Consider the following 64,814-nt stretch of genomic DNA (forward strand, 5'->3'; position numbering starts at 1 on the left):
AATACTACACAAACATTAGATGTTGCCATGGTTTAATTGCACATAACATGTAAACATTCACAGTGCTGGGAGTAAAAAGTATGTGCACCTTTGGACTTAATAACTGGTTGACCCTCCTTTGGCAGCAATAACCTCAACCAAACGTTTCCTGTTGTTGCAGATCAGACCTGCACAACGATCTGGAGTAATTTTGGACCACTCCGCTTCACAAAACTGTTTCAGTGTAGCAATATTCTTGGGATGTCTGGTGTGAATCGCTCTCTTAAGGTCATGCCACAGCATTTCAATCGGGTTGAGGTCAGGACTCTGACTGGGCCACTCCAGAAGGCGTATTCTGTGCTGTTGCAGCCATTGTTTTGTTGAATTACTTGTATACTTTGGGTCATTGTCCTGTTGCATCACCCATCCTCTGCGGAGCTTCAGTTGGCGGACAGATGGTCGTACGTTTTCCTGCAAAATGTCTTGATAAACTCTGGAATTCATTTTACCATCAATGACAACAATCCGTCCAGGCCCTGAGGCAGCAAAGCAGCCCCAAACCATGATGCTCCCTCCGCCATGTTTCACAGTGGGGATGAGGTTTTGATGTTGGTGTGCTGTGCCTTTTTTTCTCCACACATAGTGTTGTGTGTTCTTCCCAAACAACTCAATCTTGGTTTCATCTGTCCACAGTATATTCTGCCAGTAATGCTGTGGAACATCCAGGTGCTCTTTTGCAAACTTCAAACGTGCTGCAATATTCTTTTTGGACAGCAATGGCTTCCTCCGTGGTGTCCTCCCATGTACTCCATTCTTGTTTAATGTTTTCCTTATTGTAGATGTGTCAACAAAAATGTTAGCATGTGCCAGAGATTTCTGTAGGTCTTTAGCTGACACTCTGGGATTCTTCTTTACCTCATGCAGCATTCTGCACTGTGATCTTGCAGTCATTTTTACAGGATGACCATGCCTAGGAAGAGTAGCAACAGTGCTAAACTTTCTCCATTTGTAGACAGTCTGTCTTACCGTGGACACATGGACATCAAGGCTTTTGGAGATACTTTTGTAACCCTTTCCAGCTTCATGCAAGTCAACAATTCTTGATCGTAGGTCTTCTGAGAGCTCTTTTCTGCGAGTCATGGTTCACATCAGACAGTGCTTCTTGAAACCAGTAAACCCAAAACAGGTGTGTGTTTTTTAAGGACAGGACAGCTGTCAGCAACACATCCAATATCATCACACTGATTGGAGTCAAGGTTGGCTCACTCCTGGCTCCAATTAGCTCTGGGAGAAATCATTAAGCTAGGGCCTCACATACTTTTTCCTCCCTGCACTGTGAATGTTTACATGTTATGTGCAATTAAACCATTGCAACATCCAATGTTTGTGTAGTATTATGTTCAGCAGACTGTGTTCTTCTATTGTTGTGACTTAGATAACGTTCAGAGCACATTTTATGCCCAATTCATGCAAAACTCCACGTAATCCCAAGGGGTTCACATACTTTTTCTTGCAACTGTATATATATATATATATATATATATGTATGTGTATATATAATATATATATTATTATTATACAGTGCCAAAGGTATTTATATAGCGCCAAAGGGTATGCTCAGCGCTGTACATTAGCAGGGGGGACAGAACATGAAACAAGACAGTAACAATACAATACACAAGGGGTTCGAGGGCCTGGTGTGTGTGTGTAATTTTGTATTTCCGGGTAGGAGGAGTGCCGACAGCTGCGGCTGTCAATCACGGGGTCTCGGCAAGTGATTACCGAGGATCACCAACGGGGAGGAGAACTGTTTTGTTTACTAACAGTCCTCCTCCCTGTCAGCTCAGGCACACTGCTTTGGATGGCTGTGCACAGTGACCCCCCCCCCCCCCCCAACAGTAAAACACACCCAGCAACAAAAAAAAAGTTTTGCCTTTTTAGTTATACTTTGAGGACCCTTACACACCAGAAGCTGTAAGTCACTGCATGTTTTTCCCATGTACCCATGCATGTATTGGATGCTCCTTTCACGTGCAGTTGATGTGTGTTTTTCTATATTCGTTTGTCCTGTGAGGTTTCTTTCCCTGGGCTTCTATGTGCACTGTGATGTTTGATGTGTGTTTGCATGCATTTTTTTGCATTTGCAGCATGCTGTACTTTTCTGCACTGGTGTGAACTATGTCCATAGGACAGCCTGGAGTTTGCACTGTCTGTGGAGTTAGAGTGTTGTCCAAAATGCAGCCACCTGCATTCCACTGCCTTTCTATTAACATGTCATCAGATTGCACTGCTGTGAACCTCCCCATACCCTGCAATGACTGGTAAGAGAAAACAATAGCTTGTGCTGACCCATACAATTAAAATAGGTTATAAAATTGTATCAATTGTCTCTCCTGCCTCGGAGGCATTGAAGTGTTTGCTTTCACCCACCAGAACACAAGACGTGGTTGCTCGGAAGTTGCCCATTCAGCAGGTCCCTTTGTATATCATGTAATAACAGAAACAGACAATGGTTGCTCTGTGCCACTGCACAGCTGATCTGGGGTGAGTGTTCGGAGAGTTTCCTGTTTTGTGGGTTTTAGGTATTGAACGTCACTGTTCTCAAAAGTCCAGGTGCTCATAACTCTCATCCATCATGTGATTTATCAATCGGCTCCTTTTGGTTTCAGCTCTCTAATCTGAGGACTTTGTCCCTAGAGATGGGACATGCCTTCCTGTCAAGGCTATAGATACTGGACCTAAGGGGATTTCCAAGCTGGATATAGACACAACATACAATAGTGTTTTCTGTTTCGAAAAAGACCAAAAAATCCAGATCAAGCAGCACAATTATATATAAACTCCCAAGTAGAAAAATATCCAACAGCTTTCTACAGCTGCATGGACGAATCATCTGTTGCCGCTGTTGTATTTCGACAGCCAACCCCAGTGGTTCTCAAAAATACAATGCTCAGAGGAAACTGTCTAATGAAGTTCAAAAGTTGCATGAAACACTCGCCTCTATGCAATGCAAAGCAAGTGTTTATTGAGCAGTACAGTCAGTATGCCTTTTTAGACCCGGAGACAGTAGAGTGCTTAGTGCATGATGGGTCCCTACAGCCCCACCTGTTAGCATTTTTGTGAACACAGTCAGAAGTATCCAGTATCTCACAGAAGTGAGTCCACCCCTCACATTTTTGTAAATATTTTATCTTTTCATGTGACAACACTGAAGAAATGACACTTTGCTACAATGTAAAGTAGCGAGTGTACAGCTTGAATTACAGTGTTAATTTGCTGTCCCCTCAAAATAACACACCGCCATCATTGTCTAAACTGCTGGCCACAAAAGTGAGTACACCCCTAAGTGAAAGTGTCAATATTTTGAGTGGCCACCATTTATTTTCCAGCACTGCCTTAACCCTCTTGGGCATGGACTTCACCAGAGCTTCACAGGTTGCCACTGGAGTCCTCTTCTACCCCATGACGACATCACGGAGCTGGTGTCTATTAGAGACCTTGCGTTCTTCCACCTTCCGTGAGAGGATGCCCCACAGATGTTCAATAGGGTTTAGGGCTGGAGACATGCTTGCCCAGTCCATCACTTTTACCCTCAGCTTCTTTAGCAAGGCAGTGGTCCTCTTGGTGGTGTTTGTGGTCGTTATGTTGGAATACTGCCCTGCGGCCCAGTCTCCGAGGGGAGGGGATCATGCTCTGCTTCAGTATGTCACAGGACATGGTTCCCTCTGTGAACTGTAGCTCCCCAGTGCTGACAGCACTCGTGCAGCCCCAGACCATGACACTCCCACCACCATGCTTGACTGTAGGCAAGACACACTTGTCTTTGTACCCCTCACCTGGTTGCCGCCACACACGCTTGACACCCTCTGAACCAAATCAGTTGATCTTTGTGTCATCAGACCACATAACATGGTTCCTGTAATCCATGTCCTTAGTCTGCTTGTCTTCAGCAAACTGTTAGCGGGTTTTCTTGTGCATCATCTTTAGAAGAGGCTTCCTTCTGGGAAGACAGCCATGCAGACCAATTTGATGCAGTGTATGGTCTGAGCACTGACAGGCTGACCCCCCCACCCCTTCAACTGCTGCAGCAATGCTGGCAGCACTCCTACATCTATTTCCCGAAGACCACCTCTGGATATGACGCTGAGCACGTGCACTCAACTTCATTTGTCGACCATGGCGAGGCCTGTTCTGAGAGGAACCTGTCCTCATAAACCGCTGTATGGTCTTGGTCACCGTGCTGCAGCTCAGTTTCAGGGTCTTGGCAATCTTATAGCCTAGGCCATCTTTATGTAGAGCAACAATTCTATTTTTCAGATCCTCAGAGAGTTCTTTGCCATGAGGTGCCATGTTGAACTTCCAATGACCAGTATGAGAGAGTGAGAACAATAACCCCAAATTTAACACACCTGCTCCCCATTCACACCTGAGACCGTGTAACGAGTCACATGACACCGGGGAGGGGAAATGGCTAATTGGGCCCAAATTTTCACTTCAGGGTGTACTCACTTTTGCTGCCAGCGGATTCGACATTCATGGCTGTGTTGAGTTATTTTGATGGGACAGCAAATTTACATGTTATACAAGCTGTACACTGACTACGTCACATTGTAGCAAAGTGTAATTTCTTCAGTGTTGTCACAGAAAAAGATATAATAACATATTTACAAAAATGTGAGGGGTGGACTCACTTCTGTGAGATACTGTAAACACCTAAAATGCATAGTGTAGTGTCCCCTCCAATCAACACAGCAATTCTATCTAGTCCCTGTGGCCTTTATGCGTTGGTACATAGGAAAACGACATACAAATAGGCCCCTTTCACACTTCTCAATTTAGAAAATTTATGACTACCTACTCACACATGCAGTAAACTGCGAAAGATGCAGCGCCTCGTTCTTATGCCTTTCCAGGTCATAATACTGCCTCATGTCCTCTTCTCATTCCAAGTCTCCTGTTTAAGCTTTGTCTCAAACCTTTGTCTACTGGACCTTCACTTTCCAGCTAAACACAATCCATACAACATGACCTGAGAGCGCATGAGTTGTTGCAACACACTCATCAATGGACCACATAGTGCCAGTCATTGCATCTAGCTAACCACCGAGCTCAATGACTGAAGCTACACTTCTCTAAACTGGGCTTGGTATGTCCTACTCCCTGCAATTCAGTTTTGTATTATATCCTATGTTTCAGTGCTAAGCTATTGTATTGTCTATTGTACAAAAATAAGGACCCGTATAGTCAACCGGTCTTTAGGAAGGTGTACCCAGTGAGTGGCTGCGGAACCCATAAATAGGCTGAGGCCTGAGGCAAAGAGATAGTTCTTGGGTCCAATACAGCTGGAGGAGACTTGTGTGCAGGGGCTCTGCCGTTGAGGTGCCCTTTAGAAGAGATTGTGGTCATAGCTGAAGCTTTAGCTGGGGGGCCTGTTTACAAAGCCTAGTCCTGGAGTCTGGTTCTGGAGAAGCTCTCTAGAGGGTATCAGGAGGAAGATGGTGGCAAGGTGTCTAGCTGTCCTTTGGTGTTTAGAGTCTGTATCTCCCTCACTGAAGAGTGTCTGGTGGATATCGGAAGGAGGCAACTGATGATCCTGTGACCATGTGAGTAGGTGACACCCATGCTGGACATTAGTGAATGTGTGCATTTTTTTTGTTTAGTCTTAGTCCTCTGACGGAATTAGAGATTCAGTGGAACATTATGTGCAGCTCAGCACGATAGAGACAGAGTCCTCAAAGTGTTTGATTCACAATTTTTTTTTTTCTCCCTATCCAAGTTCAGCGTTCTAATAAAAAAAAAAAAAAGAAGATACCCTTAGTCTGTTTCTTTGAGCCAGTGGAAGAATGAAGAAAATGCTGTGTGCCTGGCTGTGCACTAACTGGGCATCTCCCTATGGGCAGCACTACAGTACCAATGAGATTTGCTCCATTGAAAGTAACGGTAAAGAGCTCCTACAAAGAAGAGGTGCAACTGGGCCGTAAGTAGTGGTGCACCAAAATGAAAATTCTGTAACCAAAACCGACAGTTCAGGATGCACTTGGCCAAAAACCAAAATGGACGGTTTTTAAAATGAAGTTACTAGGGGCATTTTTGCATTGAAGTCAACTTGACGCAATTTTGCATGAAAAACTATGGGATGCGATTTGGCATTGAAGTCACTAGGGGGCAACCTTGCATGAAAGTCTATGCGACTCAACTTTAAATGAAAGTCTATGGGACGCAACTTTGCATGGGGGTTTTCTTGACACATTTCTTTTATAATAAAAGCAGCGAAGCCATTATCGGCACCTTTTTTCTTATCGGTAAAATGCAGATAACACTATTTTCGGCCACTGATATATCGGTGCATCCCTAGCTATGATCCCTATTGACCAGCTGCAGAGCACTGTAAACGGGTTCACACCAATGCGGTGCGGGAAACTCTGTAAATTTTGCACCCGTTTCCCGCACTGCATTGCAATTGCACCATATTCATACGATCTGGTGCGGGTGTCGATGATAAATTAATGACACCCTGAAACAGATCACAAAACGCAATATGTTTGCCAGTAATCCAATCGCATGGGTGAGAACACCCATAGGATGCAATTTGGGTGTGGATTAAAAAGAGGGTCCTGCACCTTTTTGGTGTGGATGCGATGCGATTTGAGCCATACAAAATGTATTGCTCAAATCACACCGCACAGACATTTGCAAGTAATTTGCATAGGCTTGCGATTCCTGTGCGGATTACATGCGGTGTCCAGGGTTGGACTGACCATTTGGAAACTCGGGCACTGCCCGAGGGCCCGGAGTCAGTAGGGGGCCCCATAAGATGCCCCTGGTACCTTTTTCATAGGCTTTTTTGAGTTTGGGCAAGGATACAGGGGCCCCATGATCCCCTATTGCCCGGGGGCCCCATGAGTTGTCAGTCCGCCTCTGGCGGTGTCCCACACCACATAGTGTGGACCCAGGCTAAGTGCTCTTCCTTGTCTTCCAGATCATTCCTTGTGAAATAAATTATTTCTGATTTAGAATTTTCACCAATCCAAAGGCCTATTTAACCCTTGCTGGGCGCTAACTGTACCCCACAGATAACTTTAGATGTTGTTCTCCTGCTAACCAACCGGGCCGGCTTTGCATTTTTTGAATCTGTGTTACACCGAACGATTCCTGTTGAAAGACGTTTCAGAGCGCACTCTGGAAATACTTAATCCTAGCTCAGATGAATGCCTATCGGGGCGGTGGGAATGCAGCTAGAAGGGAAGGATCAGGTTGCATCCTGGGAGGGAGGTCGGTTTGTTTAGGAGCAATGGGTTATTATATGAAAAGGGAAGCAGGTCGAGCAGGGTTCATGTAATGAGAGAGAGTGACCCAGTCGACTATTATTAAAGCAATTAGGCCCAAAGCTTCCTAGAGGCACTAACAAGAAAAGGAGTTCAACCTGTTTCCTTTGTCACGTCCTCCTGTATATATACTTTCTGGTATTTCTCTGTGCTATCTGTACCCTGCAGCGCTAATGAGAAAATGCAATTATGTTTTTGTTAAACTTGAAGTTTAAGCTTCTTATATTTTGCTGCTCTGGTTATTCTCTTACCCCCCCCCCCCCATACCCCTTCCTAATCAACATGCAAATTAACATTTTAAATAAAACATTTCTTATATTAGACTCAGTGATATCATCACTGGGTGTCTGTGCTTTTCTATGTAATGCAGTCAGATCACGGTGGGAGGGGCTGGTATGGTAAAGTACATACTGTAGATTCCTGAAAACAGCACAGCACCCTTCCTTAGTACTCCTCTCTAGAGCCCTGATGAAATCAGATGACTGGCTCATAGAAGGTGGTATGTAAATATCAAAATGCCTGGTTGGGTGGATGTCAGCCTGGAGGTGTGGGCATTCCAAAGCAGACAGTGTCTGTATGCAGACTGCATTCGGTAAAGCCACATGTGCTGTTGACTGATGAAAGAAGTGAATAAAAGGGGCAGGCCAGCAACAATCAGGCTGTGGAGGAAGGCGCTAGATGGTGCTGGATGTCCTCCAGCCAGGAAATGAGGCGGGCTCTATCTCACTTGTTGCAACTTCTAATGCACATTGTGAGAAGCTCACAGTGTGCAGTGAAATCAGAGGAAGCTATTTCAGTCCAGGAGAGGAGCCGGTACAACTGTGCGAGAGTGAAAAGAAGGCCGGGGTTCAGTTTTAGGCAGAATCAGCTGAATAAAAGTATATTTTAAAATGAATCTCTATATTTTATTTCATTGATTCCAAAATATTCTTCATGGTTTGCCCATGGATGGACAGATGTCTTACCAAGTCCAATGGTCAGTGATCCATCTGCTAGCGTTTTCATTGCATCCCCAGAGAACAGCAGCACTCAGCCTTCTCCCAGAGGTGAGGAAAATGTCCCAGTGCTAGGAGCTGCTATTCTTTGTGTCAGTGCAAAGCTTGTAATTGTCTATGGGGCAGACATATTGTCAGGGGCGGACTGACAACTCATGGGGCCCCCAGGCAATAGGGGATCATGGGGCCCCTGTGTCCTTGCCCAAACTCAAAAAAGCCTATGAAAAAGGTACCAGGGGCATCTCATGGGGCCCCCTACTGACCTCGGGCAGTGCCCGAGTTTCCAAATGGTCAGTTGGCCCCTGCACACAGGTCTCTCCCCTGTCAATGTGTGCCGGTGGAGAACCTCCGGCTGGAACCTGGTGATTGACATCTGTAGCCGCCAATGGCGGTGCAGGTAGGGCGCGCCCCCTACGCAGAAATGCAAATCACGTGTGTGTGTGTGTGTATATATATATATATATATATATATATATATATATATATAAGTATGTATGTGTGTGTGTGTGTATATATATATATATATACAGGGCTTTTTTTCTCAGAGGAAAGGTGGTGGAACTCCCCCACCCAAACCTGGCCACGCCCCCATCAAACCCTAGGACCACCCCTTTAGAGAACAGGAATGCAAGTAAAATTTGGGAGGGGCTATAAAAGTAAATGTATGGAATTAACACCGCCCCCCCCCCACATTAGTAAGAATAGCGAGTAACACTGCCCCCCCCCCACATTAGCAAGAAAAGCGAGAAAAATTGTATCGCCGCTCCTTACCTGATGCTGACGATCCGCGCTATGGTAGGATCGACGAGCAGAGGGCGTGATGACGTCAGCGCGCACCGCCGGGTGTACTAAGATACACCTTTCCTATGGGGGTGGCCGCGCGCCCCCGATGTTTACACGCTGGCGGTAGAGGGGGGGGGTGAAGCGTGCATGTCCCCGCTCACCGGCTGTGAGCAGCGGCAGTGACAGGTGCCGGGCACGCGCAAGCATGACATAAACAAGCCGCGTCCGGCACCTGTCACTTTCGCTGCTCTGCATAGCTTGTCAGCTCTGCAGAGGCAGTCGGTGAGCGGGGACAAGAAGAAAAAGGTGGCGGAACGCAGTACCGCCGCGTTCCGGCAGAAAGAAAGCCCTGTATATATATATATATATATACACACACACACACACACACACATGACTTTGCGCAGCCCTGCCGCCCTGAAGCAGTAGTTCTGTTATAGGGCGGGGGATTCAAAAAGCAGTTTACAGTCTTACACTTGCTCTGGTCCTCTGAAGAGTGGTCTGTGGTGGATCACTTTCCAGAGGGCATCAAAAAAGGGGATAAAAAAGGTACCAGGGGCATCTCATGGGGCCCCCTACTGACCCCGGGCCCTCGGGCAGTGCCCAAGTTTCCAAATGGTCAGTCCGCCCCTGGGTATTGTTACATATGCAGGCCCTGCTTATATTTTCAGCACAGTTGTTGTGCCTTGCTGATCATCTTATGTTATTGCAGAAGTTGGTTTGGTAAAAAGTTCTGCCGGGCAGGCTGGGTAATGACAGAAGACACTGTGTTTGTCTTCCATAATAGATGCTTCTACCTGGTTGCCTTTCTTTTAGCGTACACTGAGCCACGCATGTGCAGCTCAGTGTATAGTCTGCGCACAATTCTGTTCCCAGGCTAAGTAACGCCCTGGCCCACGTGTGGAAATTACAATACATCATCTTGACCCAGCTGGACATGATAGCTGAAAACTTCACATTGGGAGGACCGAGCAAAGATGGAAGTGACTGACAGGAACGTGGACATCACACAACTGGAGGAGACCACTTGGCTTGGTATTATGCTGTGCATTCTTGTGCACAGTGGCTAAATGGTTAGCACTTCTGCCTGGCAGTACTACGGTCGTTGGTTCAAATCCCAACCACGGCACCACCTGCCTGGAGTTTGCATGTTCTCCCTGTGCCTGCGGGGGTTTCCTCTAGATATTCTGGTTTCCTCCCACACTATGCAGGGCAATACAAAGCAGTATGCCGGTGCTGACAGGGGAGAGAACTGCGTTGTTTACACACAGACCTCTCCCCTGTCACTGTGCCTCGGTGACCGCCGGCTGCTGGCAGGGAATCTCTGGCTGGGACCCGGTGATCAACTGCTGTAGTCACTAGTGACGTGATTTTGCACAGCCCTGCCACCCTGTAGTATCAGTTCTGCTATAGAGCAGCGGGAAAATGGGTAAAGTTTAACCCCTTCGCGCCGGCGCCTCCCGGCCCTTTAAGGGTTTCAGAAGCCAGGGGTGGGGTTTAGAGTCATGTGACACCGTCACGGCAGTCACATGATCGGAAAGGTCCCAATCAAAAGAGGAGATCGGGACCTTTCCATGAGTACCAGACGTGTGCTGGGAGCACGCAGGGCGCGCGCTCTCAGACCATATGTTATTTTTTTAATAGAACGCAAATGTGCGGCCGCTTGGTGTCTATGCCCAGACACTAGGAGGCCGCACGTTTGCGTTCAGCTGGCGTGAAGAGGTTAAATTCACCTTTTCAATCAAAATAAAAAGTTGAACAAACACCGTACACCCCCTTTCCCAGTCCCCTCTACTTACCTATGTGGAATATTGGCTTTCACTGCCCACGAAGCCAATGCAGGGGTTTTCTCCTGGGACAGATCAGAGCGATTCTGATATGTCCCAGCATCTCTAAGGGAAGAAGACAGCCACTTTCAAATCCCTGGACCCCTGCATGGGCAGTGAAAACCAAACATCCATGGAAGTAAGTGCAGTGGGAGACCAGGGGGCTGAGGAGGGTGTATGGTAAAAAGTGAACTTGCACTTTAAAAGTATTTTTAAATGCTATTGGTATATCTGTCTATTCTTGACCTGATATCAGCCTCTTGCTGTCCCTTATACAGCTGAGCTCAGACTGAGGGAGGGAAAACCCCACAAGGAGCCAATTAGTTGTGCTGCAGTGCAATTAGTATGCTGATAGTAGGAGAGGGCAGAGTGATGGAGATGATCTCACTAGTTTGTTGCTTATCCTTTCACTGTCTAGTTAGAAGCTGGAGAGGAAAAGGAGCTGTAAGTCTTACCTAACTGCAGCAGATATAAATATGGTATCCTGCCATACCAGACAGGCTGAGCTGTGTGAATCTCAGTACTGGATGGACAAAAACACAAATTCTATTTGTATTGTATTTAGCGGTTTGCCTGGAGTTCAGCTGTAGGGCATCTGATTTTGTTAGTGTGAATCTAAACCTAGCCAGTTGGCTCCAGTAGGAGGGTGGGAGATTAATGATAGTTGGCCTAGAAGTTCAGGAAATATAAATCTGGCCATGGTGACAGTTCTCTGCCCATCTCCAAATTCTTCCTCTGAGTTGTCACTCTGTCACACACAATTGGCTATGCTGACGCACATTGAACCGGCATTTTCCACCGTTGTCACCATCAGGAAACGTGTCCTCATAAATGCCCTGCAGTCATTGCCGAAGTGCATTTAGTCAGGAAGAGGCTAAAAAAATGTTATCAGCAGGACGGAGATGAAACAAAGGATGAAAAAAAAAAGGTGAAAATAAGTATTTTGTTTTATTGGCAATTGTTTGATACCCAGTGCAGCAGCCAGGGTTCTCATCTACTTTAAGAGAGAAGCGTGGGATTCTAAAAAAGCAAACATTTATACTTACCTATACAGATCCAGCATCTGTTCGATGCTGGACCTGTCCCCCGCTGCCTCTACACCAAGAACTGAGTGATCAAACACCACGGATCACTCAATTTTTGGCCTTCAGTGAGCAGAGAGACAGTGACTGCCAGTCACTGGATTGCTGCTCTGCCCCTCCAGGAGGCAGGAGATGGGGTGGGAGCAGCTGGCTCAGGCTCCTAGGGGTGCGTTGAGAGGCTAAGCCAGATGCCAGTCAGGCATCTGGGTGGATCCCGACTTTATTGTCAGGATCCATGTAGAGCCTGGGGTGACTCAGTGATGTCATCCAACAGGCTTTAGCCCCCCCCTGTCGGCTGAATCTGGGTCACAGTAGTGCAGAACTAAGTGACTCACAGAAGTGTAGCCAAAAGATCATTGACCATATTTCTCCTTTAAGGCTATGAGTCCACAGGCAATTGCCCAGGATGCCAGGAATGGTTCCTGGATGGGACTCGTGTATCCTGTTTGTATGGGTTGTGGTCCCTTTAAGGGGATGAAAAATAGCAGGATGAAGTACTCAGGGATTCTAAGTTGCAGTTTCCCCAGGATCGTTAAATCCTTGTATAAGACCCGGAATTTGGAGGCTCAGAGAGATTTTGGGTGAAAAAAAGTCTCCTGTGTATGTTTTGTATGCTGAATGAATGCTTTTTTGTTCCGTTATTTTGGGGAAAAAAAAGGACAATTTGCTTTTACAAAGTCTGCTGGCTGGCGATCCGAGACCCCCAAATAGCACGCAAAGTTTACAAAAAAATTCCTAGTGATTTATTGATAGGAAATGCAAATGAATTTCTACGGGTGCAGCATGTAGTAGTTAGTAGTCACACATATTTAGCTACTAAAAGTTTGCCATGTGCTTCTAGTCATGATCAGGTGACAATCATGTATGTAGGTTGAGGATGGAGCCAGGCGCTGGATATAGCTCAATCACCAGTAGATCAGGGGTCTTTAAGCAATCCAACTGGCATAGGATGCTCGCTACAAAGTGGGGTAGGGGGTCACCCAGCTTGAGAAGTCTACATCTGTTAAAGTGTTTATAAACTTCAGTGTAATTTCACCTCTCTGCCCCCTGTTTTCTGAACCCTCAGACAAGATTTATAAATTCTGAACTTTGAATGGATGTACAGAATAAAATACAGCAGATAAACAGGTACAACTTATGTAGGAGGATTTGTTTAATTTCTGTGTATCACCTGAGGCCAGTCACTTCACGGGGTATATGTAAACGTTTACAACCACTTTAACCAGTAGCCGCCCGGCCAATGGCCGTTTGGCGGCCGCAAAAACTCTTCAGCATTCCGGGTGCACGCCATTTGCCGTGCTCCCACACATGCGCAGTTTGCGCGGTTGCAGAGCCGCATAGCGGCGCAATCTGTCACCGGCCATGTACCTCGGACACGGCCCATGACAGATCTGAGTACCGCCCCCGTTGCCGGTACCATGTGACCTGCTGTGACCAATCACAGCAGGTCACATGACAGTTGTATACAATGGATGGCTTCATTCATGCCATCCATTGTATACTAGTGCCTAGCTGTGAATGGTCACAGCAGGTCACATACACATGTCATGTGATTAGCTGTGACCAAATCACAGCTAAGCACAAAAAAAAAAAAAACCCTGAATGAATCGATTTCATTCAGGTAATTGCTTGCTTATAGTAATTCTTTGCTATAAGCAAATTGTGTAAAAAAAAAAAATACTGATCACTTCCCCAAAGTAGTACTATGGTACTACTTTGGTCATAGTAAAATATGAAAAAAAAATCTTAAAAAAAATAAAAAAAAATGTAATAAAAAATTAAAAATAATAAAAAAATTAAAAAAAATTTAAAAAATATATATATTTTTTTTTTTCATACTGTCACCAGTCAGTGTCCCTGTTCACCGCCATGCCAGTTATATGATGACGCTGTACTGAACTTGTGACAGTATGTAAAAAAAAAATAGTGAAAATATATTTTTTAATTTTTTCATTTTCCAAAAAATTATGACAAAAAAAATACAACTTAAAAAAACTCGCCATTCCTCTTATGAAGTACATCGGACTGTCTACTCTGCAAAAAGAGGTCATTTGGGGATATCTGTACTATTCTGACATTCTTGGACCTCAAGAAATTAGATTGGCTGTCAGTACTTCAGGATTGATCAGATATATCCCATAGCTTGTGAACTCTATAACTTTCCTACAAACTAAATAATACATCCTAATTTGGGTTATTTTCCCCAAAGACATGTAGCAGAATAAATCTCGGCCTAAATTATGAAGAACAATTATTTATTTGTAAACTTTTATAACAGAAACAAAGAAAAACGTGTTTTTTTTTCAAAATTTTTGGTCTTTTTTTGTTAATTTAGCAAAAAATAAAAACCCCAGCGGTGATTAAATACCACCAAAAGAAAGCTCTAGTTGTGTGAAGAAAATGATAAAATTTTAGTTTGGGTACAATGTTGTATGACCGCGCAATTGTCATTCAAAGTGTGAGAGCGCTGAAACGTGAAAAATGGCCTGGGCAGGAAGGTGTAAAATTGCCCGGTATTGAAACGGTTAAGGAAGAAAGTATTTTAATTGTTCTGCAAGAGACAAGAGAAAAAAACAAAAGGTAACCAATGCATTTCGAGGGCCACACAATCCCCTTCATCAGAGCTTTAACAGTTATCAAAATGTCTATTAAGCAAATAGTCACTTATTCGGACCGTCTATGGCCAGCTTAAGTGGCAATAGAACACGTGTCAATCACCAGGCCCCTGGGCTGAATGTGGCCCACCAGGTCATTCCTTGTGGCCCTCGCATCTCTCCTGCAGCTGCAGCACCCCCCTCGTCTTTGTCCCCACCTTGTCTTAGCAGTCTGCAGGAGAAAGTAGGACAGAACTTCTCCTATAGATCCTTCACCTTTGGGTTCAGCCACAGCACCCCCTAGTCTCTGCCTCCCTGGTTTCAGCATTCCGCAGATTCCGGCAGGCCTTCTCTGGTCCTTCTATGGCCAGCTTAAGTGGCACTAGAACATGTGTCAATCACCACCAGTGGTATGTGACCCTCCTTTTCAGACTTGTATCGTCTGCTATAGGAGTGTGGCCCACCAGGTCATTTCTTGTGGCCCTCGCATCTCTCCTGCAGCTGCAGCACCCCCCTCGTCTCTGTCCCCACCTTGTCTTAGCAGTCTGCCGGAAAGAGGAGGACAGAACTCCTCCTATAGATCCTTCACCTTTGGGTTCAGCCACAGCAACCCTTAGTCTCCACCTCCCTGGTTTCAGCATTCAGCAGATTCCGGCAGGCCTTCTCTGGTCCTCCTCCAGACCCTGCGCTTTGCTTCCCAGCTCTGCCCACAGCTTCTTCCCAGCAACACAAGATGAGGGGGGTGCACTGTGATGTGGGGGACTCTTGACTTCTGATGGTAAGAAGGCTCTTGACATCTGATGTAAGGGGAGGGGGCTCTGGACATCTGCTTATTGTGAGAATAATACCATTTGATGGCAGTTGAAAAGGAGGGTCGCGTACCACTGGTATCATCCACAAGAAACTTTATTGGAGACTGTGTTCCATCTGAGCAGTCTCCATTAAATGCCTTGTGGATGATACCAGTGGCACATGACCCTCCTTTTCAGACTTGTATCGTCTGCTACAGGAGTGTGATTGGGCTCCATGCCGGTCCTCACCTGCCCTTCACAACTTGTCATTACAAAAATCAGTAATCGCCAAACGCAGAGGCAACCAGTTCATGTAATAAAGAGGAGATACATTTATATAGTCTAACACAGGGGTGGGCAACTGTGGCCCTCCAGCTGTTGTAGAACTACAAGTCCCATGAAGCATTGCAAAACTGACAGTTACAAGCATGACTCCCAAAGGCAGAGGCATGATGGGATTTGTAGTTCACCAACAGCTGGAGGGCCACAGTTGCCCACCCCGGTCTAACAGATACAACCGACCCTTTGAGGGTAACCATAATGCTGATGTGGCCTGCAGTGAAAATGAGTTTGACACCCTTGCGCTAGAATTTTCTGGCTCGTTCTTCCTCTATTCTGTCAATCATGTATGCTGTGGAAAAGCGAGTATGTGTGTTTTTTATTTTGTAGCTTTTTGTAGTAGAAATCTTCAGCCCAGGTTCACACCAATGCAGTGCGGGAAACGCTGCGAATCCCACACCGCATTGCAATTGCATCGCATTCATGTGATCTGGTGCGGGTGTCAATGATAAATTAATGACACCCCGAAACAGATCACAAAATGTGATTGCCAGAAATGAGAACACCCATGCGATGCGATTCAGGTGCGGATTTAAAAAAAGGGTCCTGCACCATGTATGACTCAAGTCGCACCACACAGACATTTGCATGTAACTTGCACAGAAATGCAGAGCGATTCCTGTGCAAATTACATGCAGTGTCCTGCACTGCATAGTGGTAACCCGGGCTTACTGTTTTCCATTTCACAGGGGAAAGTGCCTTCAGCACATGATTCACGGTGATGGGCACTTTGGGAAGTCATCAGTCGTTCAGATTACTCTTGAAAATATTTTGCAATAAACAGAAGGGCCTGTTGAGGCAGATATGATCCAGAGGACGGGACGGCATTGGGTAAGGCAGAAGGACTTCGAAATAGAATGAGGAAACAGAACTGATGATACAGTCATCACTGTATTTACAATAAAACGATCTTACTCAGCATGGGGTAGGGACAGCGCGTGTCTCATCCCGACCAGCTGCACTTCCATCCTGTCACTTCCTACTGAAAAAGAGCAAAACAACGAAACGGGTCAGATTTAACAGGACAACTGCCACTGACCCCTAATTGACTGGTTTACTCTAATCTCCTACAGATACAACTGTTATTTTTGGCCATTATTCCCAGTTTGTTACAGTATTTCATTAAGTGTACACGTCTACTAAACTGTAACAGATGTTTCACAATGAGGCAAAACTTTGCAATCCAAAGAGATTGGAGGGTGACCTAAAAAAGAAAGCGGTATTATATTAAAGTATAACTAAAGAGTTGTAGTTCTTAGGACCAAAGACAGACAAAAATTATGTTTTAAAAAAAGCGATGAGAGGTCTGAGGGATAAAACATATCAGGAGAGACTTCAGGAACTTAAAGTATAAGTAAGGGTTATTTCACACGGGCATTCCGTTTTTTTTTCAGTTGAGTTACATTTTTTCAAAGAAAAAAATGGATGTTTACATCTGTGTTTTCATCCATTTACATCCATTTTTTCACCCATTTTTTTTCATTTTTTTTCATCCATTTATATCTGTTTTTCATCCATTTACATCTGTTTTTCATCTGTTTACATTGGTTTTTATCCGTTTTTCATCTGTTTACATTCGTTTTCATCCGTTTACATCAGTTTTTGGTCCATTTTTATCCGTTGACATCCGTTTTTATGTCCAGGTTTTTTTGCGGAAGAAATATAGAGCTTTCTTCCGTTCAAAAAAATGGATGTTAACAGATGCGAACATTTATGGATGTAAAAAGATGTTCATCCGTTTACATCCGCAAGTCCATAGAAATACATGGTTGTCCGTTTTTCATCCGTAAACGGACAGATAAAAAACGGGCATACGGAACACCCCTGTGAAAGGGGCCTAAAGGTAAAACTTTTTGGAGATGGATGAGAACACCTGTCAGTTTTTATTGCTGTCTGTGCCCCTGTTAGGGAGATTCAATCTCTCTATTTGTCCAGTTTACTATTATCAATGAAAGTGAAAGTAAAAGAAAATCCCAAATTTTGGTTTGTCCCCAAAAAAGGAATAGCGGGGATGTTAACCCTGATAACAGCTAGGGATTTCCCATACATTGAAGGGTTATCTCTCACTTCCTATTTTGGCTATGGGACAGGAAGTGAAGGGGAATCTACCCAAAGGGACACAGACGGCAATAAATCACAGTACTGAGGTTATAACCTCCCCTTACACTATCCAAAATGAAAAAAAAAACAGTTTTGCCTGTAGTTTAGAACTACAGGCAAAACTTTTTTTTTTTCATTTTGGATCCAGTAAGGAAGGGTTATAACTCCCTGTCTGATTTTTTTTTTTCTCCATCTGTGTCACATTTGAGAGATTTCCCTTGACTTCCTGTCCCATAGCCAAACAGGAAGAGAGAGGAAATCCCAGCAAATTAAGGGAGTCCCTAGAGGCCCCCCAGGTCACCAGAACTAGTGTCCCCATTGGAATATATTATCTCTATTACTTTTCTGGGGACAATTCAAATTTGGGGTGTTCTTTTACTTTCACTTATCATGGTCACCAGGAAAAATAGGGAGGGGGGAATCTCCCCAACGGGGACTCAGACAGCAATAACAACTGACACTATCCAAAACAAAAAAAAAAAAAAGGAAGGTTTGCCTTTAGTTATACTTCAAAATGCTCCCATGTACGCTGGATCTTTCTGCCAGAAAAACACATCATTAAAGGATAAAAAAATTAATAAAGTCATATAAAGCTCCATTACCTTGTTACACAAGTCTTTTGACAGTTCTTTTCTGCTCCCCATGGCTCAGTATCTAGCCTGCTCAGTGCATCCACGTAACAAACTCACTGCCTATTTATACACAGACACTAATTACAATTTAAAAAGCCATAAGTGTGGTAAATTAACCTTTAATTGGCATTTTAACCCGTGTGTGTCACCTTGTGTGTCTGTACCAAGGCTAAAGATTCCAGGGGAGGGAAACTTTTGATCCGGGTCATTTGGGTGATTTCTGTTATCATTATGATTTAAAAAGGAGCCAAACAACTATGTGATAATAAATGGCTTCATATGATCATCATCCTTCAATAAAATAGCATTTTTTGGCGTGATCAGTCATATTTTCAATATCAATGTCAACATTTCACAATTTCTGCCAGGGTATGCAAACTTTTGAGCGCAACTGTATTTCATATGATCTTCTCTATCTTTTCTTCTTGATCATCTACTTGACTGCTCCCAATCTCCAAAACAAACAAATATAGTGTAGTAATTCCACACATAATATGATACGTGATACACCCGTGCATACATACAGAACTCTTTGTGAATCATATCCACCGCTATCCACACTGATTACTCTTACCCTCATTGGAGGTGGAAGGTCGCATTTTAAATTAACCCCCCCGGCGGTATTCCCGAGTGTAGCTCGGGGTAAAGTTTCAGCACCACAAGCGGTAACTCCGAGCTACACTTGGGCTTACCTTGCAGCGCTGCTTCGGGATCCCTTCTGCACTTACCTTGTCCTGCGCTCCTGCGATGTCCCTCCTGCAGTGTTCCCGGCCATCTCCTCCGGCCGATGCTGGCATCTGTCATCTGGGTTCCATTCCCTGCGACGTCGGGACGTACGGGGGACGGAACTTGCGGGAAATTTGAAAGTTTTAAAAGTGACATTCACTAAAATCACATAGTATAACATTCCTGTATCAAACCATTTCCCATACATGTTGTCCCGAGTGCCTTGTCCGGCGCCCTGCCTGCATTTTTACTGTTCTTTCTGCCTGGAAACTGAGAAACGTCCATGGTGTCCAAAAAGCGTCCCTTTAGGTCAAAAGCGGTTTTAGACCGGCTAGAGAACAGCGATAGTAAATCAGAACCACTTGCAGAATTGAGTGATAATGATTAGTGGGGGAAATTCCTCATCAGACACTGAAAACGATTTTGCGACTTTGCTCAGCGATGTGCGAACTTGGCGCTCTATTTCACATTTCAGTGTTTTTGGTTTGATTATATTATTGAATTAAATTTAATTATTATTTAAAAAATAATTATATTATTTTTTATGATTATTTATTAAATTATAATTTATGATTTCGTGTTTCAAATTTTAACATACCCGGGATGTTTACTAGACTCTTGTTCAGACAGATTTCAGTGAGTTATTCCTAAAAATTACAGGCCTACAATAAAAAAACTACATATTTCCGTGTAAAAAAAGTACCACTTTGAGCACAGAAATATGGACATAATCAGACCGCTAGGGAGGCTACGAGGATATATCACATCGATGGAGAGTTTTATGCACATTTTCATCCTGCACCAGATTCAGTAAATTCAGCCATTTTAGTAAACCTCCCCGTATTTGTCCTGACTGCTTGTGTTCCAGGCATTTGTCCTGGGTGCAGTTTGACTTCTAATTACAGTCAGAAATGTATATTTTGCACCAGAAAAGTGTATCTGATTTGTGTTAAACTTCTAGCGGAAAACCTCAGGTCATTTTATTTATTTAAAAATAAAACATAAAGGTGCAGGGCTTCAAATATCAAAAAATCGAAGTGCCGCACGGTTATGTTTTATTATTTTGTGTATTGTTACCTGCACTGTTGTGGTGGCTGCTCATGTTTTATTGATTTATTTATTAGGCAGTTACATATACACCATAGCGCAGAATTGTTAAGGAATTTTATTTATTTATTCATTACAGGTACTTATAAAGCGCCGACAATTTACACAGCACTTTACATATAATACAATAAGGGCAGAAAGCTGGATAGCAGCCAAGTGGGGAATACATAAGTATAGACTGCTGCATACTGGAGTCCTTCTTTAATCACCTGGCTTGCATATTGGAGTTTGGAGTCCTTTAAACCCCTGGCCTGCATACTGGAGACCTTCTTTAAAACCCTGGCCTGCATACTGGAGTCCTTCTTTAAACCCCTGGCCTGCATACTGGAGTCCTTCTTTAAAACCCTGGCCTGCATACTGGAGTCCTTCTTTAAACCCCTGGCTTGCATACTGGAGTCCTTCTTTAAACCCCTGGCCTGCATACTGGAGTCCTTCTTTAAACCCCTGGCCTGCATACTGGAGTCCTTCTTTAAACCCCTGGCTTGTATACTGGAGTCCTTCTATAAACCCCTGGCTTGTATACCGGAGTCCTTCTTTTAACCCCTGGCTTGTATACTGGAATCCTTCTTTTAACCCCTGGCTTGTATACTGGAATCCTTCTTTAAACCCCTGGCTTGTATACTGGAATCCTTCTTTAAACCCCTGGCTTGTATACCGGAGTCCTTCTTTTAACCCCTGGCTTGTATACCAGAGTCCTTCTTTTAACCCCTGGCTTGTATACCGAAGTCCTTCTATAAACCCCTGGCTTGTATACCGGAGTCCTTCTTTAAACCCCTGGCTTGTATACCAGAGTCCTTCTATAAACCCCTGGCTTGTATATCGGAGTCCTTCTTTTAACCCCTGGCTTGTATACTGGAATCCTTCTTTAAACCCCTGGCTTGTATACCGGAGTCCTTCTTTAAACCCCTGACTTGTATACCGGAGTCCTTCTTTACACCCCTGGCTTGTATACCGGAGTCCTTCTTTACACCCCTGGCTTGTATACCGGAGTCCTTCTTTACACCCCTGGCTTGTATACCAAAGTCCTTCTTTTAACCCCTGGCCTGCATCCTGGAGTCCTTCTTTAAACCCCCCTGGCCTAATTTCCCTGACTTGCCCTCCTCCATAGGTAAGAACACATAATAAGCCCATCACCAGCCTGGGGCTGAGCATCCTCTGTGTACAGCAGACGTACTGCGAGCTCTGTCGCCATCTACTGTCCAACTTGAGGAATTGCATGGAAAAAAAATCATCTTTCTTTTCTGGTTCATTCCTGCTGGTGTAGCCGGTGATCCCGGAAGTGCTGGATTCCCCAAACAAAAAACATGGCGTCGCCGGGTTTGGAGCTACTGTATGCTCTGGTGTCTCCGGACATCAGACAGCCTCAGGACTCCCTGGTCTGCTTCATCCACTGGGAACTGATCAGCCAAGGCCTCCGCTGCCTGGGGAAAGGAGAAAAGGTAACACAAGCCGCTTCCTGTGTGCTGAGAGCTGGCCAGCATAGTGCAGGGCTGGAGGGTCCCATAGTCCAGCATGGAGAGGACTCCTCCCCTCCCCCCCCCTCATTGGTACATTGGGTTCACTTGTGTCTTTATTAGTATTGCTACATGGGAACTTTGTTACAATGTTACTGAGATACACTGATACATGGAACTCTGTATCCACAATCCATGGATCAATCATCCTTGTCATTGTGCTGTATACAGGTGCCTGTGTATAACACTGCTCAATGATAGAAAGTGAGGGTCAGCTCTGATTTCATTGTATATACAGTGTGTATATATATATATATATATATGTTTTGTATTTTAATACAGTTTGTATGTTTCCTTCTGCTTCCTGTGTACTTCACCGGTTGTCATTCCTGTTCTTCCACTCATACATCATCGGTTGTTGTTTTTCATCATTACCTCCCTATGTGTCATGGCCCATTATCTTTTATAAAGGATTTTTTTTTTCATTTTTATTATATTTCCTGGAGTTATTAAAGTGGCACTAAACTATATTTAATCCATTTGCATCCACTACTTAATGGCCCTGTAATCTATTTTTAATGTAATTGTTTTTTTATGCTCCATGCACATGTTTTTTTTTAAGCTCACTAGTGTTTTTTTTTTAGGAGCGTCAGGGTTTTATTAGCATTTTTATAGTGTATTCAGGAAAAAAGCTAGAAAAAAAAAAAAGCTGTCAGGACCATTCAGCATTTTTTGTTTTGTTTTTTTCTGTCAAAAACGCTCCCAAAACCTATACAAAAGCAATTTTTTCTGCTCCTTAACCCCTTCACGCCTAAGGATAAAACAAATCTTAATGCCTAAGCACAATTTTTCAACGTTGACGTGTGTTAGTAAAACTGTCCATATCATCACAACTACTTTGTACATCCAGGTGGTTTATACCTTGTTTTTTTTTCAGCACAAATTGGGCTTTTATTTGGTGGTTAATGGTTATCTCCTGATTGTTATTTTTTTTGTATTATCAAAGGAAAACTGGCCCAAAATAGTAAAAAAAAAACAATTTTTTAATTTAGATGTGTTTCTTGTTACTACCATAGCCTGCCACCAAAGAGCAACCCAAAATACATTTTCCAGCTTTTGACAATCGCAGAGATACCATATATTTGTATGTTATTTGTTGTTTGTACCCGTAGTACTGCCCAGAAACAATAGTGCGTGTTTTGTTAACCTACATGTTCCAACATGACTGCGCACCAGTGCACAAAGCAAGGTCCATAAAGACATGGAGGAGCCAGTTTGGGGTGGAGGAACTTGACTGTCCTGCACAGAGTCCTGACCTCAACCCCATAGAACACCTTTGGGATGAATTAGAGCGGAGACTGCGAGCCAGGCCTCCTCCCCCGACATCAGTGCCTGACCTGACAAATGTGCTTCTGGAGGAATGGTCCAACCTTCCCATAGACACCCTCCTAAACCTTGTGGACGGCCTTCCCAGAAGAGGTGAAGCTGTTATAGCTGCAGAGGGCGGGGCCAACTCAATATTGAACTCTACGGACTAGGACTGGGGGGCCATTAAAGGTCATGTGCTTGGGAAGGGCGGGGCCAACTCAATATTGAACCCTACGGAGTAAGACTGGGAGGCCATGAAAGATCATGTGCTTGGGAAGGGCGGGGCCAACTCAATATTGAACCCTATGGACTAAGAGTGGGGGCAATTAAAGTACATGTGAATGGAAAGGGCGGGGCCAACTCAATATTGAACCCTATGGAGTAAGACTGGGGGGCCATTAAAGGTCATGTGCGTGGAAAGGCCGGCGACCCAATACTTTTGACAATATAGTGAATAATAGAGTTTAGTGTCACTTTAACAGGTATTTAGCAAAGTTAAAATGATTAGCTTCACCATTTTACAGCTGTAGTGTTTGCTTTACATGTTGCATTCCAAATGTGCAATCTCTATTCAGTCTCCATGTACTCCTGAGCATTTTGCTGCAGGCTGCATTATTCCAGAACCCCCTTATTCTGACTGGGCCTGTTCACATGGTCACCTGTCACGTGAAGTTCAGTTAAGTGCATGAGTTTCTGTGGGATAGAATGGCATGCTTTTGGTCAATGTAGACTATACTGGAAGCACTTAGGAAAAAAAAAAACAACATGTTTATGTGAACTCTTCAGGTTCTCCTATTTAAATGTATTATGGTCCAAAAACAAGTGATTCTGCACCTATACAAATCTATAAAAAAAAAAAAGGCCTCTGAACTACATGGTTATGCTCACACTAACTGTTAATGGGGGCTTAGGACTCTTGATACCAGGGGTGGACTGACTATTCAAGTGCTCGGGGTCAGTAGGGGGCCCCATAAAATGCCCCTGGTACCTTTTTTTTTTTTTTATAGGCTTTTTTGGGTGTGCTTTCAGTGTGGGCAAGGACACAGGGTCCCCATGATCCCCTATTGCCCGGGGGCCCCATGAGTTGTCAGTCCACCCCTGCTTGATACTATGTTGTAGAACACCTACTTAATCGGTGCATTCTGTATCTAGTCAGGCTGTCATAGCACATAAATTTTGGTAGAAATAAAGACGATTGGTTCATGAAGTTGCAATAGATAAGGCCAGTGCGACTCCTTTGTCACCCATGTGCATTACACCAGTTAGTGTAGTCTGTGTTCTCTACTATTATTGCCTTTTATACTGGTTACCCAGCCTTCCTTCATCTAACCTCTCCACATTCCCAGAGGCTGCGTCATACATTTCCTTTCAATCATTTGTGTACAACAATCACACTATGACATTTAATATTCTACAAATGAGTAAGTATTGATACATTGTCTTCCTGCAGTGATTGCCTGCGTCTGCACAGCTTTATCTTCAGAGACCATAGTGGTCCGGTAGTGTAAAAATGGAGATATACAGTGGGGATCGAAAGTTTGGGCACCCCAGCTAAAAATTTATATTAATGTGCATAAAGAAGCCAAGGAAAGATGGAAAAATCTCCAAAAGGCATCAAATTACAGATTAGACATTCTTATAATATGTCAACAAAAGTTAGATTTTATTTCCATCATTTACACTTTCAAAATAACAGAAAACAAAAAAATGGCGTCTGCAAAAGTTTGGGCACCCTGCAGAGTTAATATCTTGTACTGCCCCCTTTGGCAAGTATCACAGCTTGTAAACGCTTTTTGTAGCCTGCCAAGAGTCTTTCAATTCTTGTTTGAGGTATCTTTGCCCATTCTTCCTTACAAAAGTCTTCCAGTTCTTTGAGATTTCTGGGCTGTCTGTCACGCACTGCTCTTTTAAGGTCTATCCATAGATTTTCAATTATGTTGAGGTCAGGAGATTGTGAAGGCCATGGCAAAACCTTCAGTTTACGCCTCTTGATGTAATGCCCCGTGGATTTCGAGGTGTGTTTAGGATCATTATCCATTTGTAGAAGCCATCCTCTCTTTAACTTCAGCTTTTTCACAGATGGCATCAAGTTACCATCCAAACTTTTCTGACATTTTATTGAATCCATTTTTCCTTCTACTCGTGAGATGTTCCCTGTGCCACTGGCTGCAACACAACCCCAAAGCATGATTGATCCAACCCCATGCTTAACAGTTGGACACAGGTTCTTTTCATTAAATTCTGTGCCCCTTCTTCTCCAGACGTACCTTTGCTCATTCCGGCCAAAAAGTTCAATTTTAACCTCATCGGTCCACAGAACTTGTTTCCAAAATGCATCAGGCTTGTCTATATGTTCATTTGCAAAGTTCAAACGATGATTTTTGTGGTGAGGACGTAGAAGAGGTTTTCTTCTGATGACTCTTCCATGAAGACCATATTTGTACAAGTATCTCTTTATAGTGGAATAGTGTACCACAACTCCAGTGTCTGCCAGATCTTTCTGGAGGGATCGTGCAGTCAAACGTGGGTTTTGAATTGTTTTTCTCACAATCCTGCGAGCTGTTCTGTCTGATATTTTTCTTGGTCTTCCAGATCTTGCTTTAACTTCCACTGTTCCTGATGACTGCCATTTCTTAATTACATTCCGAACAGAGGATATTGACATCTGAAAACGCTTTGCTATCTTCTTATAGCCTTCTCCAGCTTTGTGAGCGTCAACTATTTTCAGTTTCAGTTTTCTAGACAACTGCTTAGAAGAACCCATGGTGCTGATTGTTGGGGCAAGGTCAGATGAGTCTGGGCATTTAAAACCTTTGAGATTGACATCACCTGGTCTTCCCAGACGATGATTGAGAACAATCCATGACACTGGCAGGTCTCAGCTTTGCAAAGGGGGCAGTGCATGCTATAAATTCTGCAGGGTGCCCAAACTTTTGCAGACGCCATTTTTTTGTTTTCTGTTATTTTGAAAGTGTAAATGATGGAAATAAAATCTAACTTTTGTTGACATATTATAAGAATGTCTAATCTGTAATTTGATGCCTTTTGGAGATTTTTCCATCTTTCCTTGGCTTCTTTATGCACATTAATACAAATTTTTAGCTGGGGTGCCCAAACTTTCGATCCCCACTGTAGGTTTTGTTTTGTTTTTTTCGTGCCCAGACAAGCCACATTTCTCATAGCTGTTGCTAAATGCGAAGAAGAGGAAATCTAACTCATGCAAATCCTGGATTACATAAAGGATTTCAGAATATAACCTATATTCAGATCAGGGAGTGTCTGACTATACTGGGAGTTTTTCATTTGCTGCATGTCAAATACCTGAAAGCCCTGCCAGAAAACTTCCTCTGTGTGCCTTTGCTTGCACACTGTCCAATGAGAACGCCCTTATTGACCATTGAGGTGCTCTTTTTGGACTGGGGGCAGTAAATAGGTGGAACTTAGCCCAGAAGATAGAGAAGTCAAATCCCTAGTAAGGGTACTTTCACACTGCATTTTTGCCATGTTTTTACTGCTTTTGCAATGCATTTTGTTACTGGGCGTGTGACTCAAAAACCTCACCAAAAATGCAACACAGGTGTGTTTTTGATGCATTTTTGGCACGATTCCATTGATTTCAATGGGGAGGTACATTTTTGGTGATTTTTTTTTTAACTTCACCATACCTTAAGCAAACAGGGTTTCAAAAAACGCATCGGACCCACACCAGATCAGTGTGAAGAGTTCCATAGAAATACATGGTCGCACATTTTTCTTCCGCATTTTCAATGCAAAAGCGGGAGAAAAACGGATGAGTGTGAAAGCAGCCTCAGAAACCAACATCAGAGGAGGGGTACACAGAGGAGGGTTTCCTGGCTGAAAAAAAAGGTAAAGATGGCATGTTGAGGTGCTGTTATGAGGGATTTTAGTTGTAAAAGTAAACCCAATCTCGTTAAAATGCTTTTACTTATCAAGGTAGTTTCAAAACTTTTCTGGCAGCCCATCTGTTAAAACACAGCCACATTGCTGGTTGATTCTTGACCCCCGTTGTGTGGTTCTTTCCACTGGTTCGTACTTCCTGGAATGACATAGGGGCCAGTGGAACGAATCACAGCACATGAAGGGTAGATAGCATCCGACACTCCCGGAAGTGTCAGACGCTGTAGATTCTGCCAGGGGTTGTACTCTTTCAACAGAGTTAAAGTGATTGTAAAGGCTCAAGGTTTTTACCTTCGTGTCTTCTATGCATGAGTGTGCAGCAGCTCCCTCCCAATACTTACCTGAACCCCATTTCAATCCAGTGATGTGCACAATGGCCTTGGCTCTCTGGGGACTCTCCCTCCTCATTCACTGAGACAGCAGCGGGAGCCATTGTCTTCCCACTGCTGTCAATCACAGCCAGTGAGCCAATGAGAGAGAGAGGGCGGCGCTGAGCCGCGGATCTGTGTACGAATGGACATGCAGAGCAGTGGCTCGGGAGCGAGTCTGCATGGGTGCCCCCAAATCAAGCTGCTTGCTCTGGGGAAGCAGGGAGGGGCCAAGATTGCCAGCAGGGGACCCTAGAAGAGGAGGATCAGGGCTGCTCTGTGCAAAACCATTACACAGAGCAGGTAAGTATGACATGTTTGTTATTTCAAAGAAAAACAAAAATGCCTTCAATATCACTTTAAGTTCGGACTTGCCGCTTTCCAAACAGGTAAGTATTAAAAAAAATCTTATTTTAGGCTGCCTATGTAAGAATTGTTTAATCTCTCTGTCAACAGGTTTGTATCATTTCTGCAATGTGTTGCATGTGATGGAAAGTTGTCATGTTATTTTTTTCCCCCCCACAGGCTGAAGCCAATGAGAAAGAATCAGAGCGACTTCCAGATGGCTGGGCCAGCAACCAAGAGCTGTACACAATGCGCTATGCGAACGACAAGACAAAGATTTTATTTAAAGCTCTGAAAGTGGAGGACACCTTGATAGTCAATGTGATGGTGAGGACAATGTTCTACAGTTCAGTGTACACCACCATTTTGCTCTTTATCATTTAAAGTTTTTAATTTGAAACTGTTCTCCTTTGGAAACAAACTGAGGCAAACAGCTAAATACCTATTTGAAATACACATAGGGCAGTGTTTCTCAACTCCAGTCCTCATGGACCCCCAACAGGTCATGTTTTCAGGATTTCCCTCAGATGAAACAGCTGTGGTAATTACTAAGGCAGTGAAACTGATCAAATCACCTGTGCAAAATAATGGAAATCCTGAAAACATGACCTGTTGGGGGTCCATGAGGACTGGAATTGAGAAACACTGACATAGGGGAAGTTTACAAAAACTTGAGCGCTCAGAATCTGGTGCAGCTGTGCATGGCAGCCAATCAGCTTCTAACGTCAGCTTGTTCGATTAAGCTTTGACAATAAAACCTGCAAGCTGATTGGCTTCTATGCACAGCTGCACCAGATTTTGCACACTTATATTTTAGTACCCTCCCCCCCATACTGTATGTTTCTTGTTCTACCTGTTGAAGGATTTACCATTCTGCTCAGCTGTTCTTGTGATACTCTCACCCCTGCCAGTCAGTGCAATCATCCTGTTATTTCATGGTTCAGCTTTCTTACTTCCTACCTATTGGAAAGAGGTGGTGCAGATTCACTGTCTACTTTACAGGTTGGAGGCAGAGAGTTTATATTGAAGGGGCAGCACAGTGGCTAAATGGATAGCACTTCTGCCTGGTAGTACTAGGGTCATTGGTTTGAATCCCAGCCACGGCACCACCTGCCTGGAGTTTGCATGTTCTCCCTGTGCCTGCGTGGGTTTCCTCCGGGTACTCTGGTTTCCTCCCACACTCCAAAAACATGCTGGTAGGTTAATTGGCTCCTATCTAAATTGGCCCTAGTATCTGTATGTATGAATGTGAGCTAGGGAGCTTAGATTGTACGCCCCTTGAGGGTTAGGGACCTTAGATTGTACGCCCCTTGAGGGTTAGGGACCTTAGATTGTACGCCCCTTGAGGGTTAGGGACCTTAGATCGTATGCCCCTTGAGGGTTAGGGACCTTAGATTTTACCCCCTTGAGGGTTAGGGACCTTAGATTGTACGCCCCTTGAGGGTTAGGGACCTTAGATTGTACGCCCCTTGAGGGTTAGGGACCTTAGATTGTACCCCCTTGAGGGTTAGGGAGCTTAGATTGTACGCCCCTTGAGGGTTAGGAACCTTGGATTGTACGCCCCTTGAGGGTTAGGGACCTTAGATTGTACGCCCCTTGAGGGTTAGGGACTGATGTGAATATATAATATATATAAAGCACTGCGTAAATTGACGGCGCTATATAAGTACCTGAAATAAATAATAAATAAGGTTGCTTGGCTGAATCAGGAAAAAAAAGTGTCTCAGCTGCTGGGCTGATCAGTTCGTAAATCTCAGTACCAGCCAACCAGAATTGCAAATCCTTTGTCAGGTAAAACTGGTTAATGTATATGTATTTTAACTTTTTGTCTGATGTTCCTCTCCAGTACCAAAGAACATTTTGAGATATTCTCCAATCCCGCGGTTATTCCTGTAATCTTGATAATTAAAATAATGCGTATTTGCTGTATTGTTTTTTTCGTGCAGCAGGACTTTATTACTTAAGCATGGTTATGTTTGTTGCATACAGGACATGAAAACAGAAAAGGTCAGCAACCTGACGCTGAACGTTGGAGAGTGCATAGACAAAGCCAACTTGAAAGACTACTCCAGGTCAGCAGGGTGCCCTTCATTTTTAAAAAAAATGCCAAAAATTGTTAAACACGCACATATTTAGTATCATTGGATGTGTACTTATCTTTTTTTAATATTTTCCATGGTAAAGATGTTATCTTTTTTTTTAATTTAAATGAGCCTGTCAAGCTTTGGGAGTATCCAGATAATAATAGTACCTATTTTAACTGGGCAGGGTAGGCCCTGGATGAGGGCCAAGTTAGATACTGTACATGTTTTAATCAAAAATCTGGTTGGTTTGGTTTGCTGTAATTTTACTCATTATCATTGGACCTCTTTATTAAAGTAGAACTATAGGCAAAATCTTTTATTTTTTTCATTTTGTATACAGTAAGGGAGGGTTATGACCCTGTCAGGTTTTTTGTTTGGCATCTGTGTCCCATTGTGGAGATTTCTCTTCCTGTCCCATAGCCAAAACAGGAAGTGAGAAAAAATTCCTTGAAAGTGAGTAAACCTCTGGTTGTCAGCAGGGTACCCAGAACTAGTGTCCCCACTGAAACTTTACTGTTCTGGGGACAACCCAAAATCAAGAATTTTCTTGCACTTTAAGTAAACATGCCAAATTGAGAGGGTGAATCTCCCTAGTGGGGCACAGACGGAAATAAAAACTGTCAGGTATTCTAATCCATCTCCCCATTGTCCAATACTAAACAAAAAAAGTATTGCCTGTTAGTTACTCTTTAAGTAACTCAGCCTTTTGGCTGAGATCAAGTGTAGTATCTGTTCTTACCAGCGTCCAAATTATTTTTGCTACAGGCCTCAGGGACTAGCCAGTACACAATTGCACGGCCACTTGTTTATTATATGCTATTTGTTTTCTCCTCACGTTTGTTTCACTTTTGTGTGTGTGTTTTGTTTTTTTTTCTCACTGGATGGGAGGGTGTGGGTCCTTGGGCCTGCCCTGACATCTAGGGAGAGGATGTGTGGCCATTCGGTTCCTTCCCCGAATTCTGGGGGGTCTCTCTTTGGGAGAGCCCCATGACCAAGTACTTGGTGGTCAGCTTCAGCTGATCACAAGGAAAAGGGTCTGCCAGGCCTTTAGGCCAGGTGGACCATGTTGGAAACCCTTTGTCTGTATCAGGAGCCTTGTGCTCCGGGGGATCAGGGTAGAGGTCCTACCCCTTCGGGAGGTGGACTAAAAGCACACCTCTAAGTGCACCTTTTTGTGTTGGTGTTTTTGCACTTGTACCTTTTTTGTACACTTATCGAGTTTTTGTTTTTGCGCATCTCCACGGATTAAATGAAAAAAAAAATTAAGTAACTCACTTTGTGATTTGATGTGAAAGAAGCAGATTAATGCAGCTCTGCTTTCATTACATAGGCAATGCAAGTGCCTTAATTTGACCTGAAAGCACAGACTAGGGGAGAGAGAGCTGTAGCCAATCAGTTGTATTGCAGCTCTCATATGCTAACAAGGCACATGCTGATGGGAGGAGAGCTCAGAGAGACAGGTGAGATCATCAGTCTGCTGCTCACCCGTGCGCTCTCCAACCACAGGCTGGTTCAAGACCTGTAGGTCTTAATTAGCAGAGATAAATCAGGTCTTTTGCCCTGGCAGACATGGCTGTGCTGTGTGGCAGAGTTATGTAAATTTCAGGACTGGATAGACTGCTCTTACAAATCCTTTTTGAAGGTAAAATGGTTCCATTTGTATATATTTCATCAGTGTATGCAGACGTTTCCCTGGAGGTTAACTTTAATGCCCTGTTGCAAATGTGTTTCTTTTCTTTACAGGGTGTTTAAGAAAAAAAAAGAACTAAATCGACGGCTGAAGACTGAACTACTGTCCCCACTGCTCGGCTCTACGGAGAAGACTGGGAAACTTGAGCGAGAACGGGAGAGACCCTCAGATTATGTTACCCCTAATGTGCCAACTGGTGGCCCTCCACCGCACCACACTCCACGGTGAGAGCACCTTTCATTTTTCATCTATGTAATGTTTTTTTATGGAACAGATCTTTACTGGCCAGCTAACAGACTGGTCTAGTAGTTGAGAGGGAAAGCCTTATAGGAGTTTGTAAAAATATGGTAGGATGTGGGTAGGTATGGGTCTGAATGTGGAACAGGTAACTGAGGGGCAGGTTTAAGACAAAGATAAGCCATAAAAAATTACTGTGGGAGTAGAATTTTTGTGTAAAGGAGACTGTCCTTGGTGCTTGCTTAGTGCAGTGTACACTCCTGACCAATTCCTAATATCCGTAATGTTGGGAATGAAGCCATGTGCCAGCTGTATGTAAATCCAGTACACACGTGCAAGAGTTTCATCATCAGTGACCATCCAGCGGTCACAGGGCAGAGACCAGACCTGGATGTAATGACAGACAAGATCGCTGCAGCAGGCAGACTGGTGACAACAAGTATCGGTTCGCAATGGAGAAGAGCATACTAAGAGGCAAAACTTCTATAATATGTACAAATTTCAGGAGTCCCCTTGTCACTGGCAGTTCAGTTCTGCTTTAAATGACACTGTAAAAGCTTCACATCTTCCAATTACAACTGTTTTTATTTTTTCTTTTCTAGAGAAAATCCCAGTGGGAATATTCCTTATGGTTCTGCAGACTTGAATCCCTTGGGGTGAGTATATGGAAGGTATCTGTGATGTTACAGAAGTAAAAGATAGGTCTACAGTATGTGTATCAAAGCTTTCTTACTAAAGGCTTATGCCATGATTTGCCATAAGAGCTAATCTCTTTCTCAGGACTCCAGCAGGCCACAGGCTCCTATTGTTCCACTTGTGCCTCTATATCTGGGTAAAATAAACAAAAATAATATTCAGCACATCTCTGCACTACATGCACATTTAAAGAATTCCAGGTATCAGCATGTTATACATATTTTCATTGGTCCAGTTTGGACTAATGTAACTATGTATACACCATAGCTGGCCGATGCTGCTTGAAGGTGGAAATCGTCAAAGTAGACACAGCTACTCCAGTAGTCTCCACTAGATTCCATATCCAGTGCTGAGCGGCTGGCCTGATTACATTGTGAATACAGAAGGTCAGCCGCTCTGCTCAGGAACCATTCAGAGAATGATTTGCATTTTCAGAATGAATGCAAAGCATTCTCTGATTGGGCAAGGTGGGGAGGCAGGGTGGTGATGTCATGCTGTCCACCTCGTCCAGTCAGAGAAAGCTTTGCATTCATTCAGAAAATGCAAAGCACGGGACCCGGAAGCAAGTAGAAATCACTTAAGTAGTTGTGTAGTAGTAGTAGTAGTAGGTGTCAATTTCCAGATTCCAGTGGCATTGGCCAGGTATATCATATACGTAGTTAAATTGGTTCAAGCTGAAGCAATACCCAATATAACTATGTATAACATACCAATGCCTGGAATTATTCTTAAACAATGCTGAGACTGTTTAAAAACGTTATTACAAAGTACCTGTTGATCATCCAGAAATCCAGTGTACTCCTAACTTCCTGTAATGAGCTATGAAGAACTAAGGTTGACTATATAGTCTTGGGATTTCAGCGCAGCAGAGGCAGTGCTGTTGGCTTGTTATGCTAAGGTTTGAAGCTCACTGGATGTGTGTTAAGCTCAATAAGTATTTTCTGTATTTTCTCTGCATGTTAAAGAGAAAAAGAATAGAGAAAAGCGTATGCATGTATTGTGTATATATATACTGCATATACATATATTTTATTTTGCCACACATATTTTAACTGCTGTGTATACCTTTCCATAGACACACCTAGTATGTCTTTCTGTTCCTACAGCGGGCATGGAGGTATGATCTTCGATCCTTTTGGATCAGGTTCGAGACCCAGACCTGACCCTACAATTGGACTCCCTCCAGGAGCGGTGCCACCTGGCGCTCGGTTTGATCCCTTTGGTCCTCCAGGTGCTAGACGCCCCGGGTGAGTGTATTGCTTGCCTGTTTTTTTCTATATGGAGGATGGTACACATTTTACACACAAACATGAGAGACTAACTGACTTTTACTCTTTCCTGTCCAGGCCTGACCCCGACCATCTCCCACCTCCGGGTTATGATGACATGTTCATGTGATGTCTGATGCCTCATACTGCCTTTTAATTCTTTCCTTTTGCTTTGCACTATTTGCTTTGTTTAAATGAATTAATGGCCAGCATAGTATTTATAAGGACTCTGTAGCACCACTTGGTGTTGAGGGGCGTTAAAACTGGACTTGTGTTACAAGTGTAGGTAAAGGTGCATACAGCCATTAGAGAACATTCACCTGTTCAGGGGAAAGGTAGTCAGGCATGATGGACGATCACTAATGTTTGTTCTAGCACAAGCTAGATTCATTCGATCCAAACTTGCTAGTCATGCTGATCAATGTAAACAGCTATCCGGACAGCTGCAGGCTGAAGAAGGGTTATTGAAAAAATCAAAACAGCAACCGAACCCCATGGTGGAGAGAGAAAATGTACCATTTTCTCTCTCCAACATGGGGTCTGTTTGCTGTTTTTAGGATGTTTTGATATTTCAATAAAGATGTTTTTTCATTTGAGTGTAGCTGTTTAGAAAGCTTTCTGTTTACATTGTTTAAAAGCAATTGTTTTTCTGCGTCTGGGTTGTGTGTGAACATCTGCCACTCTCTAATGCTTGTAGGTAGCTTTAAAGAGACAATGGGGTAGATTTACTAAAACTGGAGCACTCGGAATCTGTTGCAGTTCTGCATGGGTAGCCAATCAGCTGCTAACGTCGGCTTGTTCAGTAACCTAAAAGCTGATTGGTTTCTATGCAGAGCTGCACCAGATTTTGCACTCACCAGTTTTAGTAACTCTCCCCCATTGTAATCAAGTAATACTTTACAGACTGCTCAGATAAATCAAATACTTAGAATTCGCATTTACTCATGCTACCCTTGCATAGCAATACATTTTTGCCTTTTTGTTGTGGTTTTCTTCAACCTCTGGCACTTTTGGGAGTACTGGGGGCTTTCTGTAGCAGATATCTGAACTCTCCTCTCCCTTCACCTGGCTCTGACATTACCAGGGTGTCTGGCTGCTGCCTGTAAAGCCTCCAGTGCTCTGTGATTGACAGCAGGGAACAGGCTGAGTTTGTGTCTGGAACTCACCATATTTTCAACAAAACACACATTTTGAGCAGTGTTTAAAGTAGTTTGTATGCTATTTTTCACATTTACAAGTTTGTACGTAATCTTTGCTGTTTTATTAAATGTAGAGGTTTGTAAATTAGCTACTACAACCATAGTTACTACAATGATTTTGCCAAACTGATTGAAGAAATGTTAAAGACTACATATAAATCTGCTTAAAAACACTGCTTCCCCCTCCTCCTAGCTATGCTGTATACCGCTAAAAAAAAACCAAAACTATATAAATATCTTGTAAAAATGTAGTGAGCGCTCCTGTATAATAATGAAGTAAGCAGCTAATAGCACTAAAAGGAGATCACAACCGCCTTAGGTAAAATAAAATGGATAAAGTGCAGCGCTAAAATCAACAAGCAGAGAAATCGATCTGTAAAATTCGATCTAAAAAGTTTGATCCCAAATTTTGTTATCAAATGTTCGTTTAGTTCATCAATATGATATAAAAATGGGCACAGCTATGAGGAATCCAAAAATGGCGAAAATGCGCACTCACCGACCGCGCATAGGAAATGCGCATGTGTGTATTAAATCCCACAGACACCGATCTCCCTCAGGAAGGAATGTCATCAAACGATAGTCTGCTGGGCTCACAAGACCTCCTTAGGATCAGGATAGATCAGCCGGATAAAGAATCCCTCCAAGTGAAGGCTTCCCTCCTCTGGATGTAGTATGGAATTGGAAACTGTGTCTGCTGACCCCTCAAAGAGGGGCAAAAAGTGGAAGAGTACCCATAGTGTAGTATGTCACAAAAACTTTATTAACAACAGACTTCGTGCAGGGTAGATCTGTGCAGGTGCTGGCAAATGCCAGGAATATAATGCAGGGAAACAGAGGGTTAAAAAAAGTTACTGACCCTGTATAGTAGGATGGCCGCCAGACCTCCTCGTGGTCTGGGCGGCAATAAGGCGTCACAGGCTGTCAGTTCCTCCTGAGGCCTTTCGTGCTAAGGCACATCATCAAGAGGGGATTCCTCATAGCTGTGCCCATTTTTATATCATATTGATGAACCAAACGAACATTTGATAACAAAATTAGGGATCGAACTTTTTAGATCGAATTTTACAGATCGATTTCTCTGCTTGTTGATTTTAGCGCTGCACTTTATCCATTTTATATAAATATCTTACTTCACTCAACTACAGTCTGGTCACATGATGCAGAAGCTCCATCTCTCCTGTGTCATGGAGCGGCTGCTGCAGGGGAGAGGAGGGAGCGCCGACAGCAGATGGGCAATGAGAGGCTCTGGAATTCAGCACTGTTATTGAGCACTCCATGACACACGGGAGCCAAAGCTTCTGCATCACGTAAGAGGACCAGAGACTGAAATAAGGTATTTACACAGATCTTTTATACCAGCACTATACTGCATAGGTAGTAGGAGGGAAAAGCAGTGTTTTTAAGCACACCTATGTGTAGCCTTTACTTCCACTTTAATTCTTCAAAACTAAATATAAAAAAAAGAATGTCTGGTGTTAGACTTTAACAACTGCTAAGATAAAACATCAGTTACACAGGGAGTGCTTTGTTATCAGCAGGTTGGTCAGCTTCTTGCAAAAAAGGGGCAGTAAAGTACAACCACTGTATCACACTGAAAAGGAGGAAGCAGAACCTGTCTGTGTAACGAGCAAATATGGCCGTCCCTATGTACATATATAATTAAAAATGATAGAAACAAGATAACTTTACATTAAACCAATCTCTTTTACAGGTATAACAAGGTCGACAAGACTGTGTTGCTCTTTAAAAATGTATACTTATTTCTTAACTGCTGGGTGATTGTAAATATTCTAGTAGAACAAAATGTATAAATGTTCATAAAAAAAAAAAAGTTGCAGAACAAAATCTTGTGCTTTTTCACCTTTATTATAAACCAATGGCAAGATACAATGATATGGGATCCTTGGCTACAATGACAGCGCTGGTATAACGGTCACAGGTTTTCTGTATATTATACACAATCTGCAAGGGATGAATCAAATCCACTTGCTGTATGGTTTTCTTATTGCACTGCCTTGACCTGAAACTGACGATCTGGTTCTACAGTTGTGTATCTAGAGATTCTGGCTAGCCCTTCGTTCTTTGGCTGTGCGATCTATTTAATAAATAAAATGTCTCATCCTTGATCCATTATGAAAGGGTAAGTAAACTTTCAGACTTCGGACCCCCCCGGCTCCATACTTGGCCTGCTGTTGTGTTTACATCCTGTTGCCTTGCCTCTTCCTCCGACGTAGTAGAAATCCATGGACTTCTATGAAGCTGTCTCCAGCTTTGTGGGGGTTCTACTGCCCACCTCCAAAGTGGCTGTCCTGCAACATGCAAACGTTGCGCTGGTCTCTGGCTGCAAGAACTCGACAAGAATGATGTTATACCTCTGCGCATAAACGGTAGAGACTAGCAGTTTGTATAAGGGGATACTCACATACTTTGCTTTATGACATATCTCCTTTAGCAAGAGAGGTTACTGGCTGCTGTGGTCATTTCAGTGACAGTGGTGAAGTAGAATACACAGCATAAATACTAAGACTTGTGTCACACTAGTGATCCAGTTGCTCAAGAGGATTCGCCAGTGATAAGATCGCGTATAACTGCAGGCACCATGTTCATTGTCATGAGTCCCGTTCTCACTAGCTGGCTGAGTGAGGCATTACTCCCTTGCTGACAGACACAGAATGGCAGAATGTAAGTTGCCAGCGATGGAGTAATGTCTTGTTCATCCAGCCAGTGATGGAGCAACTATGGAAGTAGGAGAGTTCTTGCCTTTTCATGTCCATCTGGATTACCATAGAAATCAATTCCCCTTTTTGTTTTAGCCGCATGTCACGTCTGCCATGTACATATTAATCTAACTGGTCAAAAATTATTTTATAAATATAATTGAATATAAATAACATTTTGACATTGAAAATTGATGCAAGCAACTTTGCTTTTTGTGTTGCATCAGACAGTCGTTTCAGTAATCCAATCCAATAAAACAATCAAATCGAATAGTTGAAAAATTGTTGCATGTGTGGCCGGCTGTAGATGTAGTGTCCCCACTACACTACAGCTCAAGGCACAGAGCTACACAGGCAGGAGGTCATAGGCTTCCTAAAGCTGATCTCCAGGCAGTACAAAAGTTACATGTAAAGCTCCTTTGCCCAGCATGCACCCAAAAATTTTTTTTTAATACCTGGCTTGCAAACTGAAAAATAATTTTCTTTTTCCCCTTCAATTTTCAGAGTTATAGGACATTCTGCAGGGGAGTTTTCATAAGCACACCCTGCAAGGCTACCATTTTACTTCAATGGTGCCTCACACTCCCCTGTCAGTGTCCTGAGAACTAAGGCCTGTTTCACATGGACCTCAGCTTGTATAGATGCAGTGTGAACAGCAAGCTTTGACAAAGTATTTGCAGACGATTTAGCAAGCTTTCTTACTATTCAACTCCAGTTTATAAATGTTGAAAGCAGATCTGAATGGGAGTGCTGATTGCCACTTTAAACAAGCTGCTAGCAGGCTTTCATCAACCTTCAAGAAGTGCTGAAGCCTGCTAGCAGCTTGTTTAAAGTGGCAGTCAGTACTCCCATTCTGCTCTCTGTTTAACATTTAAAACTGGAGTTGAATGGTACTTTAAAAGCTTCACTAAAGCTTGCTGAAAGCTCCGCAAATGCTTTTGTCAAAGTTTGCTGTTCACACTGCTCTTATACAAGCCGAAGCCTGTGTGAAACAGGCAACTGGATGCTGAACAATGTAGCAGTGGCTAGATAACTCTAGTGCTGCCTTCATAGAATCACAGAAGGATTGCGAGTTGACCAGTCAACCAGCATATGGACAGCAGGCTAAGGTGACCGGTCTGCAGATCAGGAAGTAGCAGTCTGTATTCAATCAAAGACAACCTTTGATGACAGTGTGGTGGAGAATGGGACAGGCCGTGGAAAAATACATGGCAAAGGAATGCCAAATTGAAGTCTCGCTCCTTTTTATCTAGTTCTAGTCTTGTACCCAAGCATATTATATATTGTGGTGAATTTTTGCTTGTAGATGCTTTAAAATTCCCTTTTCTGTCAGTGAAAATACTGCGATATTTGCTGGCGCCTTTTAGACTGCACAGTCCTATTTAGACGCTCTGCTGGAACAGGAAAGCGGAGGTAAGGCTATGAAATTCTTGCACCTACAATTAATGTGCTGTGTATAATCTTTTGTGCCTGGAGTTCAGCTTTCATTTTTAATGTATACATTAGTTGAAGTTTTCAGCAGCTTCTTCATATTAAAGGGAACCTGTTACAGCCAAGGGTGCTGCCTGGCACTGAAGTTTGCACACCTCCCATAAACAGGGCTGATTCCAGAGCAGAGCACAGCAGCATAATACATGGTAATGTGCCTGTTTTGGAAGTAGCACCTTTTCTGGGAGCCAAACGGTGGCAGCCTCCAACACAAGTTATGGCTTTGTCAGATAACAGCTGTTCTGACAGGTACCCTGTTGAGGGCATTTTATAAAATTAGGGCAGGATGAAGACTGGGCAATTTCTGTGATGTGCATTATTATTAAAACATATCTAAATCCCAAAATTCCCATTTTAATATAATGCAGTTTACCAATCAGTAGTCCACAGGCACATGGAGCGTATAGCTTGTGTGTGTGTCTGATCCCGATGTTTTAGTGAGCCCATGAGGCACAAGCAGGGGCGGACTGACAACTCATGGGGCCCCCGGGCAATAGGGGATCATGGGGCCCCAGTGTCCTTGCCCAAAATCAAAAAAGCCTATGAAAAAGGTACCAGGGGCATCTCATGGGGCCCCCTACTGACCCTGAGCCCTCGGGCAGTGCCCGAGTTTCCAAATGGTCAGTCCGCCCCTGGGCACAAGTGCAGCGTTTAGTATCACTGCCGGCCGCCTGTCGGTCTATGAAAAGCTGAAATATACTGCAACTGGACCCTGTACCTGCATTCCAGGAATAAACTCCTGAATGCATAAAGTCCTAGACCAGGGGTGGGCAACCTGCGGCTCTCCAGCTGTTGTGGAACTACATTTCCCATGAGGCACTGCAAAGACTGAGAGTTACAAGCATGACTCTACAGGTCCCATGAGACATTGCAAAACTGACAGTTACAGCTAGGACTTGCAGAGGCATGATGGAACTTGTAGTCCTGCAACAGCGCCAAAAACTGCTCACCCCTGTCCTAGGCAAAAAGGAGCGTGTAACCCTTGCTTTGTGGGGGAAGGGAAGATTTATTCTTGTGTCTGGAGTTGGGCTTTAAATCATGTCCTCCATAAACTAAACTAATTTCTTAATGAAACCGTAAAGCCCAGCTCCAGGCACCCCAGTCCCCCCCCCCCCCATACGTACCTCTTTTTCAGCAGTTTTTGGCTCTGTTAGCAGGAAAGAAGCTGTTGCCAGTCTTGACTTGCAGAGGCATGATGGAACTTGTAGTCCTGCAATAGCTGGAGAGCAGCAGATTGCCTACCCCTATCCTAGACACAAGTAGCACTTGATACTGTGTCCGGCTGCAGTGTATTTCAGCCTGTCATAGAATGACACTGCGGACCGTGTGCATTTGGACGTAGATGCTGTGGCTGCACTAGTTTTCTTTTTTCACCTGGTCATCCTGCCAGTTTCACAAAACACTCACTGCACTTCTGTACTTTATCTATGGAGGAGGATGCAGTGTTCCCACTTTAGGTCTCTTTCCTGATTTGGACTGGAAACATGTATGCCTGCCTTCATTTCCATTATATGGAGGATTTGTAGTTTTATAGAAGACAGGTGGGAATATACTGTAGAAAACATGGTTTGAGATTTCAGTTCAGCTTACAGGAAGCAACATGGACATTTTATATTTCTGGCAAGATCAACAAGTATTTTCTGTGCCTACTGAAAATGTTCTTGGCCTGAAAAAAAACAAAACTAAAGCAGACACCTCATCCAAGGACTGGTAAGGAGCAAAATATTACGTTTTTGTTCTGTATGTTCCTGCTGTCACTAGGGTGCATTTTCAGGTTTTTCATCCTGCCCTGATTTTACCAATGCCTCGCTCAGTCTCCCCACCATGCCAGCCAAGCCTCAAGATTTCATTTTTGAAAAAATCCTGGTCAACATTCTTTTAATTAAAACATTCACATTCTACAACACAGGTTGACAACCTGTACCCTGACAGCCGGAGTAGTACTGTAAATCCCAGCATGCACCGAGATCCTGTGGCCGTAGATTCTGTTGCCACACCAGCAGTCGTGGCATTCATTGCTGTCAACCTGTTTTTACAGTGCAGCTACAAGTAATTCTCTCTCCCCCTCCCCCAGCGTCACTGAGATCGAAACAGCAGGAATCTCTCAGGACGGAATAATCTGGCCTCATTAAACATTAATGCATCTATAACAGAATATTTGCTCATCGGAGTCATTAACCCCTGCCGGCATATTTGTAATGTCCTTGGTGCTCTTAAGGCTCGTGCCCATGGTGGGTAATATTGTTAGTCATCTCCATCACTTCATGTTCTACCAGCATCTGACCACCTTCTGTGGTCATCTGTCTCATCCTCAGGTTGAGTGAGCCATATTTTGTCCTGGGCCCTCTGGCCACGCTGAATTTCCTCCTCCGGTAAAGTTCCCCCTTACAAATGGAGATCATGAGTAGCATGGAAAGAAGAGTGCCCCCTAATGTGAGAAGGCCCAGACCTGCGATGATGCACTTGTCTAGGTTGGAGCCCAGATGTGCATAGTAGAGTTCCAGTCGTTCCATCTCGCGGGCAGACACAGAATCGGGGCTCACTCGCACCTCCCGTGGTATGGTATATGCTATGGCCACCAGAATGATGCCACTAACCAGCAGCACTAAGGAACAGATGAAACCGTAATCTACAGAGTGGCTTGCCGGCTCAGGTTCTCGACTGTCCTCAGAGTGAGGAGATCCATTCTCTTTGCCCCATCCTCTCACCTCCGATGCAGGACTCAACTGCAAGGCATCCCGTGACTCCTGGCCAAAACTGGTCTCCCCAAACTCCTCGTAGGATGGGTTCTCAAATCCTCTGACAGTACCTGAGCGCTCCGGGCAAGCGTGGCCATCTGCATTGTGTCCTCTGCTGATGTCACTTAGCTCCAAGGAGTGAGGAGAAGCCATTGACCGAAGATGGTCCTGCTCATCCTGGGCTTACAAGATTGCATCAGATGACAGCTGAGAGGGGAAAGGTAGAAAATAAGTTGAAATAATTGCCAATGCAGGAAAAAAAAACTGAACATGTTTAGCAATAAATGGTAAGTCCCTTTAAATATCACCACAGGTCTCGAATCTGTGTACTTTACCATATGGTAAGCAATGTAATCTATCAATTATTACATGTTATTGATTCATATAGTGCTGGTGTCTCCCATGCCACTGTAGTCAATACATACAACAGCTTTTAAGTGGAACTCCAGCCAAAACATTTTTAATGTTTAGAGGAGTGAAGCATTAGAACATACAGTATGTTTGTTTGTTTTTATTGCTGTCAGTAGGCCTGTGGTGAAGCTTGTCACCGCCTATGTGGTCACTGGCACAGATTGCAATAAAAAACCTAACAGAGTTTCTAACCCAAGTACAAAGTACATCATCAACCCACCAAGATGCCTGGTCGAAGATGTAATAATGACCACATTAAGCAATGTTTTTCTGCTGCTAGAAGAGCTCCTTCATAAAGCAGAAGCAAAAACCCTGCCCTGATTATTATTACACAGGATTTATATAGTGCCAATGGTTTGCTCAGCGCTTTACATTATAGTGGGAGACAATACAGTTCGATACAAGAGGGATTAGAGGGCCCTGCTCCTTGGAGCTTACAATCTAGGAGGGAGGGGTGAATGGTACTGTAGGTAGTAACGGTGGGGGATGGAGTGGTTGGAAAAGTAGAAGATTCCAGAATTAGCAGAGGGCAGGATAGGCTTCCCTGTAGAGATAGGTTTTCAGTGAACGCCTAAAGGCACGTAGTGTAGAGTAGGTGATAATCTGATAGATTGGGGTAGGGAGTTCCAGAGGATGGGTGACGCCCTGGAGAAGTCCTGGAGACGAGCATGGGAGGAGGAGATAAGGGAGCTAGAGAGTAAGAGGTCTTGCGAGGAGCGGAGTGTACGGTTTGGGTGATATTTAGAGATTAAAGAATTTGCTTAGCAACTCCAATACTTTGATTACATGTAGTCATTTTTGGACAAGCAGCTTGGAGTGCTAACGACCTATCACATACCTAAGACTAACATTGACGGCGTCATCCGTCTTGGTTATTTCAGCACCTCTACTCCGATGACCAGATAGGAAAAAGAAACCGGAATGAAAAATGTTACCTAAAAATATTCATTAGAATATCAATGAATCTGGGAACTATTTATCAAAATATCTGAGGAGTCTGTTCCCAACCTCAAAGGCATAACTAAATGTCACTCTGTGACAGCTGGACAATTATCTCTTAAAGGATAAGTTCACCTTTAAAACAAATAAATGCATATTTTTTTGCAGGTAGAAAAAAACGTGCATTTTTAAAAAAAATTTCTTGAGAGCCTGTAAAGCATTGCACCCATGATCAGTAGATCACGGGTGCAATGTCAGGCTCTTGCAGACTGTCAGTACACTGTCTGCCCATACTTCCAAGCAGTTACAGAAGTCCTGGAAGCTCAATGGACTACCAGAGTGCTCACCCAGCGTCCTCGCTGTTCATTGAGAACTACAAGCCATCAGCCGCAGCGGCTGACTGTAGTTGTAGTTTTTTCATTCACAGAACTCTTTGAATGAATGGCAGGGCCGCAGCGTTTTCAAATTGTGACAACAGATGCAGGAAGAAAATCCCCGGCCCGCTGTCATAAGGCGGTGGCGATTTGGGAGGAGAGGAGGCAGATGCTCAACATGGGTATAACATGTTGAGAAAGGGGAACTTAACCTTTAAAGCTGATCCAATCACAACCCTTTTATATTGATCCTATTTATAAAAGAACTATATATATATATATATATATATATATATGAATCTATGGACACTTTATGGGCCGTGTCCTGAATCTTCTATCTTGTGGACTGCAGAATGGGAGGGTCCTTATACTGGTGCCCACATCATTCCTTGATAACGAAGACACTTCCTATTGGTTGTCCATGGGCAGGGTTCTCACAGGGTCCAGAAGGCTCCAGCGTTGTAATGATGTCAAGACTGTTAGAGGTAGTCCTAGACTGCAGCAGTGACCCCCAGTCTTCACTAGCAGAAAGGTCCTTCAGAGGCTCATGTGATGGCAGACTCCAATAGATTAAAAAAAAATGGTTAGGATTTTTTTTCCATTTGTGGGGAGGGATGGGGAAGTGAGGTTTGTTTGCCTGGAGATGGACTTAAAAGTGCACAAAAATATTCCCCAGTCCTTACTAACATGACCACGGCTGCTGATAGTAGCGTATAGGTAATACTCCCATTCCTGGCTCCATCAGGTCAGCAGGGGACCCAGTACAGTGATGCACTGTGTAGCACCACTTAGATGGTGCCCCAGTGTGGCAGGGTGTCAGTGCTGTGGCAGGTCCTGGTATGCAGAGGCCATTCCAGCACCCAGCATTGAAAGAAGCCAGAAGTATTGGTTGCAGTGAACTCCACCTGAAACTGGAAAAGAAAGTTTGGCTCTAGAGTATGTATCCAGTTATTTAAAAACAACACCAGTGCTGGAGGGGTTATTATTACTGCTGTAGCCAGCCCACTGACCACCAATGCGTGGGGGGGTTACTTTTAAAGGATTGATGGATCAGCACAGCCCCAGGCACCTAGCGTTTGTAAAAGCAGACAGGTGTCAATGGCACCTCTCTTACTTTTTTCTGTACAATAGTCCATTAAAATCAGATATTTGAACAGAATTCCATGATCATGTATCCAGTAGCAGTCACAGAAGCAGACTGATTAATCAGGCAGTGTAGCTAACAAAGGCAATCGGTTTGATTTTTCATCTCCAGCAATGAAAGATGATTGCTACTTGACTAGTGCTCTTTGCCTTACTAATATGTAGGTTTTATTTTTATTTCTTTGCTATTTCCTAATCCTCGGCAATAAACAATCATCTTTCATTAATGTAACTGCACTAAGCTGTAGAAAGCTGCTTGCTGATTGGCTGCTGTCATTAATCTGGAGCCTGCAAAGCAGGGCAGTGACGTCTGGAGTCAGCTGGAGCTGTCCATTCAGCACCACACTACAAACATCAACCAGGCTATCCTACACAACACACAGCTGTCCATTCAGCACCACACTACAAACATCAACAAGGCTATCCTACGCAAGACACAGCTGTCCATTCAGCACCACACTACAAACATCAACAAGGCTATCCTACACAACACACAGCTGTCCATTCAGCACCACACTACAAACATCCACCGGGCTATCCTACACAACACACAGCTGTCCATTCAGCACCACACTACAAACATCAACCAGGCTATCCTACACAACACACAGCTGTCCATTCAGCACCACACTACAAACATCCACCGGGCTATCCTACACAACACACAGCTGTCCATTCAGCACCACACTACAAACATCAACAAGGCTATCCTACACAAGACACAGCTGTCTATTCAGCACCACACTACAAACATCAACCAGGCTATCCTACACAACACACAGCAGTCCATTCAGCACCACACTACAAACGTTACCAGGGCTATCCTACACAACACACAGCTGTCCATTCAGCACCACACTACAAACATCAACCGGGCTATCCTACACAACACACAGCTGTCCATTCAGCACCACACTACAAACATCAACCAGGCTATCCTACACAACACACAGCTGTCCATTCAGCACCACACTACAAACGTCAACAAGGCTATGCTACACAACACACAGCTGTCCATTCAGCACCACACTACAAACGTTACCAGGGCTATCCTACACAAGACACAGCTGTCCATTCAGCACCACACTACAAACATCCACCGGGCTATCCTACACAAGACACAGCTGTCCATTCAGCACCACACTACAAACATCCACCGGGCTATCCTACACAAGACACAGCTGTCCATTCAGCACCACACTACAAACATCCACCGGGCTATCCTACACAACACACAGCTGTCCATTCAGCACCACACTACAAACATCAACCAGGGCTATCCTACACAACACACAGCTGTCCATTCATCACTACATCACAAGTATTACCAGGGCTATCCTACACAAGACACAGCTGTCCATTCAGCACCACACTACAAACGTTACCAGGGCTATCCTACACAAGACACAGCTGTCCATTCAGCACCACACTACAAACATCAACCAGGCTATCCTACACAACACACAGCTGTCCATTCAGCACCACACTACAAACATCAACCAGGCTATCCTACACAACACACAGCTGTCCATTCAGCACCACACTACAAACATCCACCGGGCTATCCTACACAACACACAGCTGTCCATTCAGCACCACACTACAAACATCAACAAGGCTATCCTACACAAGACACAGCTGTCTATTCAGCACCACACTACAAACATCAACCAGGCTATCCTACACAACACACAGCAGTCCATTCAGCACCACACTACAAACGTTACCAGGGCTATCCTACACAACACACAGCTGTCCATTCAGCACCACACTACAAACATCAACCGGGCTATCCTACACAACACACAGCTGTCCATTCAGCACCACACTACAAACATCAACCAGGCTATCCTACACAACACACAGCTGTCCATTCAGCACCACACTACAAACGTCAACAAGGCTATGCTACACAACACACAGCTGTCCATTCAGCACCACACTACAAACGTTACCAGGGCTATCCTACACAAGACACAGCTGTCCATTCAGCACCACACTACAAACATCCACCGGGCTATCCTACACAAGACACAGCTGTCCATTCAGCACCACACTACAAACATCCACCGGGCTATCCTACACAAGACACAGCTGTCCATTCAGCACCACACTACAAACATCCACCGGGCTATCCTACACAACACACAGCTGTCCATTCAGCACCACACTACAAACATCCACCGGGCTATCCTACACAACACACAGCTGTCCATTCAGCACCACACTACAAACATCAACCAGGGCTATCCTACACAACACACAGCTGTCCATTCATCACTACATCACAAGTATTACCAGGGCTATCCTACACAAGACACAGCTGTCCATTCAGCACCACACTACAAACGTTACCAGGGCTATCCTACACAAGACACAGCTGTCCATTCAGCACCACACTACAAACATCAACCAGGCTATCCTATACAACACACAGCTGTCCATTCTGCACCACATCACAAGTATTACAAGGGCTATCCTACACAACACTCAACTTTCCATTCATCACCACACTACAAACATTACCAGGGCTATCCTATATAATACACAGTTGTCCATTCAGTACCACAACACACAGCTGTCCATTCAGCAATACACTAGAAACATCACCAGGACTATCCTGAGCAATAGAAAATTGTCCTTTCAGCACCACACGACAAACATGACCAGGGCTATCCTGCACAGCACACAGCTGTCCATTCAGAACCACAACACACAGCTGTCCATTCAGCAATACAGTAGACTAGAAACATCACCAGGACTATCCTGAGCAATAGATAATTGTCCTTTCAGCACCACACGACAAACATCACCAGGGCTATCCTGCAGAGCACACAGCTGTCCATTCAGCACCACACTACAAACATTACCAGGGCTATCCTATATAATACACAGTTGTCCATTCAGCAATACAGTAGACTAGAAACATCACCAGGACTATCCTGAGCAATAGATAATTGTCTTTTCAGCACCCCACGCCAAACCTTACCACCACTACCCTGTCCAATGCACTGTTCTTCATATAACACCCCCCTATCACCATGGCTATCCATCACAACACACCGCTCTCCATTCAGCAGCACACTATACCTGGTGACAAAACAGTGCCAATGCCATACTGCACCCCCCACACAGACTGACACCTCTACACAAAGCATGCTCAGTGCAGCCAGACACGTACACAATCCATCACACATGCACTGATATCAGAGAGCAGTGTCAGTTGGTCATAAAGGATTTCATGTAGCAGAAAGCACCGATACAATTGTGTAGTAGCTCCAAGCAAGCAATCCTCTTACACTGATGAAGGCTGAGCTCGGTCAGGGGTGCTGGACACCAATCCTCACATATTGCAAAAGAAGGTGAAGTATTGCTGTAGTAATAAATGCAAACCATCAGTACACATAATACACCGGGAGGCACAGATGACATCAGCCAGCACAATAGTCCCTGTGGCAACCTCCACCCTGCTGGGTGCTCCAACCTGACAACACAGCAATCACAGATACTGGAGGAAGTGGGGGGGTGCAAGGGACTGCAGGTCTAAGCATGCCAGGTGGATTCTAGGACCCTGCCCAGGGAGGCATGCCAGGTGGATTCTAGAACCCTGCCCAGGGGGGGACTACAAGTCTAAGCATACCAGGTACATTCTTGGACCCTCCCCAGGGGGACTACATGTCTAAGCATGCCAGGCGCATTCTAGGACCCTTCCCAGGGAGGCATGCCAGGTAGAGTCTAGGACCCTGCCCAGGGGGGACTACAGATCTAAGTATGCCAGGTGGAGTATAGGACCCTGCCCAGGGGGGACTACAGATCTAAGCATGCCAGGTGGAGTCTAGGACCCTGCCCAGGGGGGACTACAGATCTAAGCAGGCCAGGTGCATTCTAGGACCCTGCCCAGTGGGGACTACAGATCTAAGCATGCCAGGTGCAATCGAGAACCCTTTCCAGGGGGTACTACAGATCTAAGCATGTCAGGTGCATTACAGGACCCTGCCCAGGGGGGACTACAGGTCTAAGCATGCCAGGTGCATTATAGGAACCTTCCCAGAGGGGACTACAAATCTAAGCATGCCAGGTGCCTTATAGGACCCTGCCCAGGGGGGACTACAGGTCTAAGCATGCCAGGTGCCTTATAGGACCCTGCCCAGGGGGGACTACAGGTCTAAGCATGCCAAGCATTATAGGATCCTTCCCAGGGGGGACCACAGATCTAAGCATGCCAGGTACATTATAGGACCCTGCCCAGGGGGGACTACAGGTCTAAGCATGCCAGGTGCATTCTAGGACCCTGCCCAGGGGGGACTACAGGTCTAAGCATGCCAGGTGCATTATAGGACCCTGCCTAGGGGGGACTACAGGTCTAAGCATGCCAGGTGCATTCTAGGACCCTGCCTAGGGGGGACTACAGGTCTAAGCATGCCAAGTGCATTATAGGACCCTTCCCAGGGGGGACTACAGATCAAAGCATGCCAGGTGCATTCTTGGACCCTGCCCAGGGGGGACTACAGATCGAAGCATGCCAGGAGCAATCTGGAACCCTCCCCAGGGGGACTACAGGTCCAAGCATGCTCTGTGCATCCTGTGACCCCCTCCCCGACAATTAACAGACCAGCTGTCACATTCAACATCAAGCAACACATTGCCAACCCAAAGCCTGTGTAAATGACTCACACTGAACGTCAAACCTCACCCAGACTCCCACATAAAAGGGGGACGTGCAAAGCATCCAATGCACACAATCACAAGCTGAGGTGCCCCCCCCCCCCTTATCTGTGCATGCATGCAGACACTAACCTGTGCACACCCCAGGGATGGCTGGCATCCTCCCCCAGGCACTGCAATGGGACTGACAGTAAATCTCCACCCTCAATAAGGGGCAGCTCTTGCTGGCCATCCACGATTGTGTGTTGCTGCAGATCAGCCAGACGGCTGGTGTCGGATGACCCAGGAGACAGCCCAGGACTCCGGCTCCATCACCGACCATGTGGGAGGAGACTGGTCTCGCAGCGCCATCTGCTGGCCAGCTTTGGGCAAGAGTGTCACCGTGTCCTTAGTGGGGATCGCCATTTTTAAATCCCACCACCAGTGGACATTTAAAGGGGGCTGCCTCTCCATCAGTCCAGGGGCATCAGTGCACCACCTAGCCTTTATTAATGCCTCAGCTGGTTTCTGCCTTCCCACCAGATGCCACAATGCCCTTAAGGTGGGCCCATGCTTCACCTGCCAGCTGGTGATCTCACAAAGGTGTGCAGCTGAAGGGCACAAGCAGGAGACCTCTGACTATGGAGATGCCCCTGGAACCCGCCCTGTCCTGGCTCAGGAGGGAGCTGGTAAGAAATGGTCATTGATGGTTGACATCACAATGTCTTATCATGCTGCATCCCTCAGATGGGAGTGACATTACACCCCCCCTCACAGCTGCTAACACTAGGAGGGAGGAGAACAGACAACCAACAGGAGGGGAGGAGATTCACATCTGACACAAGAATGGGGGGGGGGGGGTGGACAAACCTCACCTACAAGAGGCATGACAACAGAGGCCATGGGGAATGATAGATGCAGAAGGGAGACAGCACCAGAAGATTCTGGAATACTTAAAGCAGTATTAGACCAAAAAAACAGACATTTATTATATTGCAGCTTGACAATTCTTTCATGTGCTGGTTTTCTTTTTTTCTTTATTCTGACCTGGTGATCCAGACAGTAAGTCTGTTGTTTGCATCAGAACAGGCTGTCCTACAGATGTAGCAGCTAGAGGGTTGAGAAAACCATTTACCACTGTCAGGGGTGCTTACAATGATTAGCTTTTATTCATTTATGTAAATCTTTATCTCAAAAGTGAAAAAAGAACAAAAACTGTTGCTGTAATTGCTGAGGCACCATGCACACCTATGGGATGCATCGGGGATTTTTTGCACATTTTACGCTCGCTTGTCACATAACAGCATAGTGCAGCCCATTCATTTGAAAACCCAGAGTTTAGATTTAGGGCCTGTGTCAGGGGCTTTACATGATTTTAACGCTTCTGAGATCATTCAAAATTCATTGGCAGGGGTGTGCATATCCATAGACTTGTATGAAAACGCAACCATGTCTGACCTCTCCTGAGCTGGTCACAGACAGAAAATAATAACCCTTTCCCACTTTTTGATTTACAAACACTTTAATTAAAAACATTAAAATATACATGAATATCTTCATAATGTTTTTTTGTTTTTATTTTTATATTGCTTTTCATAGTCTGAGATGCGTCAGCAGGATCAGAGGTTGTTGGCTCAGCTGAATGACCTCCATGCCAGAATTCGGGAGCACAGGCTGGAAGCTGCATTCTGGGCCAGCAGACACCCCATTCAAGAGTCACAGCCAGTAAGAGGGCGCTCCACCTCGGAGGATATGGGCACCGCAACTCATAAAGAGGGCGACTCTCCAACTACTTTACAAATTGGACTTCGGAGGAATTCTGCACCATAATAGGTCTCTTACAGGCAACATCAACCTGATATGAGCTGAATCAGACTGTAACTCGGCATATCAAAGAATGCGCACTTTGTAAAATACATTTAGGACCTTTTGGAGGGATTACTATCTTCAACGGAATCTCTCACTAAAAATCTAAGGACAGGACCAAAAACTTGTTTGGGAATGTAAAACTCACTTGAAGAAAACACAAGCCCATCAACACAGGCATCATTTGAGTGCAAAATGGCCCTTGAGCGTAACCTAATGGAATTGATCTACATACAGACGCTTCACTGAAAGCATGTGCTGTTTAACCCCTTGGCGACCCTTTAAGGGTTTCAGAAGCCAGGAGTTGGGGGTGCGGTTTAGGGTCATGTGACCACCGTGACACGCCGTCACGGCGGTCACATGATCGGGAAAGCTCCCGATTGAAAGAGGAGATCGGGACCTTTCCGTGAGTACCGGACATGTGTGCTGGGAGCGCGCAGGGCGCGCTCTCTGAGCACATGTGTTTTTCTTAATTGCGCAAATGTGCGTCCGCTCGGCGTCAAGGCCCAGACGCGCCAAGAGGTTAACAATAATGGTGTTTAGGGTCACTAACATTGGATCAACCAGTTAGGAAAAATACCATGATGGTTCATTTTCATCCCAAACATGCACTGTAATGTAATGTTATTAAAATGCTTTCCTTTTCGATCTGCAGCTGTTGTAATTATTTATAAAATTCAATACAATGTAGCAACCTGGAGGTCTAATGTACACTGATGGTATACAAAACTATCCCAGAAATGTAATTTCCTGTTTTTGTGTGATTGGCTCAGTGATTTTCCTAGAAGACTGCGCTAAGATACAAGTCAGGTTGTAGGCATCCCTTGCAATAGGAATTATATTTTTTGTTGAGGTACGACCTAAGAGTTAATTAGTTAGGGATGCAGACCCTGGAGCTTTTCTCCTGAGAATACTGAGAGTGCACCAGCTGATTATAAGGAAGCAGTCACTCCCTTTTAGAATCAGTGTACAGAGGACATCATGGAACAAAGTGCTTTTCTCTTCAAAGCATAAGAGGTAGCAAAATGCAACAGTTTGTTAAAATCCCTGCAATGTACACTGATCACCCAGAGGGCATTGTTATTTTCTCAACAATGAAGACAACTTTATATTATATCTTTTTTTTTTTTTTCGTTTTAGAAGAGGAGTGGTTAGAAGCTCTATCAGTCCTTTCTATTCTGTTTGCATCTTGACTTTTCTCTTATATTCCTGTCCCAGAGACACAGCAGGAAGCAAGATTATTATTATTATATTATTATTATTATACAGTATTTATAAAGCGCCAATAGTTCGCTCAGCGCTGTACATTACAAAGGGTGTCCCTTTGACATGTGAACATGTGACAGAACAATACCAATACAATGCAAAACATGAGGGGATTGAGGGCCCTGCTCTTTGGAGCTTACAATCTAGGAGGGAGGGGCTAGTGGTACAAAAGGTAGTAACTGTGGGGGATGTACTGGTAGGAGGAGTAGAAGATTCCATTATTAGCCGTGGACAGATGTGAGTGCATTGGGTCTTTTTGATTTCAATAAAAAAGTGTTTTTAGCAGTATTACACTATGTGGACGGGGCGGACTGACCATTTGGAAACTCAGGCACTGCCCGAGGGCTCGGGGTCAGTAGGGGGCCCCATGAGATGCCCCTGGTACCTTTTTCATAGGCTTTTTTGAGTTTGGGCAAGGACACGGGCCCCATTATCCCCTATTGCCCGGGGGCCCCATGAGTTGTCAGTCCGCCCCTGGTAACAGATAAACAGGTACCACTTATGTAGGAGGATTTGTTTTATCCCTGTGTATCACCTGAGGCCAGTCACTTCACTGGGTATATGTAAAGGTTTATAACCAATTTAGGGCCTCTTTCACACTGGTGTACTTAAGCATACACCCATGCGAGATCCGTGTTTACCCACCCAGGGATACACCTGTGTTTGGTGCATCCCCTTGCAGACAGTCCTATTCAAGTCAATTGGGATGCGTCTGCTGCACAGACACAATCGCTACTCCCAGTTTGAAATCTGTGTGGGTGCATGTCCCTGAACTCACACTGTTTGCGTTCAGAGACATGCACCCGCACCAACACGGATGTCAAATTGGGAGCAGTAGCTGTGTCCGTGCAGCAGCTGCATCCCACGTGACTTGAATAGAACTGCCTGCATGGGGATGCATGGAACACCTACGGTTCTTGCCTGGGCGTACGCTTAATAGTATGCTCTGTGTGAATGAGGCTTTGGGTTCACACTGAATCCAAACTTTGAAATCGTACAACTTCCTTTGATGGTAGTGCGACTTGGAAGACATCTGTGCGACTTCATGCACAGATTTCAATGCAAGTCACGCCAGAAATCGGCAAAAGTAATGCAGGAACTACTATTCAAATCAGTGCGACTCCGACAAAATCCGAATTGTACCCATTAGAACGGTTCCATTGCTGATCATAAGGTGCGACTTTTCATGCGATGTGATACCGTCAAATTGTGTGACAAGTCGCATCGGTGTGAACTTGGGCTCATAGGCTAGGTTCACATATGCACTTACCCCCGGTTCAGATTTATGCAGCCATGCGGGCCACGTTTTGCGCGGGCACAAGAGCCTATTCATTTGAATGGACTCCCGTGCCCCGGGACACGCAGGGAAGACGTCCCTGCACTTCTTCTGAAAACGCAGCTCGCACTAATGGCACCCGCCCGCGGGTCCGCATTCCTCTGTGCAGGTGGTGCGGCTGCACAGATTTTCGTGCGGATCCGCAGCCGCACCACCCGCATAGAGGAATGCGGACCCGCGGGCGGGTGCCATTAATTCGAATGCACTGGAAAACGTAACCGTACTGGTAACCGAGGTTCCCGTGCGAGCTGCGTTTTCAGAAGAAGAGCAGGGACGTCTTCCCTGCGTGTCCAGGGGCACTCGAGTCCATTCAAATGAATGGGCTCTCGTGCCCACGCAAAACGCTGCCCGCATGGCCACATATATCTGAACCGGGGGTAAGTGCATTTTGATCTAAACAACATAGGTCTGTTACCTCTGGTGAGTTTGTTGATTGAACACAGGGGCGGAGCACGGCATGACTTGGAGTTTTTTCTTTCAACAAGGTGTTGAAGGAAATAAAGATGACAAATTGTTGCAATATAAGATTTTTATTTACATAGATTTTTCAAGATTGATACATTTTCATTTGTGGCTTCAAGAGAGTTCACTGAAGAAAGATCACATGTAATTTTGTAAATTATGTTGAGTGAGGTGATTGGTAAGTGTACTTCTTGTTCATTTTTTTTTACTATTGATATACTGTAGCCAATATGAGGGTTCATTAGATAAAGGCTTGACACACTATAGCTAGTTGGGTGCAAGGAAATGTTTGATGGATTCAAAATTATTGTGGAATATATATGTTGAAATTAAAAAAGCAGCCATTTAAATTAAAAAAAAAAAATGACCTGTGTGTACTTAGTTTAAAGGGTTCAAGAACTTGACAAAGCTGCACAAGGAAGCAGAATGGGAAGAAGGAATTTCCAACACACAGCTGATTTCCTATCTCATCAGAATACTGACAGCTGCCACTGGTTTCCATTAACGGAAAGTGTCGGCTTTTATGGAACAGCATCAGTACATAAATGTCCACAATATCCAGGTATGGCAAGACTTTTCTGTATTTGTAGCATTTTCAGCAAAGTAACTATAAGGGCTCGTTCGCACTTGACTGTTTTGCCAACGCTTGCCAAACGCCCCTATAGCGTTTGGCAAGCATTGGTCCGGCGTTTGCAGAGCGTTTAATGCTCCGCAAATGCGGTTTAGCGGCGGTTGCTAGGCGTTTGCCGAGCATTAAAAATGCCCCCCTAGAATTAAGTTTGAATGGTGTTACCGCTCCGCAAACGCCTCGCAACCGCCGGGCATTTGCGGAGCAGCACCATAGACAAGAATAGGAGGCTTCAACGCCTCCTGACTCATCCAGAGGTGTCAGTTTTGCCGCACCGCTACCCTTAGAACAGCACAATGTGCAGAATTGCCAGAGGCGTTTGGAAAGCGGTAAAAATGCTTCCCAAACACCTCTCTGCCCCCTGCACACAACGCTAGTGTAAACGTAGCCTTAGTTTGATTTTCATGTCTCACAAATACCTGAAAATATATTCAAGTGAACAAAGTGAAACATCTATCTTGCTCTATAACTCTTTTAGGGCTCACATGTTCACACTACATGCGTTTCAGTTGCTTTTTTTCTGCATCCAAAACACACAGAATGTAGGTGATATGGTTGTCAATGTCATAGGTCACATCAGTGCTTGCAGTTCCAGTGCATTCCGGTTGCAGAAAAAAAGTAGAACAGGCTGCATTTTTTTTCTGCACAAAACTGTACTGGAACGCAGTAAAATTCATAAAAAAACGCACTGCAACACACCAAAAACGCACATGTCCCTCTTTAAATTGAAGAAAAAGAGAGGAGAAAAATGAACTGGAATGCATAAAGAACGCATTGGAACACATAAAAAACACATCAAAAACACACTGGAACGCACCAAAAATGTGTCAAAAACACGTGCCCGAGATTGATTCGGTTTTGGTCGTGACACTGTACTACTTGTGGGGGGTGATGAAGATTTTTTTTTTACACTGATTGCTTTTACACCCATAAAGCATGTAAAAGCAATCATTTCCCCTTCTCTCTAGCTGTATTCTTGCAGCCATTGAGAACTACTGAGTGAACTGTGATTGGTCACAGCTTGTCACATGGTACAAGGCTGTTGTGAATAGCCTTGTACCATGTGATCTCTGTGATCATTCACAGATTTCACACGTAGTAAGCAATGATGTCACAAGTGGCAAGTGGCAAAAGGTCAAAAATATTGTTTTTTTTTTCAAAATCGTCTTTTTTTTGTAGCACAAAAAATAAAAACCGCACAAGCGATTAAATACTACTGAAAGAAAGCTCAACTTGTGGGAAAAAAAGGACGTAAATTTCATTTGGGTGCATGACCGCGCAATTGTCAAAGTATCGCAGCACCATAACGCAAAAAATGGCCTGGTCAGGAGGGGATCCTCCAGGAGGGGTTAAATACCCTATGCGCCATGGACAGCCCCTGTGTGGGCGTGCCTTTTGCTTCAGTTCTTTATTTAAAATTAATAAAAATGATTGAAATAAAAAAAAAAATGTGCATGCAGAAATGCATCCGGACTGCGTTTCTATAGTGTGAACCAACCCTTAGGGCTAGTTCACACTAGCTGCAGTTCTGTGCGCTTTTTTTTTTTTTCTGCATCAAAAATGCTTTCCATATATTCCAATGGTCCTAGTTCACACTAGCGCAGTCAGTTCCAGTCAGTTTCTGGAGCAGAAAAAGTAGAACATGCTGTATTTTTTCTGCACAGAGCCATACTGGAACAGAGAAAACTGCATCAAAACTGCACCAGAGCTGCGTGTGGTGTGAACTGTAAGCAAAAACATATCCAGAATGCATTTTTGTGGTGTGAACTGGCCCTAACAAAGAGGATAACATCTGTAATTGTGTATCAGATGTCCTTACATTAACTCCTGGATCACATATCCACGTTCCTGCGGTCCGCGTTTTGCACGGACTCGAGAGCCCATTCATTTGAATGGACTCCTGTGCCTCGGGACATGCAGGGACGAAGTCTCTGCACTTCTTCTGAAAACGCAGCCGAGGTCCCCAGTACGGTTGCGATTTCCAGTGCGGGCGGCGTGCCATTAGAACTAATGACACCCGCCTGCCGGTCCACATTCCTCTCTGTGGGTGGTGCAGCTGCACAGATTTTTGTGCGGATCCGCAGCGGCACCGCCCGCACAGATGTGAACCTAGCCTAAGGGAATTAGAGAGCAGGGGCAGACTGACAACTCATGGGGCCTCCGGGCAATAGGGGATCATGGGGCCCCTGTGTCCTCGCCCACACCCAAAAAAGCCTATGAAAAAGCCAATGAAAGGTACCAGGGGCATTTCATGGGACCCCCTACTGACCCCGGGCCCTCGAGTGCTCGAATGGTCAATCCGCCCCTGTTAGAGAGAGAATGTCCACTTGTTATTTGTAATGGCTTGCATGAACTAAAGAAAACCTATCACAAGGGAAACGTGGAAGCTGCCTCTCCTGAAAATGCTAGCTTCCTGGCTGTCATGCTGATGTTTTCAGGATTTAGAGCTGCTGGCCTAGGTTATGCAGGTCAAGGGTTTTCCCGGATCTATAATCAGTGTAATTAGTCCAAGCCATTGACAGGGAAACCAGAGATCAGCATATCAGTCAGGAAATTGGCATTTTTAGGGTTGTTCACAGGGACTTCAATTGTAAGGGCAGCTTCACGTTGCCATGCTGCACTTTGGGCAAAGTTTTATCTTTAGCGGTTTTACACTGTGGAGGATTTGTTCTTCTGTTGTATGGGCCATTGAATTGAGCTGCTTGCAAGTATCCACCTGCCTGCCTGCCTATCCATTGACCCAGAGGGGTTTCCAGTGAAGATACGGTACATCTAAGGGTCCTTTTCAGCTCAGGTATCAGACCATCAGGAGTACTCATACAGGAAGGATCCAGGGGGGATCCGCAAGGCTTTGTGGCCCCTAGGGGTCGCTGAGTGGAGGTGAGAGGCCATTGCAGCCATTCTTAGGAGCACCAACCGGTGTGTCACATTTTTGCATGATTAACCACTTCCTGTCCAGATACTTTCCCCTCCTTCCAGTCCGGACACTTTCCCCTCCTTCCAGTCCGGACACTTTCACCCCCTTCCAGTCCGGACAATTTCCCCCCTTCCAGTCTGGACACTTTCACCCCCTCCAGTCCGGACACTTTCCCCCCCTTCCAGTCCGGACACTTTCCCCTCCTTCCAGTCCAGACACTTTCACCCCCTTCCAGTCTGGACACTTTCCCCCCTTCCAGTCCGGACACTTTCCCCCCCTTCCAGTCCGGACACTTTCCCCCCCTTCCAGTCCAGACACTTTCACCCCCTTCCAGTCTGGACACTTTCCCCCCTTCCAGTCTGGACACTTTCCCCCCTTCCAGTCCGGACACTTTCACCCCCTTCCAGTCCGGACGCTTTCCCCCCTTCCAGTCCAGACGCTTTCCCCCCCTTCCAGTCCGGACACTTTCCCCCCTTCCAGTCCGGACACTTTCCCCCCTTCCAGTCTGGACACTTTCCCCCCTTCCAGTCCGGACACTTTCACCCCCTTCCAGTCCGGACACTTTCCCCCCTTCCAGTCTGGACACTTTCCCCCCTTCCAGTCCGGACACTTTCACCCCCTTCCAGTCCGGACGCTTTCCCCCCTTCCAGTCCAGACGCTTTCCCCCCCTTCCAGTCCGGACACTTTCCCCCCTTCCAGTCCGGACACTTTCCCCCCTTCCAGTCCGGACACTTTCCCCCCTTCCAGTCCGGACACTTTCACCCCCTTCCAGTCCGGACACTTTCCCCCCCTTCCAGTCCGGACACTTTCCCCCCCTTCCAGTCCGGACACTTTCACCCCCTTCCAGTCCGGACACTTTCACCCCCTTCCAGTCCGGACACTTTCACCCCCTTCCAGTCCGGACACTTTCCCCCCCTTCCAGTCCAGACGCTTTCCCCCCCTTCCAGTCCGGACACTTTCCCCCCTTCCAGTCCGGACACTTTCCCCCCTTCCAGTCCGGACACTTTCACCCCCTTCCTGTCCGGACACTTTCCCCCCTTCCAGTCCGGACACTTTCCCCTCTTCCAGTCCGGACACTTTCACCCCCTTCCAGTTCGGACACTTTCCCCCCCCTTCCTGTCCGGACACTCCCCCCCCCCCCTTCCAGTCCGGACACTTTCCCCCCCTTCCTGTCCGGACACTTTCCCCCCCCTTCCAGTCCGGACACTTTCCCCCCCTTCCAGTCCGGACACTTTCACCCCCTTCCTGCCAATTTTCAGCTTTCAGCGCTATCACACTTTGAATGACAATTGCGCGGTCATGCAACACTGTACCCATATGAATTCTTTATGAATGCATTTTTTTTGAGACAGATAAAGTTTTATTTTGGTTGTATTTATTCACCGCTGGGATTTTTATTTTTTTTGCTATGTGAATTAAAATGTCCAAACATTTTGAAAAAAAAGTGTTTTTCTTATAAAATTTTGCAAATAAATAATATTTCATCATAAATCTTGGCCAAAATTTATTCCGTTATACTTTTAGTAAAAAAAAAAAAAAACACCCAAATTAGTTTATAACCAAAATTAGAATTTTTAAACATTTTTATTTTTACATTTTTTTATTTTTTTAATATTATTTTTTATTATTTTTTTTTTTACATACTGTCACCGTAGTAGTACAGTGTCACCATGGTGACACTGTACTACTTGTGGGGGGTGATGAAGATTTTTTTTTTTTACACTGATTGCTTTTACACCCATAAAGGATGTAAAAGCAATAATTTCTCCTTCTCTCTAGCTGTACTCTTGTAGCCATTGAGAACTACTGAGTGAACTGTGATTGGTCACAGCTTGTCACATGGTACAAGGCTGTTGTGAATAGCCCTGTACCATGTGATCTCTGTGATCATTCACAGATTTCACACGTAGTAAGCAATGATGTCACAAGTGACATCTTGCTTACTACTTTGCATGTGATCACTGATTGGCCAATCAGTGATCACATGATCAGGACCTCGAAAAGAGGTCCCGTCCGATGATCGGTGTTCCACTGTGTCCGGAGGACACAGCGGGCACCGGATCGTGGTGCTGCGTGCAAGCAGGGGGCAGGGAGGCCGTTTATAAACATCCACCCGACCCTGCACTGCCGTTTATATACAACGGCCGGACGGGAGGTGGTTAAGAAGACTGAAGCACTTCAGTTGTGTTCACATTCATTGGACTTTGTTACATTTTTGTTGATTGGTTTATATGTGTTTTATGAGCACTTTATTTGTGTTCATCCCTCCACAGGGATTCACATGTTCATAGGTTTGAGCTCCAGTGGTGATTAACCACTTCCTGACCGCCCTATAGAAGAAGTACTGTGACAGAGCAGCAGGGCTGTGCAAAATCATGTGTGTGTATATATACGTGATTTTGTATTTACGGGTAGGGGGCGCGTGCCGCCCTACCTACACCGCCATTGGCGGCTACAGCTGTCGATCACCGGGTCCAAGACAGAAATTCCCCGCTGGCACCCGGCGATCACTGAGGAACACTGACTGGGGAGATGTCTGTATGTAAACAATACAGTTCTCTCTCCTGTCAGCTCCAGCACGCTTAGGCTACTTTCACGCTGAGTTTTTGAAGCGTTTTGCATTCAAAAAAGCGCCTGTAAAGCTCAAGAAAAATGCTTCCCTATGTATGTGAATGTATATCTATGTATGTTTTCACACTGAGGTGGTGCGGTGTAAACACTCCTGCTTGCAGCATCTTTGGGGCATGTTTGGTGAGTTAAAAAAAATCCCGAAAACGTCTCTTCCCATTGAAATCAATTGAAAACGCCTGAAGAGCACCTCAAAAACGCCTCTGAGAAGTGTTTCTGGTGCAGTTTTTAAGTCACGTGTCCTTTTAAAAACTACCTATGCGTTTTTGCAGCGTATCAGTGTGAAAGTAGCCTTACAGCACGCAGTTAACCCTTTGATTCCCCCCAGATATTAACCCCTTCCTGCCCAATATCATTAGTACAGTGTCAGTGCTTTTTATTAGCACTGATCACTGTATTGGTGTCACTGGGGATGTCAGTGACACCAAGTCAGTCCCCCCCCCCCAGTGTCAGAATGCCCGCCGCAGTCCTGCAATAAGTCGCTGATTGCCCCAATTACTACTAAAATAAAACTAAAAATAAAACTAAAAATAAAAATTCCACTATCTATACCGCCATTTGCAGACGCTATAACTTTCACGTAAAGCAATTAATTTACACGTATTGGGATTTTTTCTTAGCACAGACATGGAGCAGAATACATTTTGGCTGCAATTTATGACGAAATTTGATTTTTTTTTACATTTTTTTACTGGACATGTTTTATTGCAAAAGGTCAAAAATATTGTTTTTTTTTTCAAAATCGTCTTTTTTTGTAGCACAAAAAATAAAAACCGCACAGGCGATGAAATACCACCGAATGAAAGCTCAACTTGTGGGAAAAAAAAGGACGTAAATTTCATTTGGATGCATAACCGCGCAATTGTCAAAGTAACGCAGCGCCATAACGCAAAAAATGGCCTGGTCAGGAGGGGATCCTCCAGGGGGGGGTTAAATACCACCAAAGGAAAGCTCTCTCTTGAAGAATGATAAAAATTGCATATGGGTGCAGCGTTGCATGACCGCGCAATTGGCCTGGTCAGGAAGGGGGGTAAATCCTCTGGAGGGGTTAAATACCACCAAAACAAAGCTGTCTTGAAAAATGCTAATTCCATATGGGTGCAAAGTTGCATGACCGTGCAATTCACGTGCAAACTGTGACAGCGGCGAAAGCTGAAAATTGACCTGGGGGGCGGAGACACTGCCCGCTATTGAAGCGTTTAACCGCCTAAGTGCATAGCGCTCATTACAGCGGGGTCCTATTCACTTGTATGGGGCACATTCAGCAGATGGTAGTATCTGGCGAACACGAAGAGGTATCATTCCTGCTGTGGTATGTGTACACCTCCTGGCTGCTGCTGGGGAGGGACGGTGGTAAAAGCACGGCTCAACCACTGGTTTACACCCCCCCCCCCCCCTTGTATAAATAGCCCTTAGAGATATGTAGACTGCTGCCGTCCATTTGAAAATGCCTGTTGCTTGGTTATAACACTTAGGATTTATTGTCCACTTATGTTGAACGAGATCTCTGACTTCACTTGCCACATGCTAGTTTTAGGTCAGAAACTGAGGAAGTGCTAAGAGGCAGCCAGGCAAACAATGACAGCAGCTAATCTCCAGTGACACCCTTCTGTGTGCAAAACGGCTTTTAAAGCCGCCTCAGGGGTTCAATTCACACTTCCAATCCTGTCACACATGACATTTGTTTTATATTTGAGGGCATTTTCCACAAGCCGACCGGGATCAGCCAATCGGGCTGCCCCTCCTACAACCCGTGACCCTGCCCTCGCGCCGCCGGCTTCCCGCTCAGGCTCGGCAAAGCGCTCACGTGACCCCCTGCCCTCGCGCTGCGGCTTTCCCGCCCAGGGAGCCTGAGGCAGAAAAAAAAAGGGCGGGCGCTGCCATCTTGTCAAACCGTGTCAGGTTGTATCCCTCCCTCTGTCCGTCGTCCCGTGCGGGGTTAGTGAGGCATTCTGGAGATTGTAGTCAGGGGAATTATTTCTGTCTGCCTCCAGAGAAATACTATTATTGTAATGCTAACAACAAAACAAATATGAGGTCATTGTCAATGTGAGGTGACCCTGTGAGGTGACCCTGTGAGGTGGACTGTGGAGCATTGCTCACATATATATCTGCCATGTAAAGATTTGTATACTATCATGTCACCTGTCTTCCTCCTGCTGTAAATACCAGTTGTTTGGCTCTGAACAAGCATGTAGCAAGTAAAGTCAAATTATGTTGAGGTATACATACCAGGCCCCCTTCATATCTGCGCATCACGCTAACGCCATTTCTTTTTTTTTTTTTTTTTGCACCACAGCACAGGGCAGCCTATTCATTTGACTCGACAAATGCACCAAAGATACGCCTTTTCCGGAAACGCTGTGCCTCGCGCTTTTTTGCTAGTCACATTTGGGGTGCCATTAAAGAATGGCGCCAAAAGTGCGATTTTTGCGCGTTCCAGGAACACATAGGTAGGAATGGGGCCTTGAGGACGGTTTACGCCATAATGCGTGCATTCGGGCGCATTGCTGACAGCCTATTTATTTCCAAAACATTTGCAATTTGCGTTTTTCGCACGTTCCAGGAACATATAGGTAGGAATGGGGCCTCGAGGACCGGTTTACGCCATAATACATGCATTCGGGCGCATTGCTGACATTTATTTCCAAAACATTTGCAATTTGCATTTTTCACGCGTTCCGGGAACACATAGGTAGGAATGGGGCCTTGAGGACTGGTTTATTGCTGACAGCCCATTTATTTCCAAAACATTTGCGATTTTGCGTTTTTTTTGCTCGTTCCAGGAACACATGGGTAGGAATGGGGCCTTGAGGACAGTTTACGCCATAATGCGTGCATTCGGGCACATTGCTGAGAGCCCATTTATTTCCAAAACGCACAAGAACGTGCTAAAAATTACAGCAGGCATTCCTTTTAAAATCGCAACATACCAAACCGCATTGTGCAATGAACAAATAATGGCAGCCATGACAGTCTGAAGACAGCAGTGTGTTCCCATGTGGTGCGGGAAATTCACACGGAAACAAACATTTTCCACACTACAAGTGGGTTTAACGGGCCCTAACCATGCGCCCATCCTGAGAGGAATAAAGGGGCTGCCTTGTCTGGCCACCTCCTGAAAATGCTGGATGCCTGGCTGCACCTGGGGAGGTTTAGACTCAGAAAAACGCAACGCACAAAAACTACGGTACAACACAGCCAATGCGTTTACAACACACTGTTGCACATAGATTCGCATTTTAGTGTTTTCTGTTAACTAAGTCCCCGGTCGCACTGGGTCTGACTTGCCATGCGATTTGCATGCCATGTGACTAGCAAATCCCATGGCAAGTTGCACCCTATTGTCCGCCATTACAGCGGTCATATCGGCGCGGTTTTGACTTGGTTGGAGCCGTATCGATTTCTAAAATAGCACATGCACTACTTTTGGTGCGGTTTGCACAGACGTGTGTCAGATGTCTTGCAAATCGCACCTCAAATCGGCACGTCATCCGACTGAAATCGTGCGACTTCACTGTAAGTCGCGATCGGGGTGTAATGGCTCATTCACGCCATGAGCGTGTGCTTGCCGCACGTCACCTTTTAGGGCAGCCCATTAAGTTCAGTGGGTTACCCTATGCGCATGCAACGCACAAAGATGGTGCAGCCACATTTTTTTTGTAAATTGCGCCACACCAAACTGCACGGTACTGCAGTAGCAGGCATTGTAGTGGGTACACACACCAGATGTGTGGGGGTGCCGGGAAGAAATAATGTCGCCTGTGCACATCTGCAGAAGGCAACGTATTTCTCTGCGGTGCTGGTAAACGCGCCATTTTGCGCACCTCACAACGCCTGTTTTTGAACAAGCCCTAAACGGGCAGACTGACCATTTGGAAAATCGGGCACTGCCCGAGGGCCCGGGGTCAGTAGGGGGCCCCATGAGATGCCCCTGGTACCTTTTTCATAGGCTTTTTTGAGTTTGGGCAAGGACACAGGGGCCCCATGATCCCCTATTGCCCAGGGGCCCCATGAATTGTCAGTCCACTCCTGGCTCTAAATGAAGATAAAAAGTAAAGCACGCATTGCACCACTCAAGCCCACTGGTGTGAACAGGCTCCTTTCAAACTTGAGCATTTCATGAACGTGCGCAAAATCATGCATTTTTGCGCGCGTTATGAAGCACATGAACATCGCACAGTGCGCTTGGAGTGCCATACATTTTTAGTGGCTCCCCAAAATGTGGCAATCAACTGCACGTTTTTTTCCATGCTGGAAAACGTGTGAAACTCAACGCTCTGACAGCTACATAGGGCAGCCCGTTGAAATGAATGGATTTCCCCAGGGGCGTCCCTAGAGTTGGTGT

At 44.8% G+C, this 64,814-nt stretch overlaps 3 protein-coding genes across 4 annotated transcripts; 2 read left to right on the forward strand and 1 right to left on the reverse strand.

Moving 5' to 3' along the window:
• The first annotated feature begins 21,542 nt into the window (after window positions 1-21,542).
• On the forward strand, window positions 21,543-36,754 carry PSMF1 (proteasome inhibitor subunit 1). The gene is made up of 7 exons (XM_089662553.1): window positions 21,543-21,718; window positions 27,913-28,059; window positions 29,722-29,804; window positions 31,560-31,730; window positions 32,346-32,399; window positions 33,546-33,686; window positions 33,786-36,754. Exons 1-7 carry the CDS (start codon window positions 21,584-21,586, stop codon window positions 33,835-33,837), a joined length of 783 nt encoding a protein of 260 aa, XP_089518679.1. The 5' UTR covers window positions 21,543-21,583; the 3' UTR covers window positions 33,838-36,754.
• A 2-nt stretch (window positions 36,755-36,756) lies between these two features.
• Window positions 36,757-50,105, reverse strand: TMEM74B (transmembrane protein 74B). 2 transcript variants are annotated; one of them, XM_089662555.1, is made up of 3 exons: window positions 49,517-50,105; window positions 48,019-48,092; window positions 36,757-42,059 (listed from the first exon to the last, which is right to left on the reverse strand). In XM_089662555.1, the coding sequence occupies exon 3, from the start codon at window positions 42,003-42,005 to the stop codon at window positions 41,328-41,330; it is 678 nt and encodes a 225-aa protein (XP_089518681.1). In that variant the 5' UTR covers window positions 42,006-42,059; window positions 48,019-48,092; window positions 49,517-50,105; the 3' UTR covers window positions 36,757-41,327. The 2 variants fall into 2 exon arrangements, with proteins under 2 accessions (XP_089518681.1, XP_089518680.1); XM_089662554.1 differs by lacking the exon at window positions 48,019-48,092 and having other exon boundaries at window positions 49,517-50,104.
• Window positions 49,489-51,877, forward strand: CUNH20orf202 (chromosome unknown C20orf202 homolog). The gene is made up of 2 exons (XM_089662556.1): window positions 49,489-50,052; window positions 50,963-51,877. The coding sequence occupies exons 1-2, from the start codon at window positions 50,005-50,007 to the stop codon at window positions 51,191-51,193; spliced, it is 279 nt and encodes a 92-aa protein (XP_089518682.1). The 5' UTR covers window positions 49,489-50,004; the 3' UTR covers window positions 51,194-51,877.
• The last annotated feature ends 12,937 nt before the right edge of the window (window positions 51,878-64,814 follow it).

The sequence above is a fragment of the Staurois parvus genome, unplaced genomic scaffold (assembly GCF_062004578.1).
Source record: "Staurois parvus isolate SC_StPar_1 unplaced genomic scaffold, SC_StPar_1.0 ptg001490l, whole genome shotgun sequence".
Classification (NCBI taxonomy): domain Eukaryota; kingdom Metazoa; phylum Chordata; class Amphibia; order Anura; family Ranidae; genus Staurois; species Staurois parvus.

What these genes read in the sequence shown, in the direction of transcription:
- PSMF1 (XM_089662553.1), top strand. Translation starts at nt 21,584, where the DNA reads ATGGCGTCGCCGGGTTTGGAGCTACTGTATGCTCTGGTGTCTCCGGAC. An exon ending in GCAGACTTGAATCCCTTGGG is followed by an intron (nt 32,400 to 33,545) that starts GTGAGTATATGG and finishes CTGTTCCTACAG; the next exon opens with CGGGCATGGAGGTATGATCT. An exon ending in CCAGGTGCTAGACGCCCCGG is followed by an intron (nt 33,687 to 33,785) that starts GTGAGTGTATTG and finishes TTTCCTGTCCAG; the next exon opens with GCCTGACCCCGACCATCTCC.
- TMEM74B (XM_089662555.1), bottom strand. Translation starts at nt 42,005, where the DNA reads ATGGCTTCTCCTCACTCCTTGGAGCTAAGTGACATCAGCAGAGGACAC.
- CUNH20orf202 (XM_089662556.1), top strand. Translation starts at nt 50,005, where the DNA reads ATGGAGATGCCCCTGGAACCCGCCCTGTCCTGGCTCAGGAGGGAGCTG. An exon ending in CCTGGCTCAGGAGGGAGCTG is followed by an intron (nt 50,053 to 50,962) that starts GTAAGAAATGGT and finishes TGCTTTTCATAG; the next exon opens with TCTGAGATGCGTCAGCAGGA.